General features: G+C 33.8%; 1 protein-coding gene and 1 pseudogene across 1 annotated transcript; both read left to right on the forward strand.

Moving 5' to 3' along the window:
• Positions 1-9,608: 9,608 nt before the first annotated feature.
• LOC139853663 (probable cyclic nucleotide-gated ion channel 5) lies at positions 9,609-45,107 on the forward strand (annotated as a pseudogene).
• A 12,367-nt stretch (positions 45,108-57,474) lies between these two features.
• Positions 57,475-60,093, forward strand: LOC139853664 (uncharacterized). Its single transcript, XM_071843039.1, has 2 exons — positions 57,475-58,486; positions 59,246-60,093. Exons 1-2 carry the CDS (start codon positions 57,475-57,477, stop codon positions 60,091-60,093), a joined length of 1,860 nt encoding a protein of 619 aa, XP_071699140.1.
• The last annotated feature ends 11,996 nt before the right edge of the window (positions 60,094-72,089 follow it).

The raw sequence follows: 72,089 nt of genomic DNA on the forward strand, positions 1-72,089 counted from the left end.
GCTCAAGAATCAATTGATTTCGTTATCGTATGCTCCCGATATGTTAAATTGAAGTTTTCATGTGATCTTGCTATGAATCCGAATTTTCTGTGATGAATGCTTTATGATTGAGTTTGTGAACTGATGTTAGATGTATAGATAATTGAAAAATACCCAAGATAGACTTAAGATTCATGTTAATCGGATATGTATAGCCCTCATTATGGTTAATTAAAGGTTTGTGATTTTGATGCTTAAAAATTTATTTCGGTTTAAAAATTCGTAATTGAAACTGTGAATCTGGGAAAGTATGCTATATATTCAGGTCCGGAGAGGTATATAGTTGTATTGCTTGCGGAAAAAAAACATTTAGTTTTCATTTAGATATTGTCCAATTCCGATAAAAGAGTCAAAATCTATGGCCAAATCAAAGTTAGAATTTTATATTATTTAAAACCGGACAGAACAGTTTCATTGGGATGCGTGTGACCTGATCTCAGAATTCTGGGTTTACGGTTGCGTGCGTATCGAAAAATTAATAAGTTTAGACTCCAGAAATGCGTCATTTGGATACTTTTTGGATTTGATATGATTTTTCAAAGTTTATACATGAGTACCGAAACGATTCAGCATTAAAGCCTGGTACGTTTTTTGTCACTGCGAGCTTTCTGTTTAGGGTTAGAGGTTGTGCTTCGGATATGTTATAGTCGACTAAATTTCGGAGATTTTGGCGCGTATTTCAAGTCAAATGGACCTGTACTTATTTTTATAAAAATTCTGGAAGTTGACTACATTATTTAAGCTAAATAATATGTGCAATTGACTTTGTTTGACCAAATGGGTTTAATGGGTCAAAATGGGTAACGGTCAGTGTAGAAAAGTCCCAAACGTCGATTTAAGTAAGTTTAAAGGTTGTGGTGTTTAATTAATAAGTTGTGGCATGTTTTGGTCAAAATGGGTGTTTATGACCCATTTGGGTCATACGAGCCTACTTTGACCCATATGCGAAATTTTGAGAACCAAAAGTATGTAACACATCCCGTATATTGATTTAAGTATGTTTGCAAGTTTTGGTGCTTTAAAAATGAGTTTGGGTCAAATTTGGTTTAAAGAAAGTTTTATGACTCATTCGGGTCAAACGTGCATAAATTGACCCATATGCATAATTTTGTAAAACGAAAGTCACCAACACATCTAAAATGTCATTTTTGAGGTGTGATAAAAATTTGGTTAAGTCAGGTCAGCCGGATTCAAACGTGCATAATGACATTTTAGATGTGTTGGTGACTTTCGTTTTCCAAAATTATGCATATGGGTCAATTTATGCACGTTTGACCCGAATGAGTCATAAAACTTTCTTTAAACCAAATTTGACCCAAACTCATTTTTAAAGCACCAAAACTTGCAAACATACTTAAATCAATATACGGGATGTGTTACATACCTTTGGTTCTCAAAATTTCGCATATGGGTCAAAGTAGGCTCGTATGACCCAAATGGGTCATAAACACCCATTTTGACCAAAACATGTCACAACTTATTAATTAAACACCACAACCTTTAAACTTACTTAAATCGACGTTTGGGACTTTTCTACACTGACCGTTACCCATTTTGACCCATTAAACCCATTTGGTCAAACAAAGTCAATTGCACATATTATTTAGCTTAAATAATGTAGTCAACTTCCAGAATTTTTATAAAAATAAGTACAGGTCCATTTGACTTGAAATACGCGCCAAAATCTCCGAAATTTAGTCGACTATAACATATCCGAAGGACAACCTCTAACCCTAAACAGAAAGCTCGCAGTGACTAAAAACGTACCAGGCTTTAATGCTGAATCGTTTCGGTACTCATGTATAAACTTTGAAAAATCATATCAAATCCAAAAAGTATCCAAATGACGCGTTTCTGGAGTCTAAACTTATTAATTTTTCGATACGCACGCAACCGTGAACCCAGAATTCTGAGATCAGGTCGCACGCATCCCAATGAAACTGTTCTATCCGGTTTTAAATAATATAAAATTCTAACTTTGATTTGGCCATAGATTTTGACTCTTTTATCGGAATTGGACAATATCTAAATGAAAACTAAATGTTTTTTTTCCGCAAGCAATACAACTATATACCTCTCCGGACCTAAATATATAGCATACTTTCCCAGATTCACAGTTTCAATTACGAATTTTTAAACCGAAATAAATTTTTAAGCATCAAAATCACAAACCTTTAATTAACCATAACGAGGGCTATACATATCCGATTAACATGAATCTTAAGTCTATCTTGGGTATTTTTCAATTATCTATACATCTAACATCAGTTCACAAACTCAATCATAAAGCATTCATCTCAGAAAATTCGGATTCATAGCAAGATCACATGAAAACTTCAATTTAACATATCGGGAGCATACGATAACGAAATCAATTGATTCTTGAGCCTAAAATTAGTAGTTTTTCAATAGTAATCCATCTACATACTTATATTTACAGATAACAAAGTCAAAATTCCAGAAACATGGCAAAACAATTCGGATTTCATGTAATATCATGTTAAACTTCAATTAATCATACCGGAAGCAATTCTAAACGAAATCAAGTGATTCTTGAGCCTAAAATTAATAGTTTTTCACAAGGATTTCATTTATAAGTATTTCATAAACTGAAAATATCATGTTCATATCAGTAGCATACCATTCAAATTCGTGATTCATCAACAAGTCAACAAATGATCAAATTAACGAACAATATCATGCATACATACAAGGACTTGAGCACTAGACACTATATCTACCTAATATGTAACAAAAATATGAAAACTAGAAAATTAGAGTTTTTAAAACTTACACAAATCAAGAAATTGTTGGTATGGCTGAGTAGAGCTCTTCGAGAGGAGTCCGAATATATAAACGATTTTATGATCAAGTGATTTCTTGAAGGTGTTTATAAGGAAAGAAGATCGATGATGATGATAAATAGTAATGGGTATTTTAAGGAGAGAGTCTATGTACGTGTGTGTTAGATGAAATGAATTAGGTTTAATAATATAGATGGGATAAAGAGTCACGGGTGATAAATCTATCTCAATTATTGATATCACGGACGTAATAATGTGTAGTCACGAGTATAATAATTAAACACGGGTATTACTATGTAATCACGGGTTATAATTAAATTTTTATCCGATATCTAAAACCCAATGTATTTTATTTTAATATGATTCAATAATTGGTAAATTTTTATATTTATAAAATACATTTACATATATATTGTTCGAAACCTTTTAAATTCTAGACATCGTACCTAGTTGGTGTTTTTCATAAATACTTATTTAATATATTTTTAAACTAAATAATATATGTCTTTTATTGAAAATATTAGTGTTTAAAATAATCCCCCGAGTTTAATTTAAGAGTATACTAATTAATTAAAATGATTTTAGAACTCAATTATTGTAAAATATAATATTTATATTAAGTACTCATACGTTTCGTTCTCTGGAAAAAAAATTATTTTATTTTATTATTATTTTATTTATTTATTATTTTTTTTCTGGTTACACTAATTGTAGTGTTTTATTTAACACCTATAAAACTTATGTAATAATATATATATATATTTTTTTTTAAAAAAAATTAGCGTGGAAAAACGTTGAATTTAACAGACAGTTGTTAAGTTTTTAACGGAAAAAGTCGGGTTGTTACATTACCTACCCCTTAAAGAAAATTTCGTCCCGAAATTTTGGTTGGTGTGATTAAACGGCGTTTAGGAAACAAGTGAGGATAGATTGTTCATCTTGACGTAGTAAGACCGAGCATCTTGTAGTTAAGTATGAAAGTTGGGTAAAACGGAATCATGTTCCTTTAAGGACGAATACCTTCGGATGAACTGTTCGGAGTACAAGTATGATATGACAAATACGAAAAATCATATGTGACTTCAAATGATGTCACATATAGAGTCTTAGTATATTCAGATGTCAGCAGAGAAAATAAAGGAGTCATGTAACATGATACATGGTAAGGGTAAGATTGATCAAACTTTACCACCATCACGTTCTATTAGAACTTCCGCATGACTTACTGTAATATAATCACGCGATCAACTGTCATCATATTGCACTAACTCATGCTTCTATTCCAACATTACTCCAGAATATTTATGGATATAAAACTCAAGTGTCGTTTTCCAGAATTTATAAATCAAAATGATTTCAAAAAAAAAGGTGCACTAAAAATAGTACGAGAATATAATATTATAATTGATAATATTGAAAGGGAACGTCATAAGAATGTCTTGGAAAATATGAAGAATCTTTGTACGTCGGAAATGATGCCTTTCGGTTCACAAATCGAGATGTTCAGAATTTCTTAATCGAAGCACATAAGCACATAATATATCACAAATGATAACTCACGTAGGAATGTCGGGAATTTCGAAAGTCCTGAAGGACGCTTCCTGGCTTCACTAATCGGGGCGTTAAAAATGAACTCGTATGAGCAGGAAAAGTCTTGAAATCGAAAGGAGAAATACTTTCTCACCGATAGTAGTAATAATGTTATATTAAAGTCAGAATGTGCACATAATCACATATAAGTATAACGACACGGTTCTAGACTAGATCACTAATGTATCCTAACGGTCCAGGTCAGACACACTAATGCATCTAATTCCCTAAAACCACCGCTCTGATACCATCTCTAACGACCCGCCAAAATCGCTATTGACGCGGTACGTTATCTACGGTCCCACAGCGAGGTTTCGACCTCTATATGATACGTTTTGATAAAACATTGCATTCATTTAAAAAAAAACATACTTTCTATACATAGAAAGTTTACCAAAATATAGACATATCCCAAATATATATGACAACTTATACAAAATGACTAAATCATCAATTTATTTAATAACAGATTATAACATTAATATTTGAATGCAATGTCTTTTTGAAAATATGGCATAAAAGACTCCATGCAGCACCTTGAGCAAATAGCAAGCAAACAGCGGAAGCACGTTTGAAAGACCTGAGAATAAACATGCTAAAAGTGTCAACCAAAAGGTTGGTGAGTTCATAGGTTTATCGTAACAACCGTTATCAATAGTTTCAATAGACCACAAGATTTCATAATCATAAACATAATACACTCGCAAGTGTATGTAAAGCATTCTAAGTGGTTGAGCACTTGGTAACCATACTTAACATTTAATCAACGTCGCATATTCCCTTTATTATGAAATCTCACTACACCGTACCAAGTGTAGTTACCGAAACGAAGTACTGTGCAACCGTTGAATACTGGTCGTCCAGTCCGGTTGGGGTTGTCAGGCCCGATAGATCTATCAACAGGATTCGCGTTTACAATACCCATGTAAATAGTAGTTACCAAGCTACAGGGAAGTATGCCAGTGGTACAACTCAACGTAGAATATATTTTTAAGTACTTGTGTCTATTTTGTAAACATTTATAAAAGCAGCGCATGTATTCTCAGCCCAAAAATATATATTGCAAAAGCAATTAAAAAGGGAGCAAATGAAACTCACCTTTGTAGCCCAATAAACAATTCACGTAGATGTAACCAATACTCGGAATGCAAGTAACCGTAGACCTCATCCTAAAGAATATATGTTGGTTAATAAATGTCTAACAAGCTAGGTCAGGTCATAAGGTTCGTATAGTCCTATTGCTCAAGTCCGACTCATAAATTTATCAAAATTTAGCAAAAGTCAACAAAAGTCAACGCAAGTCAAAGTAAGTCAAATGTAAGTCAAACGCAAGTCAAACACAGTCAACATGATTAACACAAGTCAACAACCGCATAAAATTACACAAGTTGATCAAGTAGTCAAACATAGGTCAAACTTAAGTTATTCATTTTTACTTAGAAAAATTTATATTATTTACATATATGTATTTTTTAGTATTTTGCAGCTGATTCCGGGTCCCACCAAATTTGATATAATACCTTAGGTCATGACCATTGGAAAGTATGTCATCCCACCTTTCTATAGACAGTTTATTTGACAAAAATGGAGTTACGGTTTTAAAGTTATGACCTCGCGAAAACAGTCTCCCGAAACATAAAATGCTGATAAAATTTTTGGTAAGTGTTCAAAATCAGCAACGATTGCCCATTTTCTCGCTTGTTTTATACCTGTTTAGACTCAACAAAATTATACAAATAATATATCGTTTTAAAGCTTTTCGCAAATACTTTCAATATCAAATAATATTTTTTATCTAAACTTAACTGATTTTAACTTGCGAGTCCTCAAAGTAGGTCCGAGAGTCATTTTGATAATTTTGTTAAAATACTAAAATTTTCGGTTGACGATCCAAATTTGAATCCGGCTGACCTGACTTAACCAAATTTTTATCACACCTCAAAAATGACATTTTAGATGTGTTGGTGACTTTCGTTTTCCAAAATTATGCATATGGGTCAATTTATGCACGTTTGACCCGAATGAGTCATAAAACTTTCTTTAAACCAAATTTGACCCAAACTTATTTTTAAAGCACCAAAACTTGCAAACATACTTAAATCAATATACGGGATGTGTTACATACCTTTGGTTCTCAAAATTTCGCATATGGGTCAAAGTAGGCTCGTATGACCCAAATGGGTCATAAACACCCATTTTGACCAAAACATGCCACAACTTATTAATTAAACACCACAACCTTTAAACTTACTTAAATCGACGTTTGGGACTTTTCTACACTGACCGTTACCCATTTTGACCCATTAAACCCATTTGGTCAAACAAAGTCAATTGCACATATTATTTAGCTTAAATAATGTAGTCAACTTCCAGAATTTTTATAAAAATAAGTACAGGTCCATTTGACTTGAAATACGCGCCAAAATCTCCGAAATTTAGTCGACTATAACATATCCGAAGAACAACCTCTAACCCTAAACAGAAAGCTCACAGTGACTAAAAACGTACCAGGCTTTAATGCTGAATCGTTTCGGTACTCATGTATAAACTTTGAAAAATCATATCAAATCCAAAAAGTATCCAAATGACGCGTTTCTGGAGTCTAAACTTATTAATTTTTCGATACGCACGCAACCGTGAACCCAGAATTCTGAGATCAGGTCGCACGCATCCCAATGAAACTGTTCTGTCCGGTTTTAAATAATATAAAATTCTAACTTTAATTTGGCCATAGATTTTGATTCTTTTATCGGAATTGGACAATATCTAAATGAAAACTAAATGTTTTTTTCCCGCAAGCAATACAACTATATACCTCTCCGGACCTGAATATATAGCATACTTTCCCAGATTCACAGTTTCAATTACGAATTTTTAAACCGAAATAAATTTTTAAGCATCAAAATCACAAACCTTTAATTAACCATAACGAGGGCTATACATATCCGATTAACATGAATCTTAAGTCTATCTTGGGTATTTTTCAATTATATATACATCTAACATCAGTTCACAAACTCAATCATAAAGCATTCATCTCAGAAAATTCGGATTCATAGCAAGATCACATGAAAACTTCAATTTAACATATCGGGAGCATACGATAACGAAATCAATTGATTCTTGAGCCTAAAATTAGTAGTTTTTCAATAGTAATCCATCTACATACTTATATTTACAGATAACAAAGTCAAAATTCCAGAAACATGGCAAAACAATTCGGATTTCATGTAATATCATGTTAAACTTCAATTAATCATACCGGAAGCAATTCTAAACGAAATCAAGTGATTCTTGAGCCTAAAATTAATAGTTTTTCACAAGGATTTCATTTATAAGTATTTCATAAACTGAAAATATCATGTTCATATCAGTAGCATACCATTCAAATTCGTGATTCATCAACAAGTCAACAAATGATCAAATTAACGAACAATATCATGCATACATACAAGGACTTGAGCACTAGACACTATATCTACCTAATATGTAACAAAAATATGAAAACTAGAAAATTAGAGTTTTTAAAACTTACACAAATCAAGAAATTGTTGGTATGGCTGAGTAGAGCTCTTCGAGAGGAGTCCGAATATATAAACGATTTTATGATCAAGTGATTTCTTGAAGGTGTTTATAAGGAAAGAAGATCGATGATGATGATAAATAGTAATCGGTATTTTAAGGAGAGAGTCTATGTACGTGTGTGTTAGATGAAATGAATTAGGTTTAATAATATAGATGGGATAAAGAGTCACGGGTGATAAATCTATCTCAATTATTGATATCACAGACGTAATAATGTGTAGTCACGGGTATAATAATTAAACACGGGTATTACTATGTAATCACGGGTTATAATTAAATTTTTATCCGATATCTAAAACCTAATGTATTTTATTTTAATATGATTCAATAATTGGTAAATTTTTATATTTATAAAATACATTTACATATATATTGTTCGAAACCTTTTAAATTCTAGACATCGTACCTAGTTGGTGTTTTTCATAAATACTTATTTAATATATTTTTAAACTAAATAATATATGTCTTTTATTGAAAATATAAGTGTTTAAAATAATCCCCCGAGTTTAATTTAAGAGTATACTAATTAATTAAAATGATTTTAGAACTCAATTATTGTAAAATATAATATTTATATTAAGTACTCATACGTTTCGTTCTCTGGGAAAAAAATTATTTTATTTTATTATTATTTTATTTATTTATTATTTTTTTTCTGGTTACACTAATTGTAGTGTTTTATTTAACACCTATAAAACTTATGTAATAATATATATATTCTTTTTTTTAAAAAAAATTTAGCGTGGAAAAACGTTGAATTTAACAGACAGTTGTTAAGTTTTTAACGAAAAAAGTCGGGTTGTTACATCAACAAATAGTTTTTGTAATCTGTCATGATACTTATCAGCAACATTATCCTCCATATCCAAATCGCCAAACATGTCATCAAAATTAACATTATTGTCACTATTGTATGAATCTTCTTCATTATCGGTATCGTTATCCGAAACAGACGGGTTAAGGTCAGCTAATGACTCACCATGAAAAGACCAACATGTGTACCCTCTCATAAATCCGTGTGCAATTAGATGATTTTTGATACCGGTTGAATCAGCATACCACCGTGCATATTTGCATTTCTTACAAGGACAACTAATTGTGGTGTTTCCTTTTTCTAGTTGATCAGTCTCAGCAACTGTAATAAATTCATCAACACTATCCATAAACTCAGAGGTAGCGCGACCTATCTCGTACATCCAAGTATTCTGATCCATCTACAAGCAACATTGAAAAAGTTAATACATTATTAAAATAATAAAGAATGTAAAAAGTTGGAAAATGGACTAGAACTCACGACCTCCTCTCTACCAAGCAACATCCTAACCATCTAAGCAATTGTGTTAACCTGACAACTTTACATTTATTTTCTAAAAAAAAACATCACGTATGGCCTACTGTTAAAAAAAACCCCAAATCAAAATCAATTGAGTTATCGATCATAATCCCATTACCTCATTATCATTTCTGTGTTCTAAAAAAAACCGCGAAGTAACCCAAATCCCTTGAATCTGTAAACCCTAATTGTTCGATACCCAATTCGACTCCTGTTCTATTTTAGATTCAGTCTCTGCACGATTCTACTTTGCTACCATGGCTTACACAAAGCAACGTATTTCAAGAGAGTTTATTTCTAAGGTTAGTTCCTATCAGAAATTATAATTAATAATTAATTTTGTATATTTGATAATCTAAATTTATTACTTTTTTTTTGTTCAGAAAAAAATATGAATATTATTGTCGCGCAATTAGACTTTGAAATGGGTTTGGTTATGAGTTCGGTCAATTTCCTTGTTATTGCATATTGCGTATGTGTGATATGTTTGATGTATTATTCATAACACAATAATAAGACTGCATGTGTTTGAAATAATATTAAGGTGTATAAGCCTGTGTTTTCTGTACTATGATCTTAATTTGTATATGCATGTGCTTAGATGTGTATCTTTTCTATTGCATTTTGTGTACAGATGCAACAAAAAAATAAAAAAAGAAGTGTAAACAAACTGAAAAAGAAGTCAGCTGTTGTTCAGTTGAAGATTGAATTTGACGAGTTTGGCCAAGCTATTGGAAAAAACCAAGCTATTTTTTCGAGCAACATTGGTGTTTTAACTAGGAGCACTTGTGATTTCCTTGTAAACGATTGGAAGCATGTGTCTCCTGATCAGAAACAAACTTTATGGAGCAAAATAAAGGTATTAAAATCTAAGATTTTGTTTAATTACTTTTTATTTATATATGTTACAACATTCAACACTTACATTAGTTTAAGTTATACAGGAACTTCATAATATTGAAGACGATTTTGCACGAAAAACAACACTACAAAAATGCAACACAGCATTTACGAGATTTAAGTGCAAGTTAAGAACGTATATGGATGAAGGCAAGCTTCCTTATGTGGAAGTAAAAGATTACGATTTCATAACTCCAGAAAAATGGAAAAAAGTTTGTGAAATCGAAGATACGCCTGTTAGACGAGTAAGTGCTATTCATTTGATTTGTATCAGGTTTGGAGGTACATTGTGATATTGTAACACTTTGAAAATGGCATTTAAGCGCATTAAAACTGTGTAGAAACTAAGAGAAAAAGGCAGGCAAAACGCTTTCAAAAAAGGAAAAGAAAAGTATGCTCGAGTTAGTCGTTCGGGATATCGTGGGAAAAAAGCACAATGGGATACAGAAGCAAATAATCCTCATAAACGTACACCATACCACAATATCAAAGATCCTTGTGATGACCCGAAAATTTCTGACCAAATTTAAACTTTATCTTTAAATGATTTAATGTTTTCGACACGATAAGCAAAGTCTGTAATGTTGAGTCTCAAAGTTTTGGAACTATATTCATGTAATCAATTATTCTTTAACTGTTCTCGAAGATTCACGAACAATATATATATATAACTTAATGTGCATATATATATATATATATATATATATATATATATATATATATATATATATATATATATATATATATATATATATATATATGATTTCAAGTTATTTAGTAAACGATATTAACATTCGATTATTGATTCGATTAATATTTAGATAAGTTAACTAAAACGTTTAAGATAAACCAGTAAAACACTAATTTGCTACAGTATTTTCGAATTTCTACAGTACCCAAAAAGCTACAGTGTTTTTGAAAATCACTATTTGCTACAGTAAAAAAACTTTGCTACAGTAACTTTGCTACAGTAAACACTATTTCAAAATGAAAATGTATATATTATATATATATTAACAAATAGCGAGACGATGATTTATCGAAGTAAATGACCAAAACACTCAAGTGTATACGTTACAATTCTAGTGATATAATTTAGGGATAATTTAAGGCTATATTTTGACAAAGGTACGTGTCTCAAAATGTAAATTACAAGTTTTCTCAGCGTACAAAGGAACGTTCGAAAAACCGGAACCGGGACATAAGTCGAGTGACGACGTACGACTTATCGGAGCAAAAGTTACAAGTCAACTATGCACGTAAATTTAATATAATATATAATTAATTATATAAATTAAATATATATTATATATATATATTAATATTTAATTACGTCGACAAACTAAATTACAAAATCATATATGAGCTGGAAAAGGGGTCCATGCGATCGCATGGAGTCCCCTCACAACAGCCATGCAATCGCATGGCAGGGAAATTCAGGCCACCTATAAAAGCTCGTTCGATCTGGTCCAGTTTCATCAATCTATATCTCTCGATATCTTTCTCTATGTATATATTTATATATTATTATTATTATTATTAAAATTAATATTATTATTAATCTTATTATTATTAGTATTATTAATTAGTATTATTAGTATTATACATAAACTACTACGACGAGGTTATGAGCGTGTCACTTTTAAAATGGATTTTTAAACGGGTTAAAGCTAAGGAAATTATGGGTTATTTCCAAGGAGATTATGAGTAATGTTCGGGGGTATATTTGTGAATCAAATCTAGTGTTTATCATCTCAATTACGTCTACGTACTTTCCTACAATATTAAATCTCAATATTGATACGTAAGCACTCATATTTTATCTTTTATATAATAATTGTGTATCCATGTCTAGTGCTCGAGTATATATATTTATACATGCTTGTATGCTAAATTTCGTCGTTAAACAGTTTATGATGAATCTCGAATTAAATACATATGTTACTGGTAAAAGGTATATGATATGCATGTTTTTGAAAAGTTGACGAAAAATCAATGACTTTTCATTTAGATATCGAATAGTTTCGATGAACGGATTAAGAGATATGATCAACTGAATTATGATTGACGTTAATTGAAATTGCTTTTGAATCTGCAATTAAGATTTAAACATGTGACGATCGCTCCAAATCCATATGGACTAACACGTCATTCATTGATTTCATTACGAGGTATTTGACCTCTATATGATACATTTTGTAAACATTACATTCTTTTGAAAAGGCACACCATAAATGTATATTTAAATCAAAGGTTTTCGACATCTGATGATTTCTACATATAGACAATCACCGTATATAATAGTTTACAATAGTGCTTTCGTTGACAATTGATGTGCGAAAAGTGGTATATGAATTATCGTATGGAAAATACCGGTTTTAGAGATTGCTACACACTAACGGGCAGTGTACCCGATCGTGTAGTAGTATAGAAACTGGTTTAGTTCCGTGTATCGTTCCAAGGACAGTTATATCAGTCAAATTAGAATTAGAAACTATATTATGATTAACTAAGTGAATTAAAGTAAAAGTACAAGTTTTATGTTTTGTGGCTATTTAACGATTTAGCCAAATCAAAGAAGGTTAAATGTAAAAAACAATATTTTTGTCTTTTAAGTTTATGAAATGATAATAAGTGCAAATAAAGCAAGTAAGATAGTTTTGAATTAAATCAAAGAGATGAAATGTTTATCTAGATATTTTACCCTCGGTATTGGATGTAAATTAGATATTAAGCCCTAATTGAATAATTATGTGTGTAGTTATCTAATAGGTTCACTAAGAGTTCTCTCGGATAAACACGCAAATACAATAACAAGATCAAGGGTTCCCTTTTCACTATAGTTTTTGTATTTGTAATCAAATAACTATAAGTATGCTAATCACCTAAATCGACTTGCCAAGAGTTCTCTTTAGCAAGTACTCAAACTAGAATTACTAAGCGAGGGTTCCCTATAACTTAGACCTTTTCGTTTGTGACTAGTTGATCAACAAGATCAAAGACTTGAATAACAATTGTCTTTGCGTTCGCTCTACACAATTCATTCCTATTTTGTTTAACCGTTTTAATCTAGTTTACCCCCTTGGTCCGGTTTAGCATACAATCAATCTAAGACAAGTTGATTGTAAATCAATATGATACATCAACAAGAGTTCTCTTTATCAACAACATATCAATTAACTAGATACAAATGGTTTTAACAACAATAAGCATGGTTCTCAATTCAAGCTTCAATCTATCACGCATAATACATTCAATCAATAAGATTACATCCAATACCTTGGTTATTAATCTAGACAAACATTATAGAAACTAGCCAACAATCATGGTAACAGACAACAATACAATCAAATTATTAACTGAAATCATTGCTGAGAACAAGTAAATAACCTACAAGAACAAGAGTTCTTGGATGAAGAAGATGTTGATGGATGATGCCTTGATGTTGAGCCTCTTCAAAGAGGTTGGAATTCTCCAAATAGCTCCTGAAAATCGCCTCTAAAACTCTCTGGTGCGTAACTCTCTTGAAACAGTCCCAAAAATGAAGTTTTAAAGTGGAGAAATTAGGTAAAAAGCAGAAAAGTCGGGTACACCTACTACGGGACGTCGTCCCAAAAGGCAGGACGGCGTCCCGATAAACAGACCTAGACGGCGTCCCGACTGTCCAAGACGGCGTCCCACATCAAAGGGCAGGACGGCGTCCCCATTCCCTGGACGGCGTCCTGCTTAGCTAAAGGGCACTGTTTCGTTTTCTTTTTAATATTAGCTCATTTGGACGAAGCCTAACATATCGGAAGCCTTGTTTTATCATTTTAGAGTGCTACCTTGACCCTAACTCGTATCGGGATCGACCAATGTCATAAATCATCAAAATTCTTTGCAGATCATTCTTCCGATACAAATTCGCGCATCTTGGCTTATCACTTGTAGATCACCTTCATTATCTTCGATTCTAGAGCGTTTTAAGTGATATTGCGATAGATATATATGATGTAATTGAGCAATATCAAAACACCCCACACTTAAACCTTGCTTGTCCTCGAGCAATTCTTTCGTTACAAAGTAGAACAATATCAATCATAATCACACAATATAGATTACATAAATTACATGAATCACTCGAAGCACACGAAACACACATGTTGATATAAAACACAACACACACTATATGAAACACACGCTTTAAGTAACACACTCACGCTATATACACAATGGAAATACACGCTTTAAGTATAGTACACTTTTATTGAAATCACACGCACGCTTTATACACAATGGAAACACACACACACATTTTTGGTAGATTAGAGCCAAGTATCCGAAAAATTTGATCCTAGGGAAATCAGGACCTTGATGAAAACGTTTTATGGTTTTGAAAATATCATCCTAGTTTTTAATACTAGACACGTTTTCCGATTTTTTTGGATTTTCTGAATTTTGAAAAATGAGTGCGGGTTTCCCGCTATTGGTCAAGCCAATCCCTCCCACGGTACCTAACATCGCGAGATGTCGGTAGAAAATAATGTGCTTAGGAGGATACACATTACGTCCGGATATCATCGATAATCATGAGGTAATCATCTAATCCGTTAAGTCAATCATAAAGATTGAAGTTTATCAGGCTTAAAAGCTGATATATTACCTTTCTGGAGGTTATCCTTCCGGGGATCTGATAAATCACTAACATTTTGTGTATACATGGTGCCCCCCCGTTTTACTAGTTAATCCCCCTCATTGAGACAAACCTTGACTACCAGTTTCCCTGTTTGACGTTGAGGCCTGGTAGATTTCCAGTCGATGTTAGTAATGACTTTTCAAGAGTTTTTGTCACCCTACAACTGGTCTGGACTACATCTTCTGAATTGAATCAGTAAGTGTGTCATTCGGAAGACTTTACTTCCTTGAGGATGGAACAGATACATCCTATTGGTTATAATAGGTGGTCGGACGCAACATTGTCCTTGTTAGGAGAAACAATGAGGATCGTCCTTAAGGTTTTCGATCTGGCGCGAGATCCGGTTTCCGACCACGCTATACAATCACCGCTCTCTCACGGTTTACACTCGTTTTGGTACAAGTGACCTACAAGTTAGCTTACTAAACTAGTAGGATTTTCATTCAAATAATTGAATGATAGTGCAACTTCAAAGACTATTAATAATTTAAAATGTAAACCAACATTTATTTTCTAGATTTTAAGACCATAATGTGTATAACGTGGTTTTTGGGCTTTTAATCGTTTTTTAGGCTTACATGAAAATTTTAAAATTTTATAATAAACGCCTTAATTTTTGTGAAACGAGTTCCCGATAAATTACGAGTTCCCGATAAATTTCTATTCCCCACCCCACACTTGAGATCATGCAAGGCCCTCATTGCATGAAATCACAAAAAGGATTAAATTTAGAGGGCAAAGTGATAGGGTGATTGTAGAAATTTTCAATTTTTAACCTGTAAATCGTGGAATATGTAGACGGATGCCGCTGAACTTACTGCCAGCATAAGAGCATCGTCTAGTCCGCGATTATCATCATACACACATCATAATATCAAATGTCGCTGAACTTAATGCCAGTCTTTGAAGTTCAATCATGCTGCACAAATAAACAAACCACACAAATCACAATAAAAATAACGGTGTTTTTACAACCACATCCGTTTATCAAACCACACCATTAGTATATTATTACAAACCGAAATTGTATCAAAATACATCACACAAATAAAATAGTCTAAAAACAAGGTACAAAATGATCCAATAGGCACGCAGGCCTAGTTATCAAATGGCCAAAAATAATTACCCGAACCATCTCTGTACGGGCGTCCCTGTGGATATTGCTGCTCAAATCTGTTCCGAGCATCCAGCAACGCCGCGGTATTATCATAAATCGGGTGAGGCGGAGGTGGGTTTTGAGGATCCGTGTAATATTGGGGTGTCAGACGTGTCGTCCCATAGTACTGCTCGGGGTTGGAATAAAACAACTCTGAGTTATGGTTATTCCAATCAATACCATAACTCATCCATCCCTGATCGTGCACTTGAGCAATCTGTCGTTGCTCCATTCGCTGCTGACTATCCCACATTCGATCGTTGTGCATCCTTTGTTCGTTCGGGCTTAACCTCATGTTATTAACACTACCAACCAAACTGTCCCAACTTGATTGGGACGGATGCCACGGAACCTGTTCACCAACATTAGTTTGTGCCTCCATTTCCGCCTCCTCTTCCTGTTGCTGCTCTTGCTGAACACCACTGCCACTTGCGCCACCTGCACCAACTGCCACAAAAGGCACCAAATGCCCATTTCTATCTTTCATAATGATTTCAGCATTAATATAAAAAACCTTTTTTAATGGTTTCATTACACTCGTGTACTCCTGTAATCTACTGAAATCAATGTTAAAATGTCGGGCAATTCGGGTGATGTAGTGGCCTCCCAGAAGTGGCTTTCGTAGCCGTGTCTCAGTCGCAATGGCAAGGAAATAATTACCGATTAGCCCAGGAATGTCGGTATAGGAACCCCGCTTGATTTGATCCATAATCCACAAATCTAATGTTTTCACCTTCTCATTACCCTCAATCCTCGCATTAAACGTGCATGCGATGAGTCGATGAAGCAGCCTATCATCCCGGGCTGCGATTTCGTTGTACCTGTGCTTGCTTGATCTAAAATGTGCAGGCGCAATATTTGGCTTACAAATTCTGCGCCAATAAGAGGTGTCATCAAAAACATGCCGGCCAACCTAATCAGAAGCCCGCAAGTATTCACCTAACTGTGTGTCGGTGAGTTCCTCAAAAATACCCAGAATTCGACAAAGCTGAAAACTGCTCAAACCCCTGTCTTGGCCTCCTAGACGAAACCGTAGAAACTCAGTTGACAAATAATCACTTACATTGCTAAACCGCATAGTAGAGTAGAATTCTTTAAGAAGCACCGGGTAGATTGGTTCATTGATGCTAAAAACATGTTCCCAGGCGTGGGCTACTACTCTACCGTAAGGAATGGCGAGTAAATTAGTAACATGTCGGCGCATGCCCGCCTCCTCCAATGGCCCCCAGAAAAAATACCAAGTGGCATTAATCGGCCTACGGTTTATTCTCTCAAAAGTTTCGGTGTAGTCTTCGTCATTCTGTACCTGTGTTAACCAAACTCGAGGATCGTTTAGATCCTCCTCCGCTTCTTCTCCGGAAGACGATGATGAATGATGTTGTTGTTGTGGTGGTGGTGGTTGTCGTGGAGGAGCCAAACCTGCTGTCCTTCCTCTTTTTGCCGGTCCTCCTCTGCTTGATTGTCCCTGCAAAACATTATACACCAAACCAAAAGAACATAGAAACCGTTGTGTTAATGTTAGCTAAAAACATAACCGAGTAGCAGGAGAACTTCATCATTCAATTCCTAGTTCAAAAGCATTATGATTCATTTACACCAAAAGTGCATGTTCACAAGTTTATACCAGAGTCAACCAAAGTCAACTTGAATTCATTAACACACTTTCAAAAACGAAAATCACAACTTAACAAAGTAGCACAAACTTAGGACCTAAAGGATTCAAGTATGTTGTGTCATAGGTCATAGCATTTAACCTTGCATACTAATCATATTCATCACAAATCATAGTGCAATTTTCACAAATTTTTTTTTTTTTATCTCAAATGACCATCTTAACACATACATTATGGCATTCCATTCCCTTATTTGATTCAACATGACCTTACAAATAAAAAACAAGCATACACATTTCATAAATTCATTATAATTCATCATATGCTTAGAAATTTACTAATATTCAAAAAAAATGACCCGGCCAAATTGACATCAACATCACCAACACAATCATATACTTCACAAGAATCATAAACATCATACATAAACTCAACATCATAAATTAAGCATCCCAAATTCGGATTTAATTTCTACAAACCCTAGAATCATGAACAAACCCTTAAAAACATGTAATCTTTGCAAAATAAACACATTAAGGGCAATTAAACTACTAAGGTATGTTAATCTTAACAATAATCATGCAAATCAAACACCCCACACTTATCCTTCACCAATTTATAGATATAGACATACAATTCAAGTAATGGATAAAGAAAAGTGTAAAAATGGAGTATCCATACCAAAAAGTTCATGATTTGAAGCTTGAATTTGAAGAAGGAAACGCGAAATTGAAGTAGAAATTAGGGTTTTTGGAGAGTGGTTCGGGTTAGGGCAGAGAAAAATAGAGAAGAGTGTGTTTTGTGGATAAGAAATGAGTGGGTAAGTGTATAAAATGCGTGTTATTTTTCTGAAACAGGGGTTTGAGACGACGTCTCGGAGTACAGGACGGCGTCCTGATCTTTATAGTGGGACGTCGTCTAGGTCATGGGGACGGCGTCCCGGTTTGTTTTGTGGGACGGCGTCTAGCTTCATGGGACGGCGTCCCGTTACACTAAAACTCACTGATCAGTTTTTCTGAGTCGTTCGCGTTTCGGGGTCATACGTTAATCATTTTGTACCAAACAAAAATTTATCGCGCACACAATACAAACCTAATTACAAATGTGAACCATTTTTTTTTTTTTTGCGAGTCGTTCACCAAACTCGTCCCCGTTTTGATTTAGGCGTTTTTCTTGAAGTTGAGGCTAACCTCATCCTCAATTTCCAGGGGACCATCAACATAGTGTTTGACCCGGTGGCCATTCACTTTAAAAGTATCACCTTTCCAGTTTACCATTTCAATCGTACCATAAGGGTACACCCTTCTAACCACAAATGGTCCCGTCCATCGGGACTTAAGCTTTCCGGGTGATAACTTGAAACGGGAATTATAAACAAGGACACGATCGCCTTCCATGAATTCCTTTGGACGTTTCAATCTTTTGTCGTGCCATTGTTTGGTTTTTTTCTTGTAAATTAGAGAGTTGTCATAGGCTTCAAGCCTCAACTCGTCTAATTCATTTAGTTGGGTCAAACGTAACCGACCCGCTTCTTGGTAATCCAAATTGCATGCCCTTAGCGCCCAATGTGCTTTATGTTCAATCTCCAACGGGAGATGGCATGCTTTTCCGTATACCATACGGAAAGGAGTTGTTCCAATCGGTGTTTTGTAGGCCGTGCGAAATGCCCACAATGCATCATATAACTTGTTTGACCACTCTTTTGGATTAGCACCAATGGTCTTTTCTAGTATGCGTTTTAATGACCGGTTGGTGTTTTCTACTTGCCCACTTGTCTGGGGATGATAGGATGTCGAAATTTTATGGATTACTCCATATCTTTTCAACACCTTTTCCATTTGTTTATTGCAAAAGTGGGTGCCCCGATCACTTATAAGGGCTTTTGGCGTGCCAAATCTAGAGAAAAGTTCCATCAAAAAGTTTACCACTACTCGGCCATCATTTGTTGGTAGAGGTTTTGCCTCCGCCCATTTAGAAACATAATCTATGGCGACAAGTATGTAGAGGTAAGAGTGAGATTTTGGAAAGGGGCCCATAAAGTCAATTCCCCAAACATCGAACACCTCGCATACTTGGATGCTTTGTTGAGGCATTTCATCCCGTTTAGTTATTTGACCGGCCCGTTGGCACGCGTCACAAGCTTTACAAACAGCGTAGGCATCTTTGAATATTGTAGGCCAATAGAAACTGGCCTCATAAACTTTCTTCCCCATGATTTGAGGACCAAAGTGCCCACCTGTTGGACCAAGGTGACAGTCAAGCAGAATTTCGGTGCATTCCTTCCCCGAAACACACCGACGGATTATCCCATCGGGACACTGTTTAAAGAGATATGGGTGTTCCCAAAAATAGTATTTTAAGTCACTAAAGAATTTCTTTCTTTTCTGGTGTGACATACCGGTTTCTAGGAATCCACCCGCAAGATAGTTGGCAATGTCTACAAACCATGGATCATCAATTTTCTCAACCCTCATGAGATTTTCATCAGGAAAATTATCTTGGATAACTGTCTCATGTAGAACCCCAAGATTCGGGTTCTCAAGTCGAGAAAGGTGATCGGCAGCTAGGTTTTCGGCACCCTTTTTATCTTTTATATCGATGTCGAATTCTTGCAAAAGCAAGACCCAACGTATTAAACGGGGTTTAGCATCTTGCTTAGAAAGCAAGTACTTTAATGCCGAGTGGTCTGTGTAGACAACCGTATTTGCTAGCACCAAATAGGATCGGAATTTGTCAAACGAAAAGAAGATCGCAAGGAGTTCCTTCTCGGTGGTAGTGTAATTAAGTTGGGCTCCTTGCAGTGTCTTACTAGCATAGTAAATGGGCTTGAAATGTTTTTCTATTCTTTGCCCCAAGACGGCACCAATAGCAAAGTCACTGGCGTCACACATAAGTTCGAATGGTATTGACCAATTTGGCGATATGAGAATCGGTGACTGCGTGAGCTTTGCTTTAAGAAGATTAAAGGCGGTAAGACACTCGTCCGTAAAGACAAATGGAGCGTCCTTCTCAAGAAGTTTGTTCATGGGGGTTGCAATTTTGGAAAAATCTTTAATGAACCGCCGGTAAAAACCGGCGTGCCCCAGAAAACTTCTAACACCTTTCACATTCGTTGGTAGTGGTAATTTGGCTATTACTTCCACTTTAGCCCGATCCACCTCAAGACCTGCACAAGAAATTTTATGACCCAATACAATTCCCTTTTTTTACCATAAAATGGCATTTTTCCCAGTTTAGTACAAGATTTGATTCTTCACACCTAATCAACATACGCTCAAGATTTTTAAGACATGAGTCAAAAGAATCACCGAAGACTGAGAAGTCATCCATGAATACTTCCATAAAATCTTCAATCATGTCATGAAAAATAGCCACCATACATCTTTGGAAGGTAGCAGGAGCATTGCATAAGCCAAAAGGCATACGCCGATAGGAGAAAGTACCATAAGGACATGTAAAGGTCGTTTTCTCTTGGTCCTCGGGTGCTATAGGGATTTGGAAATATCCCGAGAAACCGTCAAGAAAACAATAAAAATTCTTTCCCGCTAATCTTTCCAACATTTGATCAATGTAAGGAAGGGGAAAATGGTCTTTTCGGGTAGCATCATTTAATTTCCTGTAGTCAATGCATACCCTCCAACCCGTGATAGTCCTGGTAGAAATTAATTGGTCGTTTTCATTTGTGACAACGGTCATGCCACCCTTTTTGGGCACGCATTGGACCGGACTCACCCAAGGACTATCCGAAATTGGATAAATAAGACCCGCATCTAGGAGTTTTACAATCTCCTTCTTAACAACTTCTTGCATATTGGGGTTGAGTCGCCTTTGTCTTTGTACACACGGCTTATAGTTATCTTCCATTAATATCTTATGTGTACAATAAGAGGGACTTATACCCTTGATGTCATGAATTTTCCATGCTAGAGCCGTTTTATGGGCTTTTAACATGGAAACAAGCTTAGATTTCTCACTTACAGAGAGTTCGGATGAAATGATCACCGGGAGAGCAGAACCTTCTTGTAGGTAAGCATATTCCAAGTGACTTGGAAGTGGCTTTAGTTCCAAAACGGGAGGTTCTTCAATCGATGTTTTACATCGGTATTCATTCCCTAAATCCAACTTTCTGTACTCTTCATCATTTGGCTCATACCCGTTAGCCATCAAAGTGGTCAACATCTCCACTTCTTCCACCATTGTTTCATCATCACCTTCCGCAAAAATGCATTCTCCTGTACCTTTCAATTCTGGAAATTCCTGCAATAACTCCGAATACGTGTTTACGGTTTGCAAATAATAACATTGATCATCAGTAGACTCGGGGTATTGCAAGGCATGGTCAACGGAAAAGGTAACCATCATATCCTCAATACTAAGGGTCAATTTCTGCCCATGAACATCTATCATAGCTCTAGCGGTATTGAGGAAAGGTCGACCTAATATAAGAGGCACACGTGTGTCCTCCTCCATGTCTAGAATTACAAAATCAGCCGGAAATACTAGGGTACCTACTTTTACTAACATATTCTCTAAAATTCCACGAGGGAATTTAACAGAGCGGTCTGCTAGTTGGATTGCCATTCGAGTTGGTTTCAGTTCCCCGGGGTTTAGCTTAACATATAATGAATAAGGCATTAGATTTATGCTAGCCCCTAAATCCGCTAATGCTTTAATGCATTCCAAATCTCCCAGGAGACATGGTATGGTAAAACTTCCAGGATCAGCTAACTTTTTCGGTATTTTGTTCATCAAAATTGCTGAACAATTAGCATTCATGGTGACGGATGAAAGTTCCTCCATTTTCTTCCGATTAGTAAGTAAGTCTTTTAAAAACTTAGCATACTTGGGCATACCTGAGATTACATCAATGAAAGGCATGTTTATGTTAATTTGTTTAAACATATCTAGGAATTTTGACCTTTCGGCCTCTAGCCTCTCTTGTTGTTGTTTTCTTGGGTATGGGAGCGGTGGTTGATATGGTTTCACTACGGGTTTTTCCCGTTCTTCCTTTTCAACCACTTTTTCCGGCTCCTTAACCGGTTCATCATTTTGGTTCAATGGAACCCTGAAATCAGAATTTTCGGGCATTTTTGGAGCATCGTATGCTAGACCACTCCGTGTGGTGATAACATTTGCGTGCTCGTTTCGTGGGTTTTTACTGGTATCGCCCGGTAAACTACCTGGTTTCCTCTCGCTCAGTAAATTGGCTAAACCACTCATTTGTTTTTCTAAATTTTGAATTGATGCTTGTTGGTTTCTAAATTGATGTTCGTTTTTCTCGTTGGTTTGGTTTATATTTGTGACAAGTTGAGTTTGTGATGTAATTAACTTTTCCAACATACTCTCTAAATTTGACTTTTTCTCTTCCTGTTGGGGTTTTTGGTAAAAACCCGGAGTTTGTTGTTGGAACCCACTACTTGACCCTTGTTGAAAATTGGAAGTTTGACCTTGAGGGTTGTAGGGGTTGTTAAAGTTCCGGTTAAATTGGGCTCTTCCCTGAAACTGGTTATTATTTCTTTGGCTTATGAAAGCCAATTCTTCTTTTTGAGCCATGATTAACCCGGCATCACAATCTTTTCCTAAGTGGAGACCTCCACAGAATTCACAACCTACTTTCATACTATGGATTTCCTTGGTGATTTTGTCCATGTTTCGGACAACACCATCTATTTTTACACCTAGGGAGCTTAAGTCATCATAAGCACCGGCGCTTTGGACTTGAGCATTTCGAGTAATTGGGCGTTCTTGATGCCACTCATGAGAATAATCGGCTAGTTTCTCGATTATCTCATAAGCCTCTTGCTCGGTTTTGTCCATAAGAGAACCACCGGCCGCTTGGTCAATTGAAATTCGGGTTGCTACATCACAACCTTTGTAAAAGATTTGGACCTTTTGAAAGGTATCCAAACCATGGTTTGGACAACCTCTTAGCATTTTGGAAAATCGATTCCATGCTTCGTACAGGGTTTCCATCGGCTTTTGACAGAATTGGGTAATTTCGTGTTGGAGTCTCGCAGATTTGGATGCTGGAAAATATTTCTTAAGAAATTTTTCCAACATACCATCCCACGTTTCTATTGTAGCCTCGGCCAATGAATCTAACCAACTTCGTGCTTCCCCTTGGAGTGTCCAAGGGAAAAGTCTTAATAATATGGCCTGGTCAGTTTCTGGTTTAAGTTTAAATAGAAGACATATCTCTTGAAAGAGACGAATATGTTCGTTTGCATCTTCATTCGGACCACCACTAAATTGACACCTGTTATTAATCATTTGAAGAATAGGTCCTTTTATTTCAAAAGTTACCTCACCAGTAGGTGGAGTAATAGCACTACCTTGTCCGGTCCGGGTTGCTTTCATCTTTGCTGCCATTGATTGTCGTGGTACCAACGGTCTTTCTCCTTCCATTTCAAAATTTGGGGGTTGAACGGGTTTACCAAAGTCTGAATATCTAGGCTTGGTGGTACTTGATTCTGAATCAAAGGTTTCTTGCTTTGATGAAGATTCAAAAATTTCAAGTACTTCTTTTGAAATCCTACCAAGTACTTCTTTCTATCAGGTTCTGTAAATGGTGTAAATAATGGAGATTCTGGACTTCGGGTATGTGGCATATGCAACCTATAATCTGTCAATCACACAACTAACAAAAACTATCACACATACCGATTCTAAAAAAATCAAAGACTATTAATAATTTAAAAATAATTAAGAAACTACTTAAAATCACAAATTAGTTAATAATCCTATTTTGACACAAAACTGTCCCCGGCAGCGGCGCCAAAAACTTGATGTGCGAAAAGTGGTATATGAATTATCGTATGGAAAATACCGGTTTTAGAGATTGCTACACACTAACGGGCAGTGTACCCGATCGTGTAGTAGTATAGAAACTGGTTTAGTTCCGTGTATCGTTCCAAGGACAGTTATATCAGTCAAATTAGAATTAGAAACTATATTATGATTAACTAAGTGAATTAAAGTAAAAGTACAAGTTTTATGTTTTGTGGCTATTTAACGATTTAGCCAAATCAAAGAAGGTTAAATGTAAAAAACAATATTTTTGTCTTTTAAGTTTATGAAATGATAATAAGTGCAAATAAAGCAAGTAAGATAGTTTTGAATTAAATCAAAGAGATGAAATGTTTATCTAGATATTTTACCCTCGGTATTGGATGTAAATTAGATATTAAGCCCTGATTGAATAATTATGTGTGTAGTTATCTAATAGGTTCACTAAGAGTTCTCTCGGATAAACACGCAAATACAATAACAAGATCAAGGGTTCCCTTTTCACTATAGTTTTTGTATTTGTAATCAAATAACTATAAGTATGCTAATCACCTAAATCGACTTGCCAAGAGTTCTCTTTAGCAAGTACTCAAACTAGAATTACTAAGCGAGGGTTCCCTATAACTTAGACCTTTTCGTTTGTGACTAGTTGATCAACAAGATCAAAGACTTGAATAACAATTGTCTTTGCGTTCGCTCTACACAATTCATTCCTATTTTGTTTAACCGTTTTAATCTAGTTTACCCCCTTGGTCCGGTTTAGCATACAATCAATCTAAGACAAGTTGATTGTAAATCAATATGATACATCAACAAGAGTTCTCTTTATCAACAACATATCAATTAACTAGATACAAATGGTTTTAACAACAATAAGCATGGTTCTCAATTCAAGCTTCAATCTATCACGCATAATACATTCAATCAATAAGATTACATCCAATACCTTGGTTATTAATCTAGACAAACATTATAGAAACTAGCCAACAATCATGGTAACAGACAACAATACAATCAAATTATTAACTGAAATCATTGCTGAGAACAAGTAAATAACCTACAAGAACAAGAGTTCTTGGATGAAGAAGATGTTGATGGATGATGCCTTGATGTTGAGCCTCTTCAAAGAGGTTGGAATTATCCAAATAGCTCCTGAAAATCGCCTCTAAAACTCTCTGGTGCGTAACTCTCTTGAAACAGTCCCAAAAATGAAGTTTTAAAGTGGAGAAATTAGGTAAAAAGCAGAAAAGTCGGGTACACCTACTACGGGACGTCGTCCCAAAAGGCAGGATGGCGTCCCGATAAACAGACCTAGACGGCGTCCCGACTGTCCAAGACGGCGTCCCACATCAAAGGGCAGGACGGCGTCCCCATTCCCTGGACGGCGTCCTGCTTAGCTAAAGGGCACTGTTTCGTTTTCTTTTTAATATTAGCTCATTTGGACGAAGCCTAACATATCGGAAGCCTTGTTTTATCATTTTAGAGTGCTACCTTGACCCTAACTCGTATCGGGATCGACCAATGTCATAAATCATCAAAATTCTTTGCAGATCATTCTTCCGATACAAATTCGCGCATCTTGGCTTATCACTTGTAGATCACCTTCATTATCTTTGATTCTAGAGCGTTTTAAGTGATATTGCGATAGATATATATGATGTAATTGAGCAATATCAACAATGCAGTCAAAATAAGGTACATGGTGATGAATTGGTGAATGCAACGTTTTCTTGAAAAATATGTCATGTAAGACTCCATGCACATAGCTTGTATATCATATAAGCAAACAGCGGAAGACTTCTAGGGAACCTGAGAATAAACATGCTAACAAGTGTCAACACAAAGGTTGGTGAGTTCATAGTTTTAGTATTTCTCATAATCTGTATATAAAAATGGATCACAAGATTTCAGTTGTTTCATCCAGAAACGTTTATCAAAATGTTCTACAAGAATGAGCACCCTGGTAACCAAGCCTTAACGTCTATAATAAGTACCCCTCGTTTAACATGCAACCAACATGTACAATACACGCAATCCAACGTGTACTAACTTCAAATAGCATACGTCTGTTTTATAGTTCAGGCTAGAGTTTATTTCTATACCTGGAACAGACGGGGATGTCAAACCCTATGGATCCATATACTACTACTCGCGCCCACCAGTTCTTATAACTGGCAGTTACTAGTTACCAAAGCTAAGGGATTTTTGGTTCAAACTCGGTGTAGAATTTAGTATGTACTTGTATCCATTGCGTTTAAAATAAATTGCATGTATTCTCAGCCCAAAAATATATATTGCAAAATCAATTAAAAAGGGATCAATGAAACTCACCTTAGCAGCATATAAAGTTGTTCATCGTAATGTGATCGAAACTCAGAATATCAAATAATCGTAGATCTCAACATAGAGAACATAGGTTGGTCAATAAATGTCTATCAAGCTAGGTCTGGTCATAGTGTATCACAATCCTAATGCTCGAGATCGACATACAAAAGTTATCCAAAGTCGTTTCAAAAAGTCAATTTTGACAATAGTTCAACAAAACGAGACGTACCTTATTTAAGGATTCATTTACTCGGCTGGTAATATTTAAAAATCCATTTTATCAATCTTGTAAACAAGTTGTTTAAATCTCAATTGCAGATTCAAAAGCAATTTCATTTAACGTCAAACATAATTTAGTTGATCATATCTTTTAATCCGTTCATCGAAACTATTCGATATCTAAATGAAAAATTATTGATTTTTCGCCAGCTTTCCAAAAACATGTATATCATATACCTTTTACCAGTAATATATGTATTTAATTTGTGATTCATTATAAACTATTTATCAATGAAATTTAGCATACAAGCATGTATAAATATATATACTCGAGCACTAGACATGTATACACTATTAATTTATAAAGGATAAAATATAAGTACTTACGTATCAATATTGAGATTCAATATTGTAGGGAAAGTACGTAGACGCAACGAAGATGATAAACACTAGTTTGACTCACGAGCAATACCCTCGAACAATACCCATAACCTCCTTAGTAATAACCCATAGTTTCCTTAGCTTTGACTCACTTGAAAACTTGGTTTGAAATAACCCGAACCTACTCACGTCGTAATATTTTATGTATAATATTATTAATAATAATATCAATACTAAAATAATAAGATTAATAATAATATTAATCTTAATAATAATAATAATAATAATAATAATAATAATAATAATAATAATAATAATAATAATAATAATAATAAATAATATATATTTATGTATAACAGAGAGAGATTGAGAGAAAGTAGGTAAAGAGTTCGGCAGAAACCTGGGCTATTTATAGAATAATTCCTGATTCTGACCCCCATGCGATCGCATGGGTTTTGTGCCTATTTTCCATGCGATCGCATGGCCCTCTGATCCAGCTCACAAACTTTTGTTTTCTTGTTTGTCGACATAATATTTAATTATATATATAATTTATATAATTTATATAATTAATTATATATTATATTAAATTCATGTGCATAGTTGACTTGTAATTTTTATTCCGATAAGTCGTACGTCATCACGCGACTTATGTTCCGGTTCCGGTTTTTCGAGTGTCCCTTTGTACACTGAGAAAACTTGTATTTTACATTTCGTGACACGTGTTTTTGTCAAAATATAGCCTTAAATTATCCCTAAACTATATCACTCGAAATATATCTTAAACTCTCAAGTGTTTTGGTCATTTACTTCTATAAATCAATGGCTCGTTATCTAACGAAGTATTTTTAATAATACTGTTTTTAAATCAAAACGTTTTGTAACCAAATTAATATTTATAAACACGTTTTAAATATACGTCACAAGTTATTCATATATCCAATTCCAACAGTTAATATTCCTTATTTTTGTAACGTCTAGATTACGTTATTTAAACAAACACTTTACCATATTTTCCGAATATCGTTAAGAATGAACGATTTCTCAAATCAGCGTGAACCTCACAACAGAGACCCGTAACAACATCGTAATCATTAAAAGACTTAGTAAATATCTTTTAATTCAATCGTTTGGCATAATCTTTTAACTCCGTAGTTAAATATATCAATCAGATAATCAAACCAATAAGGTTAATGCACAGTATCATTTTCATAACACTTTGTTACGTTTCCAAGTTATAGTATGTATATCTAATTACATATAATTGTTCGCGAATCGTTGAGAACAATCGAAAGGTATTTGAATAGGTTAAAATTTTGAGATTCAAATTCATAGACTTTGCTTATCGTGTCGGAAACGTTAAAGATTAAGTTTAAATTTGGTCAGAAATTTCCGGGTCATCACAGTATCCCCCCATTAAAGAAATTTCGTCCCGAAATTTGAGTGAGGTCGTCATGGCTAACAATAAAAATGCTTTCATGACGTATATGAGTCGATAAATAGAGTTTTATCACCGTTGAATAATATGGATATAACAATCCGATTACTCGAAGCGTATGAGAGAAGTTATCGTATAATAGTGAATTTGAAGGAATAGAGATTCGTCTTAAATTTTGATGTAGTAACGATTGATTTCCGGAATTTAAGGAATAGAAAATCTTCATAATCTAAATAAGATTTGATTCTTCGGGAATTAAGGAGATTTTGTTTTGCGTAATCTGCCTCGATTGCTATGTCTGATATTTCGCTATAAATTGACCACTTCCGTTTCATTATTTTCACCACTCCTACATTTTCTTTCTCATTTCATACTTCCAAAAGATTGTGAAATGCTTCATCCAGTTCTGATTCTTGATATACTCCTAACTTTCATATCCGTCATTCTTCTTTTTCATCTACCACCAGAGGAAGTTACTTTCTTCTACCATTACCTTGGGGTTATAGTGTTTTTCATTCTCCCGTTTCTTTATATCGCTATACACATTGATATACACGGTTTGTAAATTTCGAGATTGTTATCGGGCTTATATTCTCCTTTATATTTTGGAGCTTCATGCTTTCGTTTTCTCTTCCCGACTTTAAGTCAAGCAAATAATGGTCCAGAATTCGTAGGTATGATGTTTTGAGATGAACATAACTAATGTTCTAAGAAAGAAATTGTAATGGCACGATCTTGATTTGTCAAATTACTAGAATATCCGGAAAAGACCGAATCATCAAGAAATATGTCTTCTTGATAACTTTAGAGATTAAATAGAATGAAAGAGTTATGTAACATGGTTCATGATGAGGGTGAGATCTGTGAACCTTCATCACGTTCCATTAGAAACTCAGCATGACTTACTGTAATATAATCACGTTGGCCTGACGCCATTATATTATACTACTTCATGCTTCAGTTCCCAACACTACTTCAAAACATTCATATTTTAAACTTGAATTTTTCAGAATTTAGAAACTAACACAGTTTCTTTTATGATGTAACACAGATAGCGTGAAGGAATGAATAATTTCAGATGGTTACGAAATTATCTTCAGAAATATTGAGGATATTTATAATGAAAGATACGATGATATCTTAGAATATTCAAGATAATGATGATGATGAAGAATATTGTCCGTAACGGTTTTAGAGTAAGGAGTAAGGTATTTGCTAAGGATTTCAGCAGACGCTGAATCATTTGTATTCTTTGAAGGCAGGTTCAGTCTTTGTGATTTATCCACAGCCTCCTTCATACTTTGCTCAATCCGTTTTCTAGTTCCAAACCTTCTCCTTTTCTCAGCTTTACCACCATACCATTCTTTGTCATCAAACTTTTGACTGTTAAGCTCGTTTATAGTTTTTGCTGCTTCATCAACATTTTTCCAAAATTCGGAGAACTAGTTTCGTATTTTGGGGTGTTTTTCAGAAACTTCACATTCGAAGTATGTACGTCCAGGAGATAGACATTATATGTATATATATAACTGTTGGCGTAGACGTGCTGCAAGATTTCAAAATACTGATTGCTAATTCCCCAATAATTCGTATGGCAATTCTCGTTACAGGATGTGGATGAGTACATGATAGGGTTTCAATGAGTATAAGGATTTTTCGAAAGGTCAAGGATAAATGAAGTTGTTGGTAAATTTACTGCTAATGTGGTGGAACATGAAAGGTTTCCGGTAACAAAAACGTATATGCCAAAGTTACCGGTCTGAAAGGTCGTCATTGACTGGTTGATAATACTGGATACTTTGAAAAGGAATTGCAAGATTATTTTCGGTAAAAACAACGCTAAAGGATCTTGCATGGTTTTGAAGTCAAAGTATAGCTTTGAAAGATGTAGAAATCTAAGAATGATGTCACCGATTCAGAGTTATGAATTGGATTCTGATCCGTCAATATCAGAATGTGTAATTGAATTTGTATGAGATGATTGGGTATCATTGTGAGCATGATTAATAGATTTGTGAATCAAAGTTGAAGAATGTACAATCTAACATATTAATTGTGAACTTATATATTTCCCGAGTATTACCTACCCGTTAAAGATTTCACAATTAATATTTTGTACAAAAGAATTTTCATTACAGTCTTTATGAAAATATATGTATGTATATTTTCTTCAGATGTAATACAGATTTAATGAGTTAATATCATATTAAGCTCATCTGATTTTTGGCTTGAATTAGAAATGAATAATCTCTAAAACATTAGAGATTGCATAATCTTCGCGGAGTATTTCACTAATGAAATCAATACTTCATTATTTATTCTTATTGATATTCCTCAATAAAGGATGTTGGTATTCGTGAAATTCTTGCTAACTTCGAAAGGTGCAAATGATGTCTTCTAGAAAGTTTCGAGTGCATCGAAGATGAAAGTGTAAAATCAACCATGTTATTGAATAATACACTTGGTTTATTATGAAACGAAATTCATTGAATTGAAATAGAGATTGTAGTTAACGAAGGTTGTACATCATAGCATATTAGTAATATGAATTAACCGAGTAGTTAAGTTCCATACATAATAGCTTAGTACAGAAAGATTTATTAGGGTTTAAAATTTATATATATAAGATATACATATAAATTCTTCGGAGGGAATGAGTTATTATTTCATAACTCGTTGATTCAATATACGCGTTATTGATTCGTAATGATGTCCACGGTAATTCTTGAACTGACGGAGCTTGTGATGTTAGAGGTGCTGTTGATTCTAACGATGTTGACAGCACTTACTGTGTTGGTGAAGCTAAGGGTACTATTGATGTTGTGATATAACAAGTCTAGCTTGTAAATCATACACCATTTCGATCAGAGTTTCTACTCTATCTGATTTATGGCTAGGGTTAGAATAGATTATCTCTAAACTTTAGAAATTACATAATCGCCGTAGAATGTTTCTCCGATGAAGTTATGAATCAATAAATCATCGTTTATTGTCGTTGATACTCCTTGGTATCTATGGTGCGTATGATGGTGATATCCGAGGTACAGATCGTGATGTTGAGGCGTGTGATGTGGATGTTGTTGGTGGTGGTAATGGTACTGTTGGCGTTGTTGTTAGTGGTACTAGTGCTGTTGGTGCTGAGGATGGTGATGTTACTGGTGTTGGTGATACTGCTGGTGTTTGTAAATTGTGTACAGTGCTCTCTAAAGTTAACACTCGAGCTCGAAGTTCTTTAACTTCTTCTACTAACCCTGGTTGGTTATCGGTGTGAGGTAGAGGTCGGATATCTTTTCTAGTTCCGTTAATGGTAGCTTCAAGATGAAAAATTCTCGCAAAAAGAGTATAAACGGTGTTGCGAACAGGTTCGCCGGTAAGTGGATCGAGTACTCCGACGTTAGGCGGTAAGTTCGGCTCATGGTATGGAGTACCTTCTTCATTTCTCCATAGGGTAAGTATTTCGCGAACCCATCCCCATTTTCTAAAGAAATCACGGTAGTTGATCGGTCGGTGTGGTCCCGTCACACTGTCTTCGGAGTTGGAGGGACTTGGTCTATTCGAAGAGGCCATCTTACGCGATCACTGAAAGTTATGAAATGATTCTCGATATGAATTGAGGGTTGAATACTGGATGATACCTTTGTCTTCTCGCATACGTATATATAGTAAAAGGATTCCGTAATTTACGAAGGAAATTTCGAAAAACGCCAAATAAGATCCACTATAGTAGATATGATAGGATATGATTCGTCTATACACTATTCATGCAATCAATGTAGTAACACGTGTTTAGACTTGAGATGATAGACAAGTAATTTCTGACAAGGAATGATAAGCAAAAATTTTGACATGCAGACACAGTCGAAGTCCAGACTTACTAAAGCATCCTAACAACTATCAGTTAGACACACTCATGCAAGACCTGGTTCACTAGGACCAACGCTCTGATACCAACTGTGATTATCGCTCCAAATCCATATGGACTAACACGTCATTCATTGATTTCATTACGAGGTATTTGACCTCTATATGATACATTTTGTAAACATTACATTCTTTTAAAAAGGCACACCATAAATGTATATTTAAATCAAAGGTTTTCGACATCTGATGATTTCTACATATAGACAATCACCGTATATAATAGTTTACAATAGTGCTTTCGTTGACAATGCAGTCAAAATAAGGTACATGGTGATGAATTGGTGAATGCAACGTTTTCTTGAAAAATATGCCATGTAAGACTCCATGCACATAGCTTGTATATCATATAAGCAAACAGCGGAAGACTTCTAGGGAACCTGAGAATAAACATGCTAACAAGTGTCAATACAAAGGTTGGTGAGTTCATAGTTTTAGTATTTCTCATAATCTGTATATAAAAATGGATCACAAGATTTCAGTTGTTTCATCCAGAAATGTTTATCAAAATGTTCTACAAGAATGAGCACCCTGGTAACCAAGCCTTAACGTCTATAATAAGTACCCCTCGTTTAACATGCAACCAACATGTACAATACACGCAATCCAACGTGTACTAACTTCAAATAGCATACGTCTGTTTTATAGTTCAGGCTAGAGTTTATTTCTATACCTGGAACAGACGGGGATGTCAAACCCTATGCATCCATATACTACTACTCGCGCCCACCAGTTCTTATAACTGGCAGTTACTAGTTACCAAAGCTAAGGGATTTTCGGTTCAAACTCGGTGTAGAATTTAGTATGTACTTGTATCCATTGCATTTAAAATAAATTGCATGTATTCTCAGCCCAAAAATATATATTGCAAAATCAATTAAAAAGGGATCAATGAAACTCACCTTAGCAGCATATAAAGTTGTTCATCGTAATGTGATCGAAACTCAGAATATCAAATAATCGTAGATCTCAACCTAGAGAACATAGGTTGGTCAATAAATGTCTATCAAGCTAGGTCTGGTCATAGTGTATCACAATCCTAATGCTCGAGATCGACATACAAAAGTTATCCAAAGTCGTTTCAAAAAGTCAATTTTGACAATAGTTCAACAAAACGAGACGTACCTTATTTAAGGATTCATTTACTCGGCTGGTAATATTTAAAAATCCATTTTATCAATCTTGTAAACAAGTTGTTTAAATCTCAATTGCAGATTCAAAAGCAATTTCATTTAACGTCAAACATAATTTAGTTGATCATATCTTTTAATCCGTTCATCGAAACTATTCGATATCTAAATGAAAAATTATTGATTTTTCGCCAGCTTTCCAAAAACATGTATATCATATACCTTTTACCAGTAATATATGTATTTAATTTGTGATTCATTATAAACTGTTTATCGATGAAATTTAGCATACAAGCATGTATAAATATATATACTCGAGCACTAGACATGTATACACTATTAATTTATAAAGGATAAAATATAAGTACTTACGTATCAATATTGAGATTCAATATTGTAGGGAAAGTACGTAGACGCAACGAAGATGATAAACACTAGTTTGACTCACGAGCAATACCCTCGAACAATACCCATAACCTCCTTAGTAATAACCCATAGTTTCCTTAGCTTTGACTCACTTGAAAACTTGGTTTGAAATAACCCGAACCTACTCACGTCGTAATATTTTATGTATAATATTATTAATAATAATATCAATACTAAAATAATAATATTAATAATAATATTAATCTTAATAATAATAATAATAATAATAATAATAATAATAATAATAATAATAATAATAAATAATATATATTTATGTATAATAGAGAGAGATTGAGAGAAAGTAGGTAAAGAGTTCGGCAGAAACCTGGGCTATTTATAGAATAATTCCTGATTCTGACCCCCATGCGATCGCATGGGTTTTGTGCCTATTTTCCATGCGATCGCATGGCCCTCTGATCCAGCTCACAAACTTTTGTTTTCTTGTTTGTCGACATAATATTTAATTATATATATAATTTATATAATTTATATAATTAATTATATATTATATTAAATTCATGTGCATAGTTTACTTGTAATTTTTATTCCGATAAGTCGTACGTCATCACGCGACTTATGTTCCGGTTCCGGTTTTTCGAGTGTCCCTTCGTACACTGAGAAAACTTGTATTTTACATTTCGTGACACGTATTTTTGTCAAAATATAGTCTTAAATTATCCCTAAACTATATCACTCGAAATATATCTTAAACTCTCGAGTGTTTTGGTCATTTACTTCTATAAATCAATGGCTCGTTATCTAACGAAGTATTTTTAATAATACTGTTTTTAAATCAAAACGTTTTGTAACCAAATTAATATTTATAAACACGTTTTAAATATACGTCACAAGTTATTCATATATCCAATTCCAACAGTTAATATTTCTTATTTTTGTAACGTCTAGATTACGTTATTTAAACAAACACTTTACCATATTTTCCGAATATCGTTAAGAATGAACGATTTCTCAAATCAGCGTGAACCTCACAACAGAGACCCGTAACAACATCGTAATCATTAAAAGACTTAGTAAATATCTTTTAATTCAATCGTTTGGCATAATATTTTAACTTCGTAGTTAAATATATCAATCAGATAATCAAACCAATAAGGTTAATGCACAGTATCATTTTCATAACACTTTGTTACGTTTCCAAGTTATAGTATGTATATCTAATTACATATAATTGTTCGCGAATCGTTGAGAACAATCGAAAGGTATTTGAATAGTTTAAAATTTTGAGATTCAAATTCATTGACTTTGCTTATCGTGTCAGAAACGTTAAAGATTAAGTTTAAATTTGGTCAGAAATTTTCGGGTCATCGCAAAACAACTTGTTTATGAGATTGATAAAATGGATTTTTGAATATTACCAACCGAGTAAATGACTCCTTATATAAGGTATGTCTCGTTTTATTGAACTAATATCAAAATTGACTTTTTGAAACGACTTTGGATAACTTTTGTATGTCGATCTCGAGCATTAGGATTGTGATAAACTATGACCTGACCTAGCTTGATAGACATTTATTGACCAACATATGTTCTCTAGGTTGAGATCTACGATAATTTGTTAATCCGAGTTTTGATCACATTTTGGTGAACAACTTTATATGCTGCTAAGGTGAGTTTCATTGATCCCTTTTTAATTGCTTTTGTAATACATTTTTGGGCTGAGAATACATGCACTTTATTTTAAAAACGCAATGGATACAAGTACATACTGAATTCTACACCGAGTTTGAAAAGAAAATCCCTTAGCTTTGGTAACTAGTAACTTTCGGTTATAAGAACCGATGGGCGCGAATAGAGGTATATGGATCCATAGGGCTTGATATCCCCGTCTGAGCTAGAGCGCTAGCTTTTTAACGGACGTATGCTATTTGAGAAGCGTACACGTTGGTTTGCGTGTATTATTAAGATGATTATACAAAGGGTACAAATTATATATACGTTAAGTTTAGTTACCAAGGTGCTCAATTTCGTAGAATATTTTGATAAACGTTTCTGGATGAAACAACTGAAAACTTGTGATTCACCTTTATATACAGATTATGCAAAACACTAAAACTATGAACTCACCAACCTTTGTGTTGACACTTGTTAGCATGTTTATTCTCAGGTTCCTAGAAGTCTTCCGCTATTTGCTTATATGTTAGATAAGCTATGTGCATGGAGTCTTACATGGCATATTTATCAAGGAAACGTTGCATTCACCAAATCATCACCATGTATCTTATTTTGACTGCATTGTCAATGGAAGTATTATTGTAAACTATTATTTACGTTGATTGTCTATATGTAGAAATCATCAGATGTTGAAAACCTTTGATTTAAATATTTATTTATGGTGTGCCTTTTCAAAAGAATGAAATGTTTACAAAACGTATCATATAGAGGTCAAATACCTCGCAATGAAATCGATGAATGACGTGTTCGTCCATATGAATTTGGAGTGATCGTCACAATCCTGCTGCGAGGTATTACGTGCTGGGCAGGATGAAGTCGGATGACAAAGGGAAGATGGCAGTATGCCCAGAAACATTTGCGCCGCTTATAGAGAAAATTGTAATATATTTATATTTGAATTTTTAGACTAACCAACTCATAATTTTTCTATAATTGATTACTTGTGTTTATTTTTCCAGGTTAGGACAGATAAAGAAGGCGGGGATGCCTTGTTAACTCATGTGGGGAAGGAACACTGTAGTCGAAAAAGGGGTTTAAGTAGCACAATAGGATACAGCAAAATCACAAAGAAACAGAAATCGGACGATAAAGGAACGAGGGTAACTAATTTAACTGATGTTATTTTTCTTACAATATTTAAATGCTTACTTACTACATTTTATATTTCATGTTTGCTAATGAGAAGTCTCAGGAAAACCAAAAGCATGATGATGAAGAGGATGTTGTTGATGAAGATAATGATGATGATGAAGAGAATGATGATGATGAAGAAGATGTAGATGATGATGAAGAGGATGTTGATGAGAAGTCTGATGATGAAGATGATGTTGATGATGAAGTGGAAGGTGCTATTGAGAAGTCTCAGGAAAAGGAAAAGGATGTTCAACATCAGAAATTCACCAAAAAATTAGTGAAACAATCGAAACACATAAAGGTAACTAATTTAACTAAATGTTATTTTTTTCTAGACTTTTAAATTACTTACTACATTTAGTTATTCATGTTTGTTAATGAACAGGATGTTGAAAAAGAAAAGCCTGATGAAAATTTAAATGTTCATGACAACATCAATGAAAAAGAAGATGCAGTGATTGAAGAAGATGCAGAGTTTGTTTCATATGATGATGTCCAAATGGTGATGAACGAAGACGAAGAAGAAAATGTGGATAAAGAAGAAGATTATGTGGTTCGAGAAATAAAAGATGGAGTGTTTAAAAAGGTTAATGAAGCAGAAAAAGATGCAGAGTTTTCTGACGATGTTGATGAAGAAATGTTGATGGAAGACGACAAAAAAGAACACCTTGATGAAGATGTTAATGAAGAAGTTAATACAGAGCAAGATCCACTGATTAGACATATTGATGCAGAGCTAACAATCTTCAGAATGAAACCCAGTCCTCCACCAAGAAGAAGGAAGTCTGAAAGAATCTTATTACAGAAGCTTTCAAAAAATGTTTTCGTCAAAGATGGCACAGGTATGAGTGAGAACAATCCAATCAAATTGTAATTTGTGATGAATATTATTGATGCTACTATAACTATGTTTGTTAATGTATATTTGTGATTCTACTTTTTATTGGAGCTAATGAATATTTGTGATGCTCCTTTTGTATGAAGTTTTGATATGGTAATATAACTGTCTTTGTTTATGGTAATTTGCCAATGCAACTGTACTTAGGGTTATGATTAGGGTGATGATTGTACTTTGGGTTATGATTGCCACTGAAGGTGGTTATAAGGTCAACATTGCTTATCATATTGGTTATTGGGTCTGATTTGACATGTATACTACCTCATGGGTTTTTTCCTAAATTGGAGTGAGCGTTGAGTTGTTATTACTTCACCAAACATAGGTTGGTTTCTGAATTAGACATATATATAATAGACTAGGTTTGTATGTTTGGTTTTCTTTTGGTTGCCATAGTGTGCAGCACGTAAATAATCAGGTTATTCAAGTTTTGTTATCCAGGTTTTGAGTTGTTATTACTTCACCAAACATAGCATTGAGTTGTTATCCATGTTTTGTCTAAGTTGACCCGGTTGGTTCTGCTACTACTATCAGGTTGTGTTTGCCTATTGTTACTATATAGTATAACTTTCTTTCATTGCATAATAAGGGTTTATATGTTATAGGTTATATATAGTGTGTTTATATGATGTTAATAAAGTTTATATGATGTTAATATAGTGTTGTATGATGTTTAGAATCGTGTTGTGTAATCGCGTCAATCATGGCGTGTTAAAACAGTGAGATAGTTGTGTGTCGTTTGTTTGTCAAGTTCTGCTCCAGGTCTGCACTACATGTCTACAATCGTGTTGGGTAATCGTGTGAATCATGGTGTGTTATATAGTCAAATTGTTGTGCTATAGATCCAATCAAACATATGTTATAAACCTGATTTATAAACCCGATTCAAACATGTGTGAATCATGTGATATTATTAACGTTCATGTAAACCAGATTTATACAAACTTTCATAACAAACGACTTAAGATATAAAGAAAAAGAAATATTGAATTACCTCTGATGATTTTGAAGTCTCCATTATCTTTTAATCATGCGACGAAGCTAAACAAGCAAACAAGAGCAAGCCGGAAAAAAAACTAAAAAACGTGTGTTTTTATATTTCTGAAAAGATTTTTTATATTTTATATTATTTATAACTTCAATAATAATCTTATTTATTTAAGGTATATAAAATTTTATAGTATTATAATTATATTATATATACTTATCAAAATCCATTCCTAGTTATCAAATTATTTTCTAACTCTTCTGTAACTAACTAACTTCCTATTAATTAGACGTGTTTGTTTATTAACCCGTTCAATATGGAACCCTAAATATATAACCCGTTACATTGTTTGTTTAATTAGACGTGATCGGTAATTTCGGTAGACTAATATTAACAGAACTTTAAGGGTTAGGTTGATTAAACGGAGATCGTTAACATATATATCCCGTTAACTTATTTAGACGTGTCACAGTTAAAGGCGTTAGTTAAAAACTAATTAGACGTGTGTTTTGAAACTTATTAGACGTGTTAAGCATTTAGACGTGTTCCCGGCAAATCTAATAAGACGTGTTGCCAATTAGACGTGTTCTTGTTTCATTCAGACGTGTTCCTGGTATACATAATTAGACGTGTTGTTAATTAGACGTGTAATTTGGAATATTTGTTAGACGTGTTGTCAATTAGATGTGTTCCCGGTAAAAGTAATTAGACGTGGTTACCAATTAGAGGTGTTAAACTTATTTAGACGTGTTGAAGATATCTAATTAGACGTGTTGCGAATTTTAATTAGACGTGTTCCGGTTTTTTTTTTTTTTTTGTAGAAATCTAAATTAGACGTGTTCCGTGTGATAAATTAGACGTGTTATTTAGTGAACACATCTAAATGACGGGCTCTAAATGAACCGAAATGTAGTAATGATACATAAACCATGTTTTATTCGATTTGTGAAGTTGCTCTTGAGTTTTGGAGGAAAGTCAGAGTTTGGGTTGATGTTTCTCTCCTGGTATTTTCAGCTTGGTCTGAATGAATAGTTTGGTTCGAAAATTGCATGGGAACTCTGATTTGAAGAATAGGTTATATATCATCGTGGCTTCCGCATGTTGACATTTATGGAGATTGCGTAATAGTATGTTATTCCAGTCCCACCCATTGAAGGGAAATTTGGTTTTCGATTCTATTCGTAATTCATTTTATAATTGGTTGCGAGAAGTAAATGTAATCTTAAATGGAATGAGTGATTTTTATTGGCGTTATAATTTGGTCTGCTCTCGTAGTTGCTCGATAGGCAGTTTTATTTGTGAAAAAAAATGTTAACTTTTCATAAAATAAAATGTGTCATTTGTTTGCAAGGAAATTTCTTTAGTTAACTCGCTCATGTCATAATACAAATCGAGGACTTAACCTGTATTAGCATGGATGTACACGTAGTTAAAAGATGTCAAATATTAACTTAAATTCAAGCTTCGAAGAAATGGATCATTTACAAACCTAACATTCAAATCATCAATGATATAAGTGATATTACATATTTAGTCTTTCATATTATCTTTTTGAAATATTTATCCTTAAAACAATTATTTATAACTTTTAAATATTAATTTTTTGGATGTAAAAAATAATATTTAAAATTTTTAAATAACTTTTTATAATTTTTAACTTAATACAACTTGTCAAACCAGAGTCAATAGTAATATGTCAAATAGTTTTTTTTTTTTTTTACGAGGAACCCCTAGCGACGAGCCATAATGGCTCCCTCTAGTTGGTAAACCCCGGGTAAACGGCAAGTCAGGCTTCCACCGCTACCAGGCAAAGCATCCTCTAGTCAATCAGTCACTAAATGAAGCTCGGCTCAAGGTATTTTGCCTTGAAGGGAATCGAACCGCTCTTGCTTCATTGGAAGTCCTGTGGCCACCCAGGCTATGCCTGGATGGTTAAAATGTCAAATAGTTAAGGTCGCTAATGACTTCTAATCAGAACTCAAGGGAACTATAATGAAACATTGCAGTATTAATATTGGATTAATTTTTTTACTACTCGTATTCATAAAGGAAATTAATTTGACGATTTCGGTTCATAATTTTGGCCCCTTTCCTATTTTTCTATCGCCATTTTGGGCCCTTCATTTTACTTTTTTTTTTTTTTTTTTTTCTTTCCTTAAATCGCCTCCGAATTTCACTCTTCCGATGACGGCCTAGTCCGGTGAAGCTTGTTATTTTTTTCGACGTAAGTCAAACTATTTTGTTATTGTATACTCCGTATTATATGCATGTGATTGATGATGATGTTGCATTTGATATTGAAAGCTCAAGTTTGTTAGGTGAATTTTGGTCTTTAGTAGCTCAACTAGTTATTGAACCCTCGCTTCGCGCCGGGGTTCGATTTTTAATGTATTTTTTTGCGATTAGTAAAATTATTTTGTGGCTAACGATGATGTCGTTGAAGCGCAACTCGAGTCGAACTAAAAGGTATAACTCGTGAGAGATTTAAATGTTATTTTAAATTAACAATATATGTGCATCTCCGCGTTTCGCTATGGAATTGTCGACTTTTAAAAATTTAACGCAAAATCAACGTGTATGAAAAGTACCCCAAATATTTAGCGTTTTTTAAAAAGCGTCCGTTTTACGTATAGCTAGTGACATTGTGTTCCTAAAATTATTTCGAGTTTAACGATGGTGTCGGAAAAATTTAACTCGTTGGCGAGCGAGAAGATATGACCCGTTGAATATTTGGGTGGAGTTTATTTAAGATTTTTTATGAAAATTGTTATTTGACACTTTACCCCCTGTTTGGGGGGTCGATTTGAATTTTTCAAAAAAATGTGAGGTCGTTTGTTGGTAAAATGAAATTTAGTTAAAATTAAAAAAAAAAAAAATGAAAAGTCGAAAGTAACCCCGTTAATATTCATAACTTTTGTCTATTAGTTAATATGTAAATTAGGTATTCTTTTGTTTATTTTGTTGAAAGTGTTGTAATATAGTACAGTAGTAATCATGGTTGAATGAATTGTGTTACTATATTTTATTAAGTTTTGATTATGAATAGATAATGATCTCTTTATTTAATTTTATCCTTCTGGTAACGAATTATATAAATTATGTATCATTTATTTGATGAAAATAAATTTGAGGATTAGGTTTATGGGAAGATGAATTTTTGCCTAATTTATGAAACTTGTGAGAATTGTGAATTTGGATTTTGCTTGTGTGTAATCGAGGTATTTTTATACTAATGATGTGGTTACACTTTTGACTGGTCATCTGTATACTGGAACCTAACTCAGTAGAGTAGATGTTAGCAGATTGTAGATGATGAAGCTCTGTATAACATGAAATCTAGGGTTTGAGAATCATAAAAAATATGTTGACTGTCTTAAGCTGCCCGTTTCTCTTATTCTTAGCTATACTATTGATATTTTATAACGTACGTTATAATGTGATCTGCATGTACGTTCCTTAAGTTTATCTTTATCTGTCGGTGGCAGTAGAAGTTCTTTGTTGACCTGTGACAAGTTCTTTGTTTAACAGCGGATTGAAGTCCCAATATGTTGGTGGTCAGAAAGAAAAGTTTATGAGGTAAAAAATATCTCCCTTCGTGACAAGTGACGGTTAAGTTTAAGATTAATTTTGTGCATCACCTTGATTTTTATACCTCTCAACGATAATGTTGTAAGGTCTTCAAATGAAGTTTATATATATAGCTTTCACAAAAGGTTGTTTGGTCGGGCAACCCTTAATCAGGATCTTTTGGGTCAAACTAGCCTTGCATATTCATCAAACATGGTTTTATAGGGCCAGCACTTGTTTCAAAAATGGAATTAAAAAGGGGTAAGAAGGACTTAAATCAATCGGTCGATCACTTGAATTTGGTGTTTTACAAGCTGTCTTCCCTGAAGATCTTAAAGTGTCAGAAAAAAATCTTAGACCCTCAAGACAAATTCCTGTTACAATGGAACCAGTTTTTTGTTGTCTCGTGTATTCTGGCTGTATCTATAGATCCACTTTTCTTTTATCTTCCAGTATTTGATAAAACCAATACGTGCCTTGGTATAGATCGAAAGCTGGCCATTGTTGCTACAACATTAAGGACAGTTGTTGATGCTTTTTATCTTTTTCACATGGCTCTTCAATTTCGTACTGCTTTTATTGTTCCATCATCACGTGTTTTTGGACACGGTGAACTTGTAATTGATCCTGCATAAATAGCTAAGAGATACTTGAAGTGTTATTTTATCATTGATATCCTTTCAATTCTTCCCCTGCCACAGGTCAGAAAACTAATATCTCATATACTATTTAATTTTCAATTAAATAATTTACAAAACCTGTATAGAAAAATTATGAATGTTTTTCATCTTTCACCCATAACAAATACATTTGCAAGATACTTGAAAGTTTGAGTATTTCCGTGGCTGAAAATTAAGAGTGTTGCCCACAACAAAATTCAGACCAATTTTTGATATATCTCTATGCACTAGGCCAGTTATTAACCACTTAAAAAGTCAAAACTTGAAACACTGACGTACCTTTACCTGACCTGTCATTATGCTTTACCTTTTTCTGCCCTGCTATTATGCATGTATTAGTATTAAGACATATGCAGGATGTAGAGAAAGTTTGATTGGAGTTTAACTTAACTTTTTAGTTATGCAGATTGTTATCTGGAGATATCTACAGAGATCTAAAGGTTCAGATGTACTGGCTACAAAGAAGCTTTATTGTTCATTGTGTTGATTCAGTATGCTCCTAGATTTGCAAGATTCGTTCCTTTGACTTCAGAATTAAAAAGGACGGCTGGTGTTTTTGCTGAAACTGCTTGGGCCGGGGCGGCTTATTATTTGTTGCTCTACATGCTTGCTAGTCATGTAAGCAACTGTTTAATCTGGTCATTAATGTCATTGCAACTAGAAGTGGCAAGATGTGCGGGTTGGTTCATGAGTCAAATCAGATTTAAGCTGAAGAATGCTACTTACAAGTACATGTCAAAATGGGTTGGGTCGAAGTAGTAACACCTAGTTGTCTACCTTTTGGGCTAATTCAAAAAATGAAATTCTCTAACTGGAACTACAAAACAGTGTAATAGAAACAATGATTTAAATTTCTGAATAAAATGTTGTAGGCGGTTGTACATATAAAATTAAAGGGGTGTTTTCAGTTGCACTAGCCATATCTGGACTCATTCTAGTTGCTCTATTAATTGGCAACATGCATGTTATGCCCCAACTATATTATGTTGAGATATTACATATTGGATTAGTTTTAAGTGCTGAAATTTGAATGAGTATTATTTGGGCATGACAGACGTACCTACAATCTCTTACCATTCGTCTTGAAGAGATGAGAGTTAAGAGACGTGACTCAGAGCAGTGGATGCATCATCGGCTACTTCCCGATGATCTTCAAGAACGTGTTAGACGTTACGATCAGTACAAGTGCTTAGAAACTCGTGGTGTCAATGAAGAAAATTTGGTTCAAACATTACCCAAAGATCTCAGACGGGACATAAAGCGCCATCTTTGTCTTGCTTTAGTCAAAAGGGTAATTTTACAATTTCCTGTCCTAAGTTATTACTGAACTCCTATAACACAGAATCCCTCACAGGCGTTTCATCAAACACCTTGCATGCATCCACCAAATCACTACAAACGGCATACATTTTAATCAAAAGTCTAAAACTTTCTTAATCTTGTATTATCCCACAAAAAAGGCATGAATAACAAACATACTGCGTTGCAGGTCAATTTCGGCGGCTGCACAGTAGACAGGTACAACATACTTTCAGGTTTCACTCACAAGAGTGACGGACATGGGCGGCATGTTTCATTCAGGCAGCCTGGCGGAGATATTCGAAGCGGAAGATATTGGAGCAAAAGCGGAAGGAGGAAGAAGAGGAATCAACGAGTAATAGTTGTGGTAGTATTGGAAGTTCTTCTTACAGCCTTGGGGCTACTTTTTTGGCTTCGAAGTTTGCGGCTAATGCTATGCGTGGGGTCCAACGGAATCGGAACCTGAGGACTGCTAGGGAACTGGTGAAATTGCAAAAGCCTCCGGAACCTGATTTCAGTGCTGATGCTGATTAGTTTTGTGCATTTTTTTTTTTTTTGTACTTAATAGTACAGCTGAAATATAGACGTCATTGTAGTGGTTTAAATATAGTGTATCATAGGTGTAAGGCTTGCTGTAAAAATGATTGTAATTGGTAAGTTTGATGATGTAATGTAAGATAGATATGTATGCTAGCAAATTTCGAGGTGTCGGGGTGAAGAAGAACAATATTAATTGTGGAGTCAAGATGCGTAGTAAGGTAAAAAAGAAGAGCAAGAAAGTTAGTTCGTTTTCTTTGCAAGATTCTAGTGACGAGGAAGAAAAGGATTTTGTGAATAGAAAAATCTCCAAAGACTCTAAAAAAGATGGAACTTGTAATTGGACTCGTATAGGGACGGGGACGGGGGGAGAGGGGGGCTTTTTCGACCAATTTAGGAATGGTGGTTTGGAATCTCAATCGCCGGGTAGCGCCACCGGTGAAGAGGTTGGAATCGAGTCGACCTTTAAGTTCAAGGCTAAGATGGATGGTGGCGTCAATGGCAACATCGGTCTTTGAGTGTTTGCTTGTTTGTTGTGATTTTATTTGTAGGTCGCTTGCAAGTTTCGTTCCTTTTTCTACTTGTTAGGTGTTGGTTTAGGTTGTTGGCGAGGCCCGGATTTAGTTAGCGGTAGGTCGTTTTCTTTGTAGGGTCTTGTTTTATGTTTTCGAGCCTCAGGCATGGCTTTTTCTTTTTTTTTTTTTTTTTTTGTATCTTCGTTTTTTCTTATCTCTATTTCGAGATAAGGATTTGTTATATATAGTTTTCGTTTTTTTTTCCAAAAAAAAAAAAAAAAAAAAAAAAAAGATATGTATGCTGATTTTTTGACACACTCAGAAAAAGTAACATTCCGGGTATAGTTTAACTTTTGATGCGTATGTCGCCTACTTATAACTTACCTGTAAGGTTGCAACATTTATTTATTTTTTTGGGACTATCTGGTATTTTGTTGTTGTATGTTCGTGCTTTGATCATGTTTTAGTATCGTGTAGGTACTTATCAAAATTATTTTAAGGGCGCGTTTGATAAAAATGAATGATTTAGCGCTGAATAGAATGATTCAAATGTTCTTAATGAAGTTACCCATGATTAACAATAATCTGTTTGATAATCATTTTTAACGAATAATGTGACTATACTTATGTTTGTTTCTATGTTTTTTTTGTATGTTCATGGATGTAGGTATTTTAATGTATATGTATGTGTGCGTGAATGTGTGTATGGATGTATGTACGAATGTATGTTTCTTGTATGTATGTTTTATGTATTGATTAGGCATGGATTTAGGTATGTAGGTTCGTAGGTTCGTATGTATGTATGTATGTATGTATGTATGTAGGTTTATGTTTTGTAGACATGTACAGTACGTCTAGGTGTGTGTCTGGTTGTTGGTACGCGGTCATATTTGTTTATTGTTCTTTTAGTGTAGCATTATGTCTCGAGCTCCGCACAGCAGCCTAAGGTACGTTTTCATATATATATATATATATATATATATATATATATATATATATATATATATATATATATATATATATATATATATATATATATATTATTTTGTTACTTTTTTTTACGGTCCTATTAATCGAGGCAACAGCAGGCGTCGATTTATTGACGACTTGACTGCCGCTTAGTGGCTAAATTGAAGTTCAGGCTTGATTTAAAACCCATGGAAATTTGATTCTACCATTTTCATGGCGTCTTTTTTTTTTTTTTTTTTTTTTATGTATGTATCTATTTTATTCGCTGTATTTATTTATTTATTTCATTTTATTTAAAGTATTTTCTTTATTTATTTCTATTCTTATTTGTTTTTGTTTTATTTTATTTTCTTCTACCTTTTGGGCCGGAGGTCCTCCTGGAAGCAATCTCTTTACCCGTCGAATAGAGGGAGGGAAGACTTTCCCTACTCTTGTGAGTGTTTAACTCGGGGTCGAGAAATGATTTTTCTTTATTCTAGGATAGAGGAAGGATTGTCTACGTCTCACTTCCCCCATACCTCATACATGTGAGATTGGGTATGTTGTTATTGTTGTATGTACTGTAAATAACCTTATTAACCTTTTTTTTTTGGACATCAGTTTGGGATCACCCGGGAGAGACTTAACCACCCACGCGTTCATCTCCCGTAATTGCATAACCCGCCCCAACTAATGTCCTAGAGGATACTCGGACCAATCCGAGGGAATGACCGTAAAACCCCCTCCCCGCTGCCCCCGCACTAAGCGAAAGGCGACCTGGGTTGTGATGACCCGTCCAAATTCATTTGAACGAATACATCATTCATTGATTTCATAGTGAGGTTTTGACCTCTATATGATACGTTTTGTAAACATTGCATTCTTTTGAAAAGGCACACCATAAATGAATATATAAATCCAAGGTTTTCGACGTCAGATGATTTCTACGTATAGACAATTACCGTATATAATAGTTTACAATACTACATCCGTTGACAATGTAGTCAAAATAAGATACATGGTGATGATTTTGTAAATGCAAAGTTTTCTTGAATAAAGCATGTATGACTCCATTCACATAGCTTGTATAACGTATAAGCAAACAGTGGAAGACTTCTAGGAACCTGAGAATAAACATGCTTAAAAGTGTCAACACAAAGGTTGGTGAGTTCATAGTTTTAATGTTGCACATATTCTGTATATAAAGGTGGATCACAAGATTCCAGTTGTTTCATCCAGAAACGTTTATCAAAATATTCTACGAAGTTGAGCACCCTGGTCACTAAACTTTAACGTTATAATAAGTACCCCTGTTTTAACATACATGCAACCAACATGTACAATACACGCAAACCAACGTGTACTAAACTCAAATAGTATACGTCTGTTTTATAGTTCAGGCTAGGGTTTCTATACCTGGTACAGACGAGGATGTCAAGCCCTATGGATCCATATACAACTACTCGCGCCCACCAGTTCTTATAACCGGCAGTTACTAGTTACCAAAGCTAAGGGATTTTCGGTTCAAACTCGGTGTAAAATTTAGTATGTACTTGTATCCATTGCGTTTAAAATAAAGTGCATGTATTCTCAGCCCAAAAATATAGATTGCAAAAGCAATTAAAAAGGGAGCATATGAAACTCACCTTAGCAGCACATAAGGTCATTCACCGAAATGTGACCGAAACTCGAAATGCAAAATAACCGTAGATCTCAACCTAGAGAACATATTGTAGTGACCCGAACTTTTTCATGTTTATATATATATATATTAAATGAAATTGTTATTTACATGATTAAGTGTTTCCAACATGTTAAGCAATCAAACTTGTTAAGACTTGATTAATTGAAATAGGTTTCATATAGACAATTGACCACCCAAGTGACATATATATGGATATATATATATAGTTAACATGATATTATGATAAGTAAACATATCATTAAGAATATTAACAATGAACTACATATGTAAAAACAAGACTACTAACTTAATGATTTTGAAACGAGACATATATGTAACGATTATCGTTGTAACGACATTTAATGTATATATATCATATTAAGAGATATTCATACATCATAATATCATGATAATATAATAATTTAAAATCTCATTTGATATTATAAACATTGGGTTAACAACATTTAACAAGATCGTTAACCTAAAGGTTTCAAAACAACACTTACATGTAACGACTAACGATGACTTAACGACTCAGTTAAAATGTATATACATGTAGTGTTTTAATATGTATTCATACACTTTTGAAAGACTTCAAGACACTTATCGAAATACTTCTACTTAACAAAAATGCTTACAATTACATCCTCGTTCAGTTTCATAAACAATTCTACTCGTATGCACCCGTATTCGTACTCGTACAATACACAGCTTTTAGATGTATGTACTATTGGTATATACACTCCAACGATCAGCTCTTAGCAGCCCCTGTGAGTCTCCTAACACATGTGGGAACCATCATTTGGCAACTAGCATGAAATATCTCATAAAATTACAAAAATATGAGTAATCATTCATGACTTATTTACATGAAAACAAAATTACATATCCTTTATATCTAATCCATACACCAACGACCAAAAACACCTACAAACACTTTCATTCTTCAATTTTCTTCATCTAATTGATCTCTCTCAAGCTCTATCTTCAAGTTCTAAGTGTTCTTCATAAATTCTACAAGTTCTTGTTTCATAAAATCAAGAATACTTCCAAGTTTGCTAGCTTACTTCCAATCTTGTAGAGTGATCATCCAACCTCAAGAAATCTTTCTTATTTACAGTAAGATATCTTTCTAATACAAGGTAATACTCATATTCAAACTTTGATTCAATTTCTATAACTATAACAATCTTATTTCGAGTGGAAATCTTACTTGAACTTGTTTTCGTGTCATGATTCTGCTTCAAGAACTTCGAGCCATCCAAGGATTCGTTGAAGCTAGATTCATTTTTCTATTTTCCAGTAGGTTTATCCAAGGACTTAAGGTAGTAATGATGTTCATAACATCATTCGATTCATACATATAAAGCTATCATATTCGAAGTGGTAAACTAGTAATCACTAGAACATAGTTAAGTTAATTCTAAACTTGTTCGCAAATAAAGTTAATCCTTCTAACTACACTTTTAAAATCAACTATACACATGTTCTATATCTATATGATATGCTAACTTAATGATTTAAAACCTGGAAACACGAAAAACACCATAAAACCGGATTTACGCCGTCGTAGTAACACCGTGGGCTGTTTTGGGTTAGTTAATTAAAAACTATGATAAACTTTGATTTAAAAGTTGTTCTTCTGGGAAAATGATTTTTCTTATGAACATGAAACTATATCCAAAAATCATGGTTAAACTCAAAGTGGAAGTATGTTTTTCAAAATGGTCATCAAGACGTCGTTCTTTCGACTGAAATGACTACCTCTTACAAAAATGACCTGTAACTTATATTTCCGACTATAAACCTATACTTTTTCTATTTAGATTCATAAAATAGAGTTCAATATGAAACCATAGCAATTTGATTCACTCAAAACGGATTTAAAATGAAGAAGTTATGGGTAAAACAAGATTGGATAATTTTTCTTGTTGTAGCAACGTGAAAATTGGTAACAAATCTATATTAATCATATCCTAGCTAACTTATATTGTATTATACATGTATTCTAATATATTATGTAATCTTGGGATACCATCGACACGTATGCAAATGTTTTGACATATCATATCGACCCATGTGTATATATTATTTGGAACAACCATAGACACTCTATATGCAGTAATGTGGGAGTTAGCTATACAGGGTTGAGGTTGATTCCAAAAATATATATACTTTGAGTTGTGATCTAGCCTGAGACGTGTATACACTGGGTCGTGGATTGATTTAAGATAATATATATCAATTTTTTTCTGTACATCTAACTTTGGACAACTAGTTGTAGGTTACTAACGAGGACAGCTGACTTAATAAACTTAAAACATCAAAATGTATTAAAAGTGTTGTAAATATATTTTGAACATACTTTGATATATATGTACATATTTGTTATAGGTTCGTGAATCGACCAGTGGCCAAGTCTTACTTCCCGACGAAGTAAAAAATCTGTGAAAGTGAGTTATAGTCCCACTTTTAAAATCTAATATTTTTGGGATGAGAATACATGCAGGTTTTATAAATGATTTACAAAATAGACACAAGTACGTGAAACTACATTCTATGGTTGAATTATCGAAATCGAATATGCCCCTTTTATTAAAGTTTGGTAATCTAAGAATTAGGGAACAGACACCCTAATTGACGCGAATCCTAAAGATAGATCTATTGGGCCTAACAAACCCCATCCAAAGTACCGGATGCTTTAGTACTTTGAAATTTATATCATATCCGAAGGGTGTCCCGGAATGATGGGGATATTCTTATATATGCATCTTGTTAATATCGATTACCAGGTGTTCACCATATGAATGATTTTTATCTCTATGTATGGGATGTGTATTGATATATGAAATCTTGTGGTCTATTATTATGATTTGATAATATATAGGTTAAACCTATAACTCACCAACATTTTTGTTGACGTTTTAAGCATGTTTATTCTCAGGTGATTATTAAGAGCTTCCGCTGTCGCATACTTAAATAAGGACGAGATTTGGAGTCCATGCTTGTATGATATTGTGTAAAAACTGCATTCAAGAAACTTATTTCGTTGTAACATATTTGTATTGTAAACCATTATGTAATGGTCGTGTGTAAACAGGATATTTTAGATTATCATTATTTGATAATCTACGTAAAGCTTTTTAAACCTTTATTGATGAAATAAAGGTTATGGTTTGTTTTAAAATGAATGCAGTCTTTGAAAAACGTCTCATATAGAGGTCAAAACCTCGCAACGAAATCAATTAATATGGAACGTTTATAATCAATAAGAACGAGACATTTCACATATATTGGTCAATACATGTCTAACAAGCTAGGTGTGGTCATAGTGTATCACAATCCTAATGCTCGAGACCAACATGCAAAAGTTAACAAAAGTCATCTCAAAAGTCAACCTGACCCAATATGATCTTTACATCTATACATGTTTATTATCATAGTATAAGTCTTGATAATTGAACAAATTTATAGTTTATCAAACTCAAAATATTATTTATTTCATGAACTATATTATATTTGAATTATCATGGCAATCGAAAATATTTTATTATTTCACATAGCTTTCCAATACTTGTAAAATCAGATTATAGTGTTTATAAAGCTTTAAAACATGATAAGACAGTCAACTTTGACAATTGTTCAACAAAACGAGACGTGCTTTATACAGAAATTCATTTACTCGATTAGTAATATTTGAAAATCCAAATTATCAATCTCATAGACAAGTTGTTTAAATATTAATTTACAGTTCCAAACACAATTTCAACTAATGTTAACCATAATTCAGTTGACCATATCTTTTAATCCGTTCATCGAAATCACGCGATTTCTAAATGAAAAGTTAATAATTTTTCGCCAGCTTTCCAAAAACATGCATATCATATACTTTATATCAGTAGCATATGTATCAAATTCGTGATTCATCATAAACTATCTAACGACAAAATTAAAGCATACAAGCATGCATAAACATATATACTCGAGCACTAGACATGGATACACTATTAATATATAAAAGATAAGATATAAATGCTTACGTATCAATATTGTGATTCAATATTGCAGAAAAGTACGTAGACGCAACGGAGATGATAAACACTAGTTTGACCTTACGAGCTATACCTCCAAACAATACCCATAACCTCCATAGCTATAACCCATAATTTCCTTAGCTCTATCCCGCTCGAAAAACCCGTTTTGAATTAATTCGCTCATGATCTCGTCGTAGTATTTTTTGTATAATACTAATAATAATGCTACCTACTAATACTAATAATAATAATAATGAGATTAATATTAATAATCTTAATATTAATAATAATAATAATAATAATAATAGTATATATATTCATTTATTTGAGCGAAGTATGTGAAGAAATGAATCACAAATCGAAATGCGTTCAATTTATAAGAGATGTTCAGCCCACCTACCCCCCATGCGATCGCATGGGATTTTGCCTATATGGCCATACGATCGCATGGCCTGAAATTACAGCTCAGAATGCATGTCGACACATATATCTCATATGATTAATATAAATAATATTATTTAATATATAATATATTTAATCTTTAGAATTAATTAAATATTATATTATATTCACGTGCATAGTTGACTTGTAATTTTTACACCGATGTGTTGTACGTTGACCCTCGACTTCAGTACCAGTTCCGGTTTTTCGAACGCATTTTCGTACGCTTAGAAAACTGGTACTTTACGTTTCGTGTAATATACCTTTATCAATAATAAGACTCAAATCAATGAAAAATTATCCACTCAAATTGTAACTTATTCATTTGAGTGTTTTGGTCATTTGCTTCTATAAATTGACGTCTCGTTACTTACCAATATATATTATAATAATACTATTTAAATCCAAAACGTTTTACGACTAAGTTAATATTATATTTTTGTAAAAATATATATATATATATATATATATATATATATATATATATATATATATATATATATATATATATATATGTATATGTATATGTATATATATACGTATATTTTCCAATCCAAATATAATGGTTCATGAATCCTCAGAGTTTGGTCAAGGTTAAATGAATGTATGAATACAGTTTACACTTCTTGAGATTCAACTTAACAAACTTTGCTTATCGTGTCGGAATAATATAAAGATAAAGTTTAAATTTGGTCAGAAATTTCCGGGTTGTCACAGTACCTACCCGTTAAAGAAATTTCGTCCCGAAATTTGATTGGGATGGTCATGGCCGACAATAATTATGTTTTCATGACGCATACGAGCTGAAAATTAGAGTTTTATCATCATTGAATAATATAGACAAAACAATTTGATGTGGTGAAGAGTACGAGTGTAGCTATCACGAAAAATTGAAATGGGAAAAAAAAATTCGTCATATCTTTTGACGTAGATAGTGTTGATTTCCTGAGTTCAAGGGATTTAAAGAAAATCTTCATAATCTATAAGATTTGATTCTTCGGCGAAAAAGGAAGTTAAAATCTCTTTAATTAAATGCGGTAATCTGTCTCGATTGCTCTGTCGGATATTTTACTATAAATTCACCCCCTTCGTTTCCTTATTTCTACAACTCATACTTTCTATTCTTTCTCTCTCAACTCATACTTTAAAGCATTCGTCAATATGCTTCATCCAGTTCTGCTTCTTGATATATTCCTAACTTTCATATCTGTCATTCTTCTTTTCCATCTGCCGCCGGAAGAATCTATTTACTTCTATTATACTCTTGGTTTTATAGTGTTTTTAGTTCTCCCGTGTCTTTATATTTCTATATGCATCGATATATACGGTTTGTAATTTCTGAGTTGTTGTTGGGTTTTATTTCTTCCCTTATATTTCGATGTCTCTGCTTCTGTCTTTCTATAATCATTGACATCTACAGTTAATACTCTCTCCAATTTGCTGTGATTTATACCCCCATTGCTACTTTGAAGCTTCATGCTTTTATCTTCTCTTCTCAACCCTCGTGTAAAGCAAGCAATGGTCCAGAATTTGTAGGTATGAAGTTTCGGATGAACATGACTAATGTTCTATGAAAGAAATGGTAATAGCACAATCTGACTTGTCAAATTACCAGAATTCAAAGGAAAGATAGGATTATCAAGAAAATATGTTCTTGATATGTTTATAGATTAGATAGAATGTAAGAGTTATGTATCATGGCACATGATGACGTTATAGTCTGTGAATCATCATGTTTCGTTAGAAACTCAGCATGACTTACTGTAATATAACCACGTTGATCAAGTGTCGTTATATTATACTAACTCATGCTTCAATTCCCAACGCTTCTTCAAAAACATTCATAATTTGAACTCGAAGGTTTATAGAATATAGAAACTAAACAGTTTCCTTCATGATGTAATACAGATAACGAGAGGAGATAAATGATTTCAGATAAGAATATTTATGAAAATATCTTCAGAAATATCGAGGATATTTATAATGAAAGATATGATGATATCTTAGAATTTCTAATATCGAAAGATGATGAAGAAGATTTTGTCTGTAAAAGTTTAGAGTCAGGAGCAAGGTATTCGTTAATGACTTCAGCAGACACTGAATCATTTGGATTCTTTGTAGGCAGGTTTAGTCTTTGTGATTTGTCCACAGCCTCCTTCATGGTTTGCTCAATCCGTTTTCCAGTTTCAAATTTTCCGAGCTTTGCCAACACACTATTCTTTATCATCAAACTTTTGACTGTTAAAGTCGTTTACAGTTTTTGCTGCTTCATCAGCATTCAAAGTTATCATAACCGAATCATCGGTTATCAAATCGAGGTGTTTTCAAAAGTTTGAAGGGTTTGCATGAAGATTGTAATTGTTAAGATACATATGATGTTCTAGAATTTTTGAATGATACAAATATTTTTTTTCAGGGTTTATGAATAGAAGTGATGTTCTAACACAGTTTTGAAGTCAAAGTATAGCTTTGAAAGATGTAAGAATCTAAGAGTGATGTTTTCTGTTAAATCTTGGCTTGGATTCTGATTTTTTCAAAATCAGAATATGTAATCAAATTTAGATGTGAATGGTTGTTTTGATTTCTCGGAAAGAATGTATATCGTTGTTAAAGTAGTGAGTATAGTTAATGATTTGTTGAATCAGAATCGAAGAATGTAACATATTACTTGTGAATTTATATATCTTTCGGGTATTACTGATATTGCTCCATTTAGACATATTTATTACGCAATATCGACTTCATTTTATTCGGTTTTGATGATCGTTAGGGCTTTAAAGTTGTTTCCCTGTGCCAAAGTGTCCACTCAAGGAAAAATGCCTAACTTGGTGTAAAATTGACCAAGAAATGTTCAAATAGTGCAAAGAAAATGACAAGTGCAGGAAACAGCATCAAGAGCACCGCTCCTGATTAAGGAGCACCGCACCTCACAGCCAAGAGCGCCGCACCTATGGTGAAAGCAGCGCAATCACCAACGTTTTGTCTCAATTTCTTCACAGTTAGCAGAAGCGCCGCTTCTACAGCTCCAAGAGCACCGCACCTAAGTCAACAGCGCCACACCAGATGAAGCCAAGAGCACCGCACCTGAGCCTAAAGCGCTGCACCAATTGAAGCCAAGAGCGCCGTACCTATGTCAAGAGCGGCGCTCCTGACGCTGATTCAACCCACTTTCCTCGCCACTATAAATAGAATATGATAGGTCATTTGGCAGGAGAGCTGCAGTTTTACTCCGAATTACACACACAAAACCCTAATTTCATCATCCATTAGAGTTCTAAGGTGATTTGGAGGAAGCAAGCTCAAGTTTCATCTTCATTAGTGTTAGATCTTTCTTTTGTTATCAAATTGGGTTGTAATCTTAACTTTACTCTTTCTTATTTTTAATCAAATAGTTGTAATCTTTACTTAATCTTCATCTAAGTTTAATCTTTACTTGTAATCTTTGTTTATCATCATTTATCTTTGAATCTTAGCTTGTAATCACTCAAGATGATGTTTATTGATGCTTTCATGATTATTGCTAGTGTAATCTTTGCTATGAGTAGCTAAATCTCTTGTGTTTGCTTATCTATGAATCTTTAATGCATGATGTGCCCTTAATCTATTGAATGAAAGTTGTTTTGAATGAAAATACATGAGCTAGTGTTGTTGAGTTAGCCATGAGGTCCATTGCTATGTTTGATATTGGTTTTACTTTGATTACATGAATTGAATAGCTCTTTAAGTGATTTTAGTAGTGAATCAATTTGTGCTTCAACACCTTTGGTGATCTAGACAACTAGAATAGGAATTTCAAGTGATTGTGTTTCTAGGCTAGGTTAGTTTTCAATTGACCTTTGTTCATCATAGTGGTGTTTGACTATCTTAGGTGACTTTGATGGTTAAAGGGTTTTAAGTGATTTTAACCCGGGCATAATCTCAATAATCAACTCATACATTACTTGATCTAGTGTTGCTAAGCTTATGTGAATTTGCAAGGTAAAATTGGATTAAGAATATTTACTAGTTCAAACAACTTAAGTGATAACAATTTGGGGAAAAACAAAGGCCATCTAAGCATAAAGAGGATTAGATAAGTGAACACTCTTCATTATATTGATTACTTCTCATTTCTTCATTACTCATTACTTGTTACTTGTTAAGTTTTAGTTCGTTTATCGCAAATTTAGTTGATTAGTCAATATCTCTCGCAAACCCCCCCCCCCCCCAATCAAACAAAACCCCTAGGATAACTATTAGTTTCAAATACAAATCTACACCGCTCTCACGGGACGAACTTGATAAAAATACTTACATTAAGTACTATAGCAACCGGGTTTTAAGTGCTCGATAGATTGTGCGTGCTTTTTGTGATATTTGAATCTTGTATAAATTTAGGAAGTTATGTATGGTATATCCACGCCACGTCACACTTTCTTGGCGCCACTGCCGGGGAACGGTTAGTTAAGTTAGGTTGTGTATTTGGTACAAGCTTTTAGTTATTCGATCCTTTTGTAAGGATTCGTCCTTACAAAAGTTACTTTTATTGTCTTTTATTTATTATTTTGTATTGGATAATCACTTGTGTTTTCGTTGTCTTTGAAGATTAGGTCTATTGGTGTATGATAAGAAGATCCCACAAGGATCAAGATTTTACATAACCATTTTCCGATCCGGAGAAACATATACACGGGGTTTATAAGCATAGAGAAGAACGAGAATTAAGGAAGAATTTTGAGGTTTTGCCATTTTGTTTGATAGAAATGGACGGAGAAGAAGAGGGTAATCCACATGGTAATCCTCCACCAGTTGTTAATGAAGTAGTTGCAAATGATCCAAATGACACTCCGATGTGGAATGTTAGAACGGTGGCACAAACGTTTGTGCCTCCGGCTATCACAAAACCACCAATCGAAGCGGAAAATTGGAAGATCGAGGGTAACTTTTTCACAATGTTCAAGGATAGACTTTTTCGCGGGCTTATAGATGAAAACCCTTTTGATCACATTCAATATTTTAACGATATTTGTGATATCTATAAGAACAAAGATGTCACCGAAGATGCTTTTAAGCTAAGGGCATTCCCATTCACGCTTGATGGAGAAGCTAAGGCTTGGTTAAGGAACTTGCCATCAGATTCGATTAGGTCTTTTCAAGATTTGAATGAAGCATTTATCAATCACTTTTTCCCACCTTCAAAGGTGGAGCGTTTAAGAATGGAAATTAATGGGTTCACGCAAAGAGGAGATGAGTCTTTGTATGATGAGTGGGTGCGTTTCAAGAAGCTATTAAGAGCTTGCCCATCGCATGGTCTAACCAAGAAGGAGTTCATCAATACGTTCTACCGGGGTACCAATTTTCAAACTAAGCAATATCTTGATTCATCTTCGGGTGGAGTGTTTATGTACAACTCACCCAATGCGGCTGAAAAGTTACTAGAGGACATCGCGGTTAATACATACGAATGGGCACCTTCACCAAGAGATTTGACGAGAAAGAATGTAGCTCAAGTGGAGAGTGAAGATGGGCAAGTTACCTTGGCAAGCTTGAATAACCAATTTCAATTATATGGGAAAGAATTGAAAAAGATACAACAAACGCTAGTGGCTATGCAAGTCAGTTGTCAAAGGTGTGAAGGACCACACCTCACCAAAAATTGTCCCCAAGTTAATCGATGTACTCACATTGACTTGGATGACATTCCTATGAATTCGGAAGCTCATGTGAACTTTGTGAGCAACCAAAACTTTCAAAGAGGAGGAACTTCTAACCAAGGCAACAACTCTTTCCAATCAAACAATAGCTACTACAACCCTAACTAAAAGCAAGTGTCATTCAACACTCAATCCAACACACCTCCCGGATTCTCCAACCAAAACCGAAACCAAGGCTACAATTCCAACTATAACCAAAATCGCCAAAATAACTTCCAATCCCACAACCAACAAAATTATAACAACCAATCTTACAACCACCAATCCAACCCAAATTACCAAGGAAACCAAAGTTATCAAAACCAAGGTTATAGTCAACCCCAAAACAACCAAGGTTACAATCAACAACCGCAACAAACTCAACCAAATAACCAACCTTCCCAATCTTCTAAAGGACTAGAAGAGCTTATGCAAACCTATATCAAAAAGGTAGAATCAACCGAAGCATTTTTGTTAAAGGAGAACGAGTTCTTGAAGCAACAACTTAAGCAACAACAAACCTCATTCCAAACCTTAGAGAGCACCGTTGGGAGACTTTCAAGTTATGTTTCCGAAAGACCTCAAGGAACTTTACCACCCAACACTCAAGTTAACCCAAACACCTACAACAATAACCGTCAACAACACCAAAACTAAAACAACAACACTACAAGGGTTATTCCTATTGAAGGCAACAACAACCAAAACCCTAGCTACCCAAACCGAAATGAAAACGTCAATGCCATAACCACTCATAGCGGTATCACCACTCAAGGAGTTGAAGAACCACAACCATAAACCTTTATCACCCAAGAACCACTACCAAGCTTCATTGAGGAAGAAATCGGGGTTAGTAATGAGAAGGGTAAATACAAGGGTGATGCAATCGGGGTCAATGGTAATGATGAAAAGGGTGACAATGAAAAGGGTAAGGATAAGGGTAAAGAGTCTTCGAAGGTCACAAGGCCGGTTCCATATCCAAAAGCTTTAAGGAAGGACAAGTTGGCGGCTCAATATAAAAAGTTCCAAGACATGATGAAGAATGTGTCGGTCAACTTGCCTATTACCGATGTGCTCAAAGGAATGCCCAACTATGGACGCTTCATCAAAGAGTTAATCTCTCAAAAGGGTAAATATCATGAGGAAACGTTCTTCTTTATCGAAGAGGAGTGCAACAAGATACTTGCATCAAGGCCAAGGATCCCTAAAAGGTTAGGTGATCCGGGAAAATTTGTTTTCCCATGCAAGTTTGGTGAATCGGAAGTGTTCAATGCACTAGCCGACTTGGGAGCAAGCATTAACTTAATGCCCCACTCACTTTATGAAAGACTTGGCCTTGGACCTCTCAAACCAACCAAAATTCATATAAGATTGGCCAACCATTCGCTTGACACTGCAATCGGAATAGCCGAGGACATCTTGGTTAGCATTGACTCCTTGGTGTTCCCGGTTGATTTTGTTATCATGGAGATGAAGGAGGACCTTCAAGTCCCCATCATCTTAGGTAGACCATTTCTTACCACCGCCGACACCATCATCTTAGTACAACGCAACCAACTCAAAATTGGAGTTGGCGATGAGCGTGTGACCATAAACATTCTGGAAGCTATGAAGCAACCAAGCAACACCGATGATGATGAGTGCTATGCCCTAGACCATATAAACCTTTATGTGAATGAAGAGCTTTAAAAGCTCTTGGGGGTTGATACTTCGGGATTTAACTAAGTTTTTGAAAGTGATATTGTGGACTTAGAAGCCGATTTTAATGAATTGATGAATGTTAGTGTCGATGATAATGAGCTTGAAGGTGCAACAATTCGGGAAGAGTCATTTGAGGCTATTCCTAATGAGGATAGATTTCGAATCAAATCCTCATGGGAAGAACCTCCCACTCTCGAGCTTAAAGAGCTCCCCGAGCATCTTGAGTATGCTTTTCTAAAAGAGTCGGGTCAATTACTGGTGATCATCTCTAAGGGACTCACCGTTGACCAAAAGTCTAAGCTTGTTTCACTTCTCAAGTATCACCATAAAGCAATTGCATGGAAAACCACGGATATCCCGGGATAAATCCATCATTTTGCACTCACAAAATCCTTATGGAAGAGAACTACAAACCGGTTGTCCAACGACAACGAAGGATAAACCCTAATATGAAGGATGTTGTGAAAAAGGAGGTTATTAAGTTATTAGAAGTGGGCCTAATTTACCCCATCTCGGACTCACCATGGGTGATTCCCGTGCAAGTGGTTCCCACAAAGGGTGGGACCACGGTGATTGTTAACGACCAAAATGAACTTGTCCCAACCCGAACCATCACGGGATGGCGTGTATGTATTGACTATAGGTGTGATGCCCCGTACAAAACCATCGTGTACGAATCATCAATAACAGGATCATTACAAGGTTAAGTACTACATGCTGTAATAAAAGAAGTTGCATTCACGATAAAAAGATGATGTCATAACCGACGTCAATTGTTTTACACCAACAGTATGCTTCTACGAATAGCAGGCATGAATAAATGTATGTGACCCTTAGGTCATTACAAAATATAGTTTCAAATGTATTAAAGTTTGAATGCATTATAAAGTAGTTCATGCGGGATAACTCTAGAGCAGCGGGTGTCTACAGCAAGACTAGTACACAGCGGAAGCAGCTAACCTTAAGCACCTGAGAAAAACATGCTTAAAATGTCAACACAAAGGTTGGTAAGCTATAGTTTAAGTATAACAGTATGTAAGGTAGGCCACGAGATTTCAGTGCTACAAAGGGCATTTCAAAACAGTATGATAAAGTATATGTTAACCGTGGGCACTTGGTAACTAACTTAATGTTTATACCCCCTGAAAGTACACTTGGCAAGTGCGTATGTTTACGAAGTATTAAACACTCGTTAAATGCTAGCGCTACTAGCCCGAGTGGGGATGTCAAACCCTATGGATCCATATCTAAGATTCGCGTTCACCGGTTCAAAAACCAATGACTAAACATTACCGAGCTAAAGGGAATGTTTATGCCGTTGTATAACCCACACATATATAAAGTTTAAGTACTCGTGCCTAGTATGTAAAACATAAAATCCGCATGTATTCTCAGTTCCCAAAATAAGTTAAAGTAAAAAGGGAATGCTATAACTCACATGTAACGACTAACGATGACTTAACGACTCAGTTAAAATGTATATACATGTAGTGTTTTAATATGTATTCATACACTTTTGAAAGACTTCAAGACACTTATCGAAATACTTCTACTTAACAAAAATGCTTACAATTACATCCTCGTTCAGTTTCATCAACAAATCTACTCGTATGCACCCGTATTTGTACTCGTACAATACACAGCTTTTAGATGTATGTACTATTGGTATATACACTCCAATGATCAGCTCTTAGCAGCCCATGTGAGTCACCTAACACATGTGGGAACCATCATTTGGCAACTAGCATGAAATATCTCATAAAATTACAAAAATATGAGTAATCATTCATGACTTATTTACATGAAAACAAAATTACATATCCTTTATATCTAATCCATACACCAACGACCAAAAACACCTACAAACACTTTCATTCTTCAATTTTCTTCATCTAATTGATCTCTCTCAAGTTATATCTTCAAGTGCTAAGTGTTCTTCATAAATTCCAAAAGTTCTAGTTTCATAAAATCAAGAATACTTCCAAGATTGCAAGTTTACTTCCAAGTTTTCTAAATCCATTCCAAGTAATCATCCAAGATCAAGAAACCTTTGTTAATTACAGTAGGTTATCTTTCTAATACAAGGTAATAATCATATTCAAACTTTAATTCAATTTCTATAACTATAACAATCTTATTTCGAGTGGAAATCTTACTTGAAATTGTTTTCGTGTCATGATTCTGCTTCAAGAACTTTCAATCCATCCAAGGATCCTTTGAAGCTAGATCCATTTTTCTCACTTCCAGTAGGTTTATCCAAGGAACTTGAGGTAGTAATGATGTTCATAACATCATTCGATTCATACATAAAAAGCTGTCTTATTCAACGTTAGAAACTTGTAATCACTAGAACATAGTTTAGTTAATTCTAAACTTGTTCGCAAATAAAGTTAATCCTTCTAACTAGACTTTTAAAATCAACTAAACACATGTTCTATATCTATATGATATGCTAACTTAATGATTTAAAACCCGGAAACACGATAAACACCATAAAACTGGATATACGCCGTCGTAGTAAAACCGGGGGCTGTTTTGGTTGGGATAATTAAAAGCTAAGAAGAACTTTGATTTAAAATCTATACTTCTGGAAAAATAATTTTTCTTATGAACATGAAACTATATCCAAAAATCATGGTTAAACTCAAAGTGCAAGTATGTTTTTCAAAATGCTCATCAAGATGTCGTTCTTTCGACGGAAATGACTACCTCTTTCAAAAATGACTTGTAACTTGTATTTCCGACTATAAACTTATACTTTTTCTATTTAGATTCATAAATTTAAGTTCAATACGAAACCGTGGCCACTGGAATCACTCAAAACGGATTAGAAACGAAGAAATGGCGAGTAAAACAAGATTGATAAAAACTACTCATTTTACCTACGTGAAAGTTAGTAATAAATCTATTCCAACCATAACCTAATCAACTTATATTGTATATTATGTAATCTTGAGATGCCATAGACACGTATACAATATTTTGACCTATCATGTCGACCCATCTATATATATATATATTGCGGAACAACCATAGACACTCTATATGTGAATGTTGGAGTTAGCTATACAGGGTTGAGGTTGATTCCAAAATATATATATAGTTTAAGTTGTGATCAATACTGAGATATGTATACAATGGGTCGTGGATTGATTCAAGATAATATATATCGATTTATTTCTGTACATCTAACTGTGGACAACTAGTTGTAGGTTACTAACGAGGACAGCTGACTTAATAAACTTAAAACATCAAAATGTATTAAAAGTGTTGTAAATATATTTTGAACATACTTTGATATATATGTACATATTTGTTATAGGTTCGTGAATCGACCAGTGGCCAAGTCTTACTTCCCGACGAAGTAAAAATCTGTGAAAGTGAGTTATAGTCCCACTTTTAAAAATCTAATATTTTTGGGATGAGAATACATGCAGGTTTTATAAATGATTTACAAAATAGACATAAGTACGTGAAACTACATTCTATGGTTGAATTATCAAAATCGAATATGCCCCTTTTTATTAAGTCTGGTAATCTAAGAATTAGGGAACAGACACCCTAATTGACGTGAATCCTAAAGATAGATCTATTGGGCCTAACAAACCCCATCCAAAGTACCGGATGCTTTAGTACTTCGAAATTTATATCATATCCGAAGGGTGTCCCGGAATGATGGGGATATTCTTAAATATGCATCTTGTTAATGTCGGTTACCAGGTGTTCACCATATGAATGATTTTTATCTCTATGTATGGGATGTGTATTGAAATATGAAATCTTGTGGTCTATTGTTACGATTTGATATATATAGGTTAAACCTATAACTCACCAACATTTTTGTTGACGTTTAAAGCATGTTTATTCTCAGGTGAATACTAAGAGCTTCCGCTGTTGCATACTAAAATAAGGACAAGATTTGGAGTCCATGTTTGTATGATATTGTGTAAAAACTGCATTCAAGAAACTGAATTCGATGTAACATATTTGTATTGTAAACCATTATGTAATGGTCGTGTGTAAACAGGATATTTTAGATTATCATTATTTGATAATCTACGTAAAGCTTTTTAAACCTTTATTTATGAAATAAAGGTTATGGTTTGTTTTAAAAATGAATGCAGTCTTTGAAAAAACGTCTCATATAGAGGTCAAAACCTCGCAACGAAATCAATTAATATGGAACGTTTTTAATCAATAAGAACGGGACATTTCAGTTGGTATCAGAGCGTTAGTCTTAGAGAACCAGAATTTTGCATTAGTGTGTCTTATCGAGTTTGTTAGGATGCATTAGTGAGTCTGGACTTCGACCGCGTTTACTTGAAAAATGATTGCTTAACAAATTTTGTTGGAAACTATATATTTTTAACATGTGAATATTATGTGATATATTAATCTCTTAACGTGTTTGATATTATGTGATAGATGTCTACCTCTAATACAAGTCCCATTGACTCACCTAATAATAATGAAGAGTCAAATGTAATTTGGAATGATTCGTGGACTGATTCACAAGTTCTCGAAGAGGAACCGGAAGAAGAATCGGAACCGGAAGAAGAATCGGAACCGGAAGAAGAATCGGAACCGGAGAAGGAGGAACCGGAAGAAGAAATAGAACCAGTGGGGGAAATAATAAAACGGTTAAGTAAAAGAAAATCCTCAACCAACCGACCAAGGTTAATTATGGTCAACGGTGTTTTCGCCATGGAAGCAAAATATTGGGAGGATTACCAATTCTCCGATGAATTGGATCCCGACGAGGATTCCGATGATGTTATAGAAATTACCCCAACTGAATTTAAAAAGGCAAAAGAGAATAATAAGGGAAAGGGCATAAAAATAGAGAAATCTGATTCCAACCCCGATGAACTTTATATGTATCGTCAACACCCGTATTTCTTAAGTTGTAACAATAACCCGGGAACCTCTAAACCACCAAGTTTTTCTAGACCAATGTGAAAAACGACGGCTCGTATTATGGGAACATCATATATCCCTAAAAACTTAGCAAAAAGAACCAAGTTCGAAAAAGAAGAAACGAGTGAGTCGGAATAAGATAGTTGTATTTGTGCGGTGTAATATATGTAATATAGTGTGCTTATGCTTTACGATATATGTAAAAATTGCTTGTATTAATAAGTATCTTTTATGAATCTAACTCTTGTCTATTTTACAGTATAAAAAAACAAAATGGATAGACAACCCAATATTTTAGAAGACTTACCCAGAGACATGATTGATGAAATCTTGTCTAGAGTCGATCAGAATTCCTCGGCACAACTATTTATGGCAAAATCAGTTTGTAAGACATTCGAAGAACGTTCCAAGAATGCCTTGGTTTATAAAAGGCTTTCATTTGAAAGATGGGGGATATCACATTGGGAAACCCATAAGTTACGATGTGTTTACTTTGACGCATATATTGCGGGGAACCCAAATGCTATTTTACGCAACGGGTTAAGAAATTATTTTGACTCAATGTATCCGAATATAGGACTTCATGATTTAGAAAAAGCGGCTAACATGCAACATAAAGAAGCATGTTATGCTTACGGGTTAGTAATGTTCGCTTCTCACCAAAGTGAGAAAAAGAACATCGGGCTACAACTATTAAACAAAACGTTCCCACAAGTGACGGAGTCGGTAATTGGGGTAAGAAATGAGGTTTTTAGGTTATTACGAGACTGTTGGTCATTACGTAACCTTCGTCCTTTTGACGAAGTTACAACACGTTGTCATACTATCGGTCACAACGGTTACTTTCCACAAGACCAAGGATGGGAAGTGGTATTAGTAAAACCAGAATGCATGACTTGTTTCTGGACGTATGAATTACGTGTCTTTGTTGCCTTTGCTGAACGCCTTATTTATTAACTAGAATTATCTTCGCAACTACTCTGTATCAAAGTTTTATGTGCTATATTTCATGCTATATGTAAAATAGCGGTATTGTAAGTTTGCAAGTTATTGTATAAAGGTTTGAATATGATATATATTTTTTTGTGATTAGTTTTTCATATAGAATTGTAGTAGTTGAAATGGTATGTTAGCTACTAAGTATGAACTTAACGGGTAGGTACTACCCGAATTAAAGAGTATAAAACGCTAATATGAAGAAAGAGCTTTTATAAATAAGTTCATATTACGCTACGAAATACTATTGACTACTCTTGATATTCTATATGATTAACTCGTTTCATTTGACTATTTTGAAGGAAATGGCACCGACTACTCGACACACCTTGAATATGAATGAAGAGGAATTTCGTGCCTTTCTTGCTTCAAACATAGCCGCAGTACAGGCTGCGCTACATACCAACAATAACCTTGGATCTAGCAGTACAGAAAATCGTGTAGGATGCACCTACAAATAATTCACTGCCTGCAAACCTTTGGAATTTGATGGAACGGAAGGACCGATCGGATTGAAACGGTGGACTGAGAAGGTCGAATCGGTGTTTGCCATAAGTAAGTGTACTGAAGAGGACAAAGTGAAGTACGCTACGCATACCTTCACAGGTTATGCGTTAACATGGTGGAATACCTATCTAGAGCAAGTGGGACAAGATGATGCTTACGCACTACCGTGGTCAGTATTCAAGCACTTGATGAACGAGAAGTACCGTTCCAGAACTGAGGTCAATAAGCTCAAGACAGAACTTAGAGGGTTACGAACCCAAGGATTTGATATTACCACGTACGAAATGAAAGGACCCGTTCATATACATTATAAACGATTCACAATAGTTGATTACATTGCGAGGTATTTGACCTCTATATGATACATTTTACAAACATTGCATTCGTTTTTAAAATACAATCTTTCTTTACATCAAAAATTGACAGGCATGCATACCATTTCATAATATCCACTATCCAACTATAAATTGATTTAATAATAATCTTTGATGAACTCAATGACTCGAATGCAACGTTCTTCGAAATATGCTATGAAAGACTCCAAGTAATATCTTTAAAATGAGCAAATGCACAGCGGAAGATTTCTTTAACACCTGAGAATAAACATGCTTTAAAGTGTCAACCAAAAGGTTGGTGAGTTCATTAGTTTATCATAATCATTTATTTTCATCATTTTAATAGACCACAAGAATTTCATTTCCAGTTCTCATAAATATACGTCCCATGCATAGAGACAAAAAAATAATCATTCATATGGTGAACACCTGGTAACCGACATTAACTAGATACATATAAGAATATCCCCTATCATTCCGGGATCCTCCTTCGGACATGATATACTTTCGAAGTACTAAAGCATCCTGTACTTTGGATGGGGTTTGTTAGGCCCAATAGATCTATCTTTAGGATTCGCGTCAATTAGGGTGTCTGTTCCCTAATTCTTAGATTACCAGACTTTAATAAAAAGGGGCATATTCGATTTCGATAATTCAACCATATAATGTAGTTTTGATTACTTGTGTCTATTTCGTAAAACATTTATAAAAGTTGCGCATGTATTCTCAGCCCATAAATATAAAGGGTAAAAAGCCAAATGAAACTCACCATACTGTATTTCGTAGTAAAAATACATATAACGTCATTGAACAAGTGCAAGGTTGGCCTCGGATTCACGAACCTAAATTAATTATATATATTTATGTGTTGGTCAATATTTGTCTAACAAATTAGGTCAAGTCATAGTGTACTACAATCCTAATGCTCGAGACTAATATGCAAAAGTAAACAAAAGTAAATTTGACTCAAAATAATTTCCAAAAAATCTATACATTATTAATATATAGTTTAAATATCGTCGTTTTATATTTTTAAATATTTTTAAAAGATTTATTAGAGTAAATAATATAATTTATTTATTAATAAATAAAATTTTATATTATATTTATATAATAAAATATACTTTTATATATATTAAGTAATAAAATTTATAGGGTTCATTTAATATTATAAAGATAATATGATAGATATTATTAAAGTAAGTTATTACACGTAGTAAAATATGTTTGTATCAAATATTTATTTGATAAAATAATATCTATAATGATAGTAAGTAAAAGTTGTATTATTTTGTAATAATAATTATTATTATAAAAATATCAATATTTATAATTACTAAGATGACATTATGATAAAACGATAATTCTAATTATGATAACTTTAATATTTACGATAATTTTTAACATTATCTTTAAAATAATAATTCTATTTAAAATAATAATAATAATAATGATATTTTATAGTAACAATGACATTTCTATTAAAATGATAATTTTTATTAAAATAATAGTTTTAATACTAACGATAATTTTAATAATAATAGTAATGATAAAAATAATAAGAACGATAATTTTATCTAAATCAATATCTTATAATATTTTAATTTCATCATGATAATCTTACCCATTATTTCCTAATCGTTTCGTTTAATAGCTTTTAATCATCTTTTATATCGTGTTCGTAATAATGATAATAATAGTAATCAAAATAATTAGGTGTTACAAATATTTGTTTTAATTACACTAATATTAATAATGATAGTTATAGTTACTATAACATTATTAACGATAATACTAATAATTATCTTAATGATAATATAGTAATAATAATAATAACAATAGCAATAACCATTTTTAAATAATGATATATATATTAATAATGATAATAATAATAATAATACCAATAATAATAATAATAATAATAATAATAATAATAATAATAATAATAATAATAATAATAATAATTGGATAATAATAATAATACTAATTATAACTTTAACGATAATAACGATAGTAATAATAATAAAAAATAACAATTTTTAATGATAAATCCTTTTATTGATAAAGATAATAATAATAATAATAAGATAAAACTAGAACGACGATAATAACGACGATAATAATGACGATAATAATGATCATTTTTAATAATAATACAAAAATTCGATGGACTATAACTTCAAATCCGTTCATCGAAATCATTCGATATCTAAATGAAAAGTTCTTAATTTTTCGCTAGCTTTCCAACGACATGCATATCTTATACCTTATCTCAGTCGCATATATAACTAATTCAGGATTCAACATAACCTAACTAAAGGCAATATCAAAAGTACAAACATGCATAATCCTATATACTCGAGCACTAGTCAGGGATACACTATTAGTATGTAAAAGTTAAATTATGAGTACTCACGTATCAATATTGAGATTCAATATTGCAAGAAAGGTATGTAGACGCAACGGAGATGATAAACACTATATTGATCTCACGAACATACCCATGAACCATACCCAATCACCTCCATAGCTATAACCCATAATTTCCTTAATCCAATCCCACTCGAAAAACAATTTCGAAATCACTCGGACAGCACTCTGACGTAATATTTTATGTATACTAATAATATCTTGAAATAATACGGAGTAAATATATATATGTAAATCGATTGAGAGAGTTTAGAGAAAAATATTTTCAAGTTTTTTATGAAATAATAAAACCTATTGAATTCTATTTATAATAGATTTTTGAATTATTAAAGTGAATTATTAAAGTATAAATTATTAAAGTGAATTATTAAAGTATGAATTATTAAAGTGAATTATTAAAGTATGAATTATTAAAGTGAATTATTAAAGTATGAATTATTAAAGTGAATTATTAAAGTATGAATTATTAAAGTGAATTATTAAAGTTAAAGTAAAGTAAAAATAAAGTAAAGGTAAAGTTTAAGTGTAGTAAAAGTATAAAACTATGTACGCATAATACGCGTATAAATATATATAATATTAATTTAAATCGTTATATATATTTAATAAAATAAAATATAAATATCGTTATCTTTATCATACTGGTTAAGTAATGAGTTGTCAAAAGTGGTTCTAGATATTTATAAAAGTTATATACGTTTTAATAATAAAGTTCTTTTTATACTGAAAATGTTTTTGTACGTTTGAAACTAAATCAAATAAATATAATAATTTTGTTTTCCAAAACCAAATATATTTTTAAGAATCATTTTGTTTAAAGGTTAAAATAATGGAAATCGTTATATCATAAAATGTTTTAGAAAAGTAGAATCATATATGTTCATAATAGGTTTCAAGTTTTTAAATTACAGTTTGTTGGTGAAGCATGGGATAAAGTTCAAAGGTTAAATAAACGTATGAAATCATCTTAATGAAAAATGTCGAGTTACATAACTTGTTGATATCCAACATCTAAGTTATTTACACTTCACGTTCTTACTTATAAATCACTTTACCATTTTCCGAATGTTGTCAAAAAGAATAGATTTCTTAAATCACAGTGAATCTCATAACATAGACCCGTAATCATATCATAATGTATCTGATAAATCAATCATTTGATATTATCTTCTAATTCCATCGATAAACATATTGAAACAAATACGTTCATGTAAAGTATTATACGATTAATACTTTATTAATATTGTCAAGTTATAATATATATATACACATATATATACATATTTATTTATATATAACGGTTCGTGAATCGTCGGAATTTGGTCGAGGTTATAATGAATGTATGAACACAATTTAAAATTCTTGAGATTTAACTTAACAAACTTTGCTTATCGTGTCGGAATAATATAAAGATAAAGTTTAAATTTGGTTGGAAATTTTCGGGTTGTCACAGTACCTACCCGTTAAAGAAATTTCGTCTCGAAATTTGAGTGGAAGGTCGTGAATGATAATAAGTATGTTTTCATGATGCATACGGGCTGAAAATTGGAGTTTTATCATCAGCGAATAATTTGGATAAATAATCCATTTATATGAAGAGTACGAATGAAGCTAACATAGAAGAGTGAAATGAGTAAGTGTAGATTCATCTTATCATTTGACGTAGATATGATTGATTTCCAGATTTCAAGGGATTTGAAGAAAATCTTCGTAATAAGATTTGACTCTCCGGTAATCAAGGGAATTAGGATCCGCTTTAAATGCGATCGTCCATTTTAATTGTTCTGTCGGAGATTTTCTTATAAATTCACCTCCTTCGTTTCCTTACAACTCACACCTTCTGTTGATGCATTTTATGCAAGTCCCTAGACATCTACCCACGTCCATTGCAGATACAACAAATTACAGGCCACCATGATCGTTCGTTATTATCATATCCGTGTTTGTATGTGGTTACAGCAACTGCAGGAACGAGATTTGGATGTTTGACTATGTTAGACTTAGTCAGACGTCCGAGTGAAGCCTCACTCGTATGGCTGACAGGCTCATACGCACGGTTGCTGCTGAGCTAAGTGACAATTACAACCTAAATGAGAAGACACGAGTGAGTGATCACCCGTACGGCTGATGAAGGCAACTCGTATGTGTGATGGATGAATCGTACGGGTGAGTCAACAGCAGGGGTATATAAAGTCTTATGTTCTTCATTTTAGGTTAAGAATCTCATTTGTTACACACACTCAGATCAGGTGAGCTCCTCCAATTCTCTCTCAACCCAAATCACCCAGGTGGTGAATAATAGCTCTAGGTGTTGATCTAATCACACTTGATTTAGTTGTGGTATGACTAAATTAATCCCAAAAAGGTTAACCTATTCACTAGAGGGTTTGATTCACTTATTCCATTATTGTGTGAGTTAAATCTGTTGATTTCTAAGTTCCTAGTCATGTTTCATCACCTTCTATTCTTTCCCCCTCAACTCATATTTTAAAGTATTCATCAATATGCTCCATCCAGTTCTGATTCTCGAAATACTTATAACTTTCATATCGGTCATTCTTCTTTTTCATCTACCGCCGGAAGAATCTATTTACTTCTACTATACTCTTGGGTTTATAGTGTTTCTAGTTCTCCCGTGTCTTTATATTGCTATATGCATCGATATATATGGTTTATAATTTTTGGTTTGTCGTTGGGCTTTATATCTTCCCTTATATTTCAAAGTCTTTGTTTCTATCTTCTATAATCATTGTCATCCACAGTTAATGCTCTCTTTTATTTGCTGCAATTTATACCCCA

The sequence above is a fragment of the Rutidosis leptorrhynchoides genome, chromosome 6, assembly GCF_046630445.1.
Source record: "Rutidosis leptorrhynchoides isolate AG116_Rl617_1_P2 chromosome 6, CSIRO_AGI_Rlap_v1, whole genome shotgun sequence".
Lineage (NCBI taxonomy): Eukaryota > Viridiplantae > Streptophyta > Magnoliopsida > Asterales > Asteraceae > Rutidosis > Rutidosis leptorrhynchoides.

Bases quoted from the DNA above. Each gene is read 5' to 3' on its own strand.
- LOC139853664 (XM_071843039.1), top strand. From the start codon at position 57,475: ATGGACGGAGAAGAAGAGGGTAATCCACATGGTAATCCTCCACCAGTT. The intron at 58,487-59,245 runs GCAACAACTCTT...TCATTGAGGAAG, and splicing joins AGGAGGAACTTCTAACCAAG to AAATCGGGGTTAGTAATGAG.